Here is a 72089-nt window from a genome sequence, read left to right on the forward strand (position 1 = left end):
AAATCCATGTCAAAGCATATTTTCACATGTACATCTTGCAGTTATGTGCAAGAGGCAAATGAGGCACAGCAACTGCAATACTGTCAAAAGCTATCGACTCATTCATGTTTCATCACAATCAATAATTTACTAGTACGCGCTTAATGAAGATCACATTCCCCCATTTGTGTCAAAGTTGTAGAAGAACCACTGAAGAGAAGATAATAAATGACAAAAGTAGAGTGAGACCACTGTATCCTTTTACCATGTTGAAACTACTGTCAGACCATTAGTACTGCAGCAGTAATGTAAACCTGTTGCTGGTGAACCCTTTGTAACATGAGTTACTCAGTACTGTATTCTTTATAAGGAGTATAGTGTGTCTGTGAGTCACTTTAGAGAAGTAAGAGTATTTAAACACGATAATATAATGGTTTTTGATGTGCATTTGGTTGCATGTGCTATTGCCTGGAAACATGTAAATACAGTTTAACAATTTGGACACTAGGTGGTGCACATGCCTCAGTGGTGAAATAAGTTATTTCCATTCTCATTTAACCGCATGCAGTTTTTAAACAAAAGTACTCCACGTGACGCAACATACAAAGCAAACACAGTAATCTTCATAAGTCCAGAGTTCATTTTATTCGCCATGTTTACGCAGATTACAGCTAAAAGCTGTGCACAGGCACGGGAAGCTCAGTGTACAGTACCCTACAGTGTGCGTCAGCTCCCAGTCCCAGGGACTGGACCAGCGGAAGACATGACAGTCGACCTCATCAGTTGAACCATGACCACCGGAGCAGCCAATTACATCACCTTCTAACAGCCTGTCCACACTAATGTTATTTTATTGCAATTTAATTATGCTCAGGTTTCCTCTGGGGCCTGATCCTGTTGAATAATTTACACGCAGCCACAATGATTTGTCGCCACCAAAAGACAAAGTGCGCACTTCTCTGTGCTCTCATTTGTTTCAGTAGTTTTGTTTTTAATTCCTGCCATATCAATTAGTGAAGCAATAATCTTGTGTTGTACTTCCTGCTAAACATTTCCTAAAGTTAGAACCAATGAGGCCTTTCACTTTGACGGTGTAATTTATTAATTCTAAAAATACTTAAGGTTCAAACTTAATTTTGCATTAATAAAATGCTCAACAGTGAGCAATGTATTATAAGACTGACAGCAGGTACTACTCTAATAGAGTTTATTTGGACTTACATTTACACATGGTATGTGATTTTATATGACTTTCCTATGTAAAAAGGATGTGTTGAAGCTTACTGTCAAACATAGTACAAACAGACACATGGATTCTACATCAAAATTTTGGTCTATTTGAATCACAATCACTCATATACTTAACATTTTCTAAAGGTCTGACTTGAACTCAAAGCCTTTACATGACTAATCTAATTTATATGAGTGAGTTTGAATATACACAGTCTGCCACATGTAAAATGAGCGCCGGGATAACACCTGCCTTTGAGAAGGCTGCAGTGTTATCCACTTGCTCTGATTCACATTTAAAAGGCCTGGATGAAAAGGTTCCCTTCTCCTCTTAACCGCTTGATTTACAGGCTGTTTGTGGTTTAATGCCACGCGGGACAATTAATTTGCTCTTCCTCTCCTGAAAGAAATTGGAATTTAATTTAGAGAAGGCCTTGACCAGTTTTTTAAGACTTGGTGTCATTTGTTGGGCTTGTGTAAGAGCTGCATTAGAGATCACCCTTCTGGAAAAGCTTTTTAATCCTAGACAAGTGCAGCCATAGTAACGGTAGACGGGAGCCTCTTGGAGGGAGAAAGGTGAAGGGGGACTTTGACGAGATTTATTCTTCTTCCACTGAGACTGTTTCTTTCTTGAGGTCTCCCGCTCCACGTGGAGCATTTGAAAAAGAACTAAGAGGTGGGGGATAGGATAAAGGAGGTATATATTAAGCTTTTCTTTCCTCTCACCACTTAATTTCCTTGCAGGCGCGCCTTGCGCTGTTGTAATGAATGTAATTGCCGCCTTTGATGAGAATGCTATTATCTGGATCACACTTTACATGGGCAAACAAGACTGCCTCTCCCTCCACCTCCACCGCCCATTTAACTCAGCAGTGAGACCCCCCAATTATGCAGGGAACAAGTGGCTTTTCATAAAACCAGCGTGTCGCTCTTGATTGGTGAGGCTTGGAGCTAGCTACATGTGGACAAAGGATAGATTAGATTTGATATAGGCACACCAAAAACCCCATTTCCTTGATTAATTTCCTGCATGCCTCACAGAAAGGTCCCACTTTCTCCTCACTGAATTCTATCTCTCCTTTAAAGACAAACTTTCATCTTTTGATAGATGTGGCAACTCAATGGGCAGACAGACACTTTATTGACCCAAGTTTGACCATAGCTGCCTGGGCTGCAGGAGAGAATATGAACAAAAAGAGAAATGTTTCAGTTCAGTGGAGAGGATGGGCTTATTTTTCTTACAAAACCTCAAAAATCTTTGTGATCCTGCAGTATTTTCGCCTTGAGCTGGGATCAACTCACGTTTTGTGCCGATCCTTTTGTGTCTTAATGTCATCACCCACCGCTCGCGGACACAATTGAGGCCGTTCACTCATTCTGGTGTTCTCTCTTTCACACACCCACACACAGGCACACAAAAGCACACTAAACACCCATTTGATAATAGTGGCGAACAGATATGATGGGACTTTATGAGGCGATGCGTGATAAAGCCGCTCCCACCTTAGGAAGTCTAAGCGTGTTCTTCTGACTCCCTTATTACCGCATTAAAGCACCTCTCGACAAATTCACACACATCTTAGCCCGAATCTCACAAACTGGAGTGATTCTGTCCAATATTCCACCGAGCTGAAATATCCAGAACAATCAAATAGACTGTCACAAGTGACAGATTATACTATTACTCCTCAAAGATTGTCATCCTTGAAATGTATTCATAGCCATTTCTTCTTTATCGCTGAGTGATTATTCCTCTAAGCAAGCAATTCCCCCAATGATAAATTGGTAATCAATTCATTTGACTGTTGTGCTCAAAGAAAGGCTGCAAGGGACTGGCAGCATTGGTCAGTCTCATTCACTTGCATATGTATCCAGCACTAACTCATGGTGTTGCTGAGTATGATGGATGCCATCATACCCACCACCTCACTCTTAAAGGTTTATACCATCAGAAACAGGTTGTCATCCGGACCCAGTCACGAAAGAGAAAGAATTGGCCAATATTTTTGACTGAAGTGGCATTTTAGCAGTATTTATTTGATGGTCCCACTACCAAAACCGTGGACCACAAATAAAGAAGATGGTATAATAGCTTTTGACTGGCCAGCTAGCTCCCAACTTGAAATGAAGTGTCCAGTTGTGAGTTATCGTGGCCAAACGTCATTTGTACAGCCTGAAAAGTGGGGACATTTTTCTAACTTGTCACTCTCTTGCTATAGCTCATTGTCCTGAATGATGCCTCTGAACGCACAGTTGCCCTAATACGAGCGTTTCACTCTTGCTGCAAGAAGACTGATAATGGATTAGCCTGTCCATAGGAAGATAATATAGTGCATCCACTGGCACATCCTTAAATACCTATGGGTAACACAGAGCGTCAACTCTCAGCATGCGTGATACACTGCTTAAAAAGAGACTTCAGTTAACCTATGTCTTTAGCAATTAGTCTGCTAATTGTTTTCTAAAGTAATTAGGATATGAATTAATTTTGCTGTATTTAAAATTGAACATTAATGTTTCCTATAACTCATAGTAAAGTTTTCATATTGCTTGTTTGACCTGATTAGTCATCAAAGGCTCAACGACAGTTAGTGAACAAGTCACGCACCATATCCTGCATGTTCGCTCTAGAAACTACTTAAAAGATTATCTGATAAAAAAAGTAGTTTGATTATTCTTCTTTCAATTGGCAGTTACATGATTTCAGTTTGACTTTTAGTATTTATGTTCACTTTTGTTAGTTTTACCTCTCAATTTACAAATTGATGCTATTTTTTACATTTTCTTTGAAAATACTATATTCATGTCATTTACCCGTTTCATTTATCATGTCTTAATGCTATGAAACAACTTCTTACTAATTTATTATTGTAAGGTAGCACAGAATATGATTAAATTCTCCCTTCCATCTCTTTAAGTAGAACACAAAGTTTCAGTGTAATGAAAAATAAGACATAACAAGAAAAATTGTCCTCTTTTTAATTCTGAGTGTATAAATACATAAATCTAGGATAAATTTTTTTTCCACCCATTTCTGTTGTCCAAAAAACCAAAAACAAACCCAAAACTAAATAATGTTCTGTTATTTATCGATATCAAGTTGTTAACAAAGCAGGTCCCAGTATTCCTGGATCTGAGTGGCTATTGAGTTTGAGTAAAGAGTTGTCTGAATTGGACAGTTGTGCTAATGTGAAGGAAGTTTTAGATTAATGAGGCTTCTGCCCTTTGAGGATATTGATCAAATGCAATCTGGCCAGAAATGATTTCCCATGCTCCCCTGTAATATTAATAATGTATCAACGTCACGAACAAAACTGGCCACAGTATTCCTTCGGACACCTACAGGATAAAAATCCCAAAGATCCCAGAAAGGTGAGGGACACTTAAAATATCAACTGAGTTTTAATGTTGGTGTGACTGGCTTAGAGCTGCTTCCTTGTCTCTGCTGTGCTTTGAAATGGACATCTCTAATAGGAGCGGACATCCTAGATTATAAAATCGGCTTCAGCCGTTTGAAGGCAGATCTGTGATATGCTTTTATTTCTTAAATCTCACAAAGATACATAGTTGATACATACTTGAAAATAATTAGTGTACAAAACCTTTCTTCTTGAAGTTGTTCATTGGCTTGAAGGCAAAGAAAAAGGACTGAAGGAGTTGCACTCGTGTGTGTGTTATGTAACAACTGACATCCTATACAAAACCAAACAGATTAAACAGACAATATCAAAGTTCAACAGAACACTTTGAAATAAAGGAAATGTTATTTGTTTCAGAAACCAATCCAATTTGAGGGTAATTTTAATATATTTATAATTTAAAACTAGAAAAACAGTAAAGATGTCAAGATAAGAGGTAAGAGGTTCACTTAATTTTAATTTACAGCCGCTAGCTTTGACAATATTCATCATTGCAAAAAGTGTAACGTAATGAGCAGAGTCAATAGGCTTAAAATTATTGATTAAACCAGTCTGACCAGTTTCCCATGATCCCCTGCTGTTTACTTTGTTCTTTTTTGACATTAGCCAGAGGCCATCTGATGGGCTGATGGGACTGTCTTTTGCCCCACGGCGGTGGTACATATTCAGTGCTTCATGTGTGGTTTTTCAGCAAGATTACACAAAAACCACAAAGATAAATTTGGTGGCACAGTGAAGCATGGGAAAAGGAAAAACTCTCAAAATTCTTTAATAGTGGGGAACTCGAACATTCATCTAAAATAAAATAAAATGAAATAAAATAAAAAATATTAGTAAACTATTTTCCGAAAGACAAGGATCCCATGATTCAATAGATGCCAAACAGTATGGTCTTTTATTTTATTTTATTTTTACCAATATTGTAGTTTTTCTGTGTCAAGCACATAAAAAAAATCCCTCATATTTTCTCACATAACACATTTAACATAAAGGAAACTGCATTCACTACGCAAACATGATTATTCCTGCTACCAGAAAGAAGCATCCTGGACCGGTACTTCTTAGTAACATAACATGAAACTGGCCAAACATGGTGAAGTTTTTTAACAATGCTAACAAATCTCGTAGGCAGGAAGTTAAAACCAAACCATTCTCAGTTTGATGCTCCAAAAGCTGCTCTCTGCAGTGACTCCATCACTGGACCTCCTCCAGGCATCGTTAGCCAGATGATGATGGGAGCTACCTTGGCCATAATAGGAGGGTTGACTGACCCCTGACCCCGTATCGATCTGCTGGCTGTGTCCAGCTGGGCCTCCCCAAACGCAGTCAGCTGGAGAGGTGTTTAAAATCTAACACCCCAGCTCCTATCCAATCCACTACACCCTCATTAATTACATAATTTACCTGTGACAGTGACAAACCTGCTCAGCCACACCGCAGTTTATTAAGGTCGCTGTATAAAGCCCAGGCCAAGCCCAGATCAAAAGTGTGTGTGTGTGCGCGCGCCTGTGCTCAATGGGGAGTGAAAGACCCCATCTCATACAGTATGGGATTATGAGTATAGATGCATGCTCCTAAGGAGAGTGTGACTGCTTTGTCCTGCCCTGTCGAGCGCCTTAGTGGGGAAGTTTATTTTGATTCATTTGATATGTTGAAAAACAAAGATTACCAATTTTCTTGTATAGACAAGAATATGAGTACAGATTACAGAAACACGGGGGAGAAAAACACAAACAAAACGCCCCGGTAAAGTTTATCATTGTAGACCTTGTAAAACACTGTGCTTGGAATGGTATTTGACATGTTTTTGGATGAAGTATAAAAACCCAGAGATTTAAGACCACTTTCCTTTTATGTCTTTTCTGGTTTTACTTTCTTCAGTTTGCTGACTCAGTTCTTGTCCGGTCTTTGTTGTCTTTGCTGCTCCAGAGCAGAGCAGAGCAGAGCAGCTTGGTGTTTGTGTGGCATTCATTCCTCAGCTTTTGCCATTGCATTGCCTCTTATTTCTGCAGGTGTCTCCAATTCTATATCTGCCTAAACCCCCCCCCCCCCCCCCCCCCCCCCTGCTCTTACCCCTCTATCGTTTCACCTCCTTCAGTATCCCCCTTCCTTTTCTCTTTGCTATAGCCCCCTACACAATAAAAGACTATTGGTTTCCTCTTGCCATACCTTTCCCACTACACACTGGTATTTCAATCTCGACTCAATCGAGAAGGCTGACCTGCAGACATAAAGAATTGGCTTTAAGGCTTTCAAAATGGAACTAAATCTGCTGCAGGTCACACTGGGGGAAAATAAGCGGCAAATGTAAGTAAGCATGAAATAGTTTTTCATAAATAATCCAAATGACAGCAGGCTTTCTAATGGTGCCAGGGGGCTGTAAAAGAATATGTTGCCAATTTCTCCCCTATTAAAGTGAAATAGAAAGCCAAATACATAACGTGCTGACGGAAAAGTTGCATACTTGGGCCCATTGGATGGGAGATTGAGGACACAGTTGGGTATTAGAGGTGGTTGTAGTTGGAGGTAAGGTGGTGGAGTGATTGCTAGCCTTACAGTCAAGGTTTTTCCACTGTGGGGAAAAAGAATGCCCCTCCTTCACATCAAATCAATTGGTCAATAACTGCCCCCTTTTTCCAGCGTGTGCACAGGTAGGCAGTTCTCCCTATGCACTGTTGATTTGATTTGCACTTATGTTTTTACAAATAATCAATGTTCCATTTTGACTGATACAAGGCGTAATGACTGCATACACTGTCAAAGAGGGAAAAAGGAAAGAAGTAAGAAATATATATTTGTAACTGAAAAAAAGGATCAATGTGGGAGTGCTCAGCCAAGAGCCTGAAATAGCACAGATTCAACAAACAGGTTACGCAATTCCTTCAGGCCAACGAATGTTGATGCAAGCATTATCTTTTACTTATGTAAATACACAAATATTAAAATAAAAAACACAAAAAGAAAAATTTGCTTTCATTTATGTTATTTATGTGAATTTATGCAACAGTTATTAGCAAAATCTATTTAAACATCTGAAAAGTTCACATAATTCCCACTTTGTCTTTTAATATTTTATATTTCTGATGCATTCATTGATGACAAAAAATGCATGTAATAATACAAATAAAAATAAAACATTTATATGTATAATTGAAGTGTGATTTAAAAAGTATTTAAATAAATTTGTGCAGTTACATGAAAGTAAGCTTTGTATATCAACAGCTTTTTTTTTCTTGTTGTCAATTTGCTTTTATGCCTCCCAACCAAATAACAGAGTGCACAATATTTAGCAATACAGTGTGTATTATAAACATGTCTTGTGTTGTTGTGTGCGTAAATGGAGAAAAAAAAATGTGTTACATATGCTCTTCTATCTCAGTCATAAAACATTTGATTGAATTTTTTGGTGTTAAGCAGCTATGTGAGGCTACTCATTGTGTGTATGTGCCTAACAGAGAAAGTGATTTGAAGTCCCCTTGAGTCAGACTCTGTTATTTATTGCTATTAAATGGTTAATTTTCCTGGGTGCCCTGAGGACTTTGGCATGTGTTAAGATGTGAGGAAGATAGAGTTGTCAAGGCTTGGTCTGAATACTTGACATATGAAGAGAGCAATTTTGAGAGGCCCATTAACGATTGGTATAGGACGAATGCAAAATTCTATTATCTACATTATATGATGTATCTGTATATGTACTATATGTATATGTCTTTATTTGTATAGACAGTAAAGCCCTTACTTATCAGCCTTTTAAATAAAGCAAAAATATTTTATACCCACTTAAAACTCTTCTTATTCTTATTAAATTCTTCCTCAAAATGTATTTTATTTTGAAAATTAGCCCATACAACAACACATGAAAGTAAAACAAACCCTTTGAGACTCGAACTGAGTGCAGAAAACAAAAAAGTGTTATAATGAGTAACTAAGTTAACTTATATGTTATACTTTTTTTCAGCTTCAAATGTATTTATTTATGTATTTATGCATTTCTAATGTAAATCCAAACATTAAACGAGGTCCTTTTGTAGCAAAAGACAAGGGTGTCCACATAAATAGATTTTTATTTATTGACTAAATACAAAAACACCTATGTGAAGAATATATTGAAAGTACATAAACTTACTCTGCATATGTTCAAATTCATATATGTGTATGTGCAGGCCTCTCTTGTCTTTGTTGAAATTACCTGTCATTAGGCAGCTGCTGTAAGAGGCAGAGGAGACATACTAATCAGTTGACAGCAATAGCACTTGTTACCAAAACATGACAAGAGAGAAGGAGAAGAGAGAGCAAACAAACACCAATTACTGTCTGTTATGGGGAGGGGGAATTTGTATTTGAGCCCTGTTTGTGATCATATACTCCTTGCTATACTCACAAACCAACCAAGAGGGTCAGCAAAGCTGCGCCCACAGGGAAGATATGAGCATTAGTGTCTAGTAGAAAAACAAGTTTTTTTTGTTCTTTGACCTGGAAAAGTGAGATTTTCGTTGAGTTTAATAGTCTTGCTCCTGTTCTGTTTTTGTTATTTCCCCAGTTATCCTCTTCAGTTTTGGAGCATCCATCCCCCTATGTGTCAGAGAGCTGCAGGTTTTCCACTAGAGCTGATGGAAAAGCAGAGACAAAGAGGCAGTTAAACTGCTGTTAGTTTTGATTGGTTAGTAATGGGCTTTTATTCATTACCCAATTTATTGATCCATCAGTAATCAATTTTGGCTCATTCCCAACCCATGAGCTGAATCTCAATCCATTTTCTGAAGTGCCTCCTTAATTCTACGAAGAAGCTCTGGTGAGTCTTTAATGCGGCGGTCTCTCTCATTACACTGGAGCCCACACATCAGTTACATGTATTTCTTATGGGCCACTGGCTTCTGTGGCAGTCTGACTGAAGTCGTGGGGAGATAGTCAGCTATCTGTGGCCTGTGAGTGCACTCTGTCTGTGTTTCTGGGCTCACTTGAGGTGGTTCCGCTGCTCTGCTTGTCGAGGTCTAAGGTGACACTTTCTCATCCCTGTCAGGATCACATCCTTGATACCAACAACTCTTCAATTATACAGTGACACAGAGAGATCAGCTGTCTCTGTGGATGGGGACAAGATAATATGGTGACGCTGACAGTGCATTACACAAGTTCTCTGGGTATGTAGCCAAGCTCTTTAGAGGACAGTACAGCCAGTTAACCTTATCTGCATATGTCTCTGCTATCTGATGCTCATTGTAGAGGTAGGCTTTTTGAATTAAGCCACTGATTCAGACAGACTTCCAGAAAGCTACTCATTCAGTAAATGACAAGGATAACTCAGTACAATTGGTTCAGTTAAGATTTTGCAGTAAAGGTTTGCTCTAGTATCTGCTGAACTACTCACTTGGTCTACTAATACTACAAAGTTGCTGAACATATAGTCATCAGGCAGACTATGTGTACAAAATGCCCCATAACCTCCCAGTGCCTGTATAAATTGGAAACGTTTGGCATATCCTGCTCCAAATGTCTTTTTAATTTTTTTTTAGATTACATGTGAAGCTGGAGCAAGAAGCAAATCCTCCTTACATTCAAAGTCTTGAATAATCAGCCCCATCTTATCTTGACAAAAGAATAGTACTAGACGATCCCAAAAGGCAGCACGGTGGTTAGCACTGCTGCCGCACAGCAAGAAGGTCCTGAGTTCAATTCCACCATCAGGCCGGGGTCTTTCTGTGTGGAATGTTCTCCTCGTGTTTGTGTTCCCTCCTGATACTCCGGCTTCCTCCCACCGTCCAAAGACATGCAGTCAAGTTTGTGGGGATTGATTAATCCAAATTGCCCATAGGTGTGAATGTGAGCGCGAATGGTTGTCTGTCTGTGTTAGCCCTGTGACAGACTAGCGATCTGTCTAGGGTGCACCCCGCCTCTCGCCATATGACAGCTGGGATAGGCTCCAGCACTCCCCGCGACCCTGAAAAAGGATAAGCGAATGGATAGATGATCCCAACAGAGCACTCCCTGACTACTGGTTTACTTGTGGTTCCAACAGAGTATTTAAAAGTAGAATAGGAAGCAGAGTCTTCCCTCTGCTGTAGAACCAGCTCCCAGTTTGGGAGATGGACAGCCTCTCTACTTTCAAGATTAGGCTTAAAGCCTTCTTTTCTGATAAAGCTTGTAGTTAGGTCTGGATTAAGTAACAGTGAATCAGTCTTTAGTTAGTGTTTCTTTTTCCCTCACTATGTGTTTACACGCCTGTGCATTAAATGATTAGTTATTATTCATCTCTGGCTCTCCTCCAAAGTGTGTATCTTGACCCGTCTTCACCCCCATCACCCCCAACCGGTCGGCAGATGGCTACCCCTCCCTGAGCCTGGTTCTGTTGAATGTTTCTTCGTGTTAAAAGGGAGTTTTTTCTTCCCACTGTCGCCAAGTGGTTGCTCAAATGAGGTCAGTGTGACTGTTGGGGTTTTCTCTCTATTATAGTATTACAATATAAAACATCTTGAGGTGCATGAAATGACTGTTGTTGTGATTCGGTATGTAAATAAAATATAAAATGTAAATAAAAGTGAATTGAACTGAAGCTGCAGCTAATTAGTTGTACTGGAGATCAAACTATGTCTAGTCAGGAAATAGCAAATTACTGAAGCCTCATGCAGCAGTTAACAAATAACTTTTACTGAATTATACACACTCCCACAAATTTCAAAGTGTTGAGGATTTTCAATGTAATCTGTTTTACGAATTTTAGTGGGGGTTTTTAACCGTTGGAGAAAGCCAGCCTAGCTTTTTCTCTGTGTTCTCATACAGACACACAAGTGTTGTATAAATGCTTTTTTATTGAACTCTCAGCAAGAATGTAAAGAAGCAAATTTCACAAAATGTCTAACTAATCTTTTACCATATTTTGCAATCAATCAATTACGTGATTAATAAGATATGAGACAAACAAGTTCCTTTTTTAAAAAACTACATCCTTGGTTGAGTGGGTCGCCCGGGCCACATTTAGATATTGTTAAGTGGCTTTCAATAGCTCCCTTGATTTCACAGTTCCAAATGACCCGCGATAATCAGGTCATTAAAATGAGCCCATTCTCCACATCTGACACACTTCCACTCCTGCCTCATCTGAATAACAAATCAGCTCTGCTGTGCTTTCTCAAATAGAAAGGGGGAGAAGAAAGAGGGAAAACTAACTTTGTCTTAAATTCCAGGTTAACCTTATCTCTATACTCAGAAGTAAAGATTGTAAGTAAACTAGAGGGGTAAAAGGTTCTGTCAAAAGTGCCTGTGCCTGTGTGAAAGTACCCGGTTTTCTTAATTCATCCCTTAGGACTGGATAAGTCTATCAATCTGTTAAATTGGAAAGCCATTAGGTGCCCTGGTTTATGTGTTTCAAGCTGTTAACTATAGGCTGATTGATTGTTGTTCCTTTGATGGGATATGCTGATCTAATCTCACTGTGTGCACGTTTGCAATAAATTACACAATTCATTTCCCCCATTTAGGGAGGGGGCGGGTGGGGGGAATCACACCTCCAGGCATGCCTACGCTCTGCAGGCAAAAGAGCAGGGAACCTATTTTATGGTGCCATTTAGCCGGCAAGCTTTTAGCAATCCCAGCCTTCTTTCTAACCCCCTCTCTCACCCTCTACCCTTCCAAAAAATCGAAGCATAATCAAGGTGTATGTTTAGAAAATTTATTGTTATAATTTTCCCCCATAATCTCTTCCATTCTCCTGCCGCCGCACTGACATAGATCATCATCTAAAAAGAGAAAATGGATAGCAGTTTAAAATTTATCGGTCTTTGATTCTCAATTATACGTGTTTATGACTTCATCTGTCTTCAGTGACTTCAACCTTTTCCATTATGGTGGAATATTATTTGTACGGAATCCATTAAATTCACAAGGCAGGACTCTAATGGTGGGGCTGCAGCGATTTGCAGAGGGAAAAGTTTTGAAAGGTTGGCTTTAGGAAAAGCGTGGCTGTTATGACACAAGAAATTGCTTTATTGATGGTCTGCTCTGCTGCCTGTGCATTTGGCCATTTGTTACCCGGCCCATATCTATATCTCAGGCTGACACTGATGAGAACTTTTTTGCTACCCTCTCCAGATTACCGAGTTGTAATGACACATACAGGCTGCCTAGGTAAAAGCTTACAATCCAGGGCAGAGTTTCTGGAGGTACAGAGGATGGACATTGAGCCTGTGTGCCTGGAGGGCTCAGATGAAGCTGCTCATAATGGAGAAAAAGGACTACATCACTCCTATGACTGTTTCCATCCAAACCTTACAGAGGTCATCATCTCTGCTGAGGAACAATAAAGAAAGGGAAAGGGTGATAAAATGTAGATAAAATGATAGCAGCAAGGATAAAAAGGAGAATATATCTTCTGTATGCCCACATCTGTTCATAAGGTGCTAAGCAACATGCTTTTTGATTATTTCTAAAAGAGAGTCGACACACATATATCGAATATTATGGCCTCGTGTGACATAAAAACATTTGCCAAAAGAGCTGTCATCTTCATACGTGTTGTGTTCTGTTTACACGAGAAGCAACAAGATTCAACCAAGTGCCGGCTGAATGACATTGAGCTCCTTCAACTAGCTGGTGCAAGGAGCCAAGTAAAAGCTAATCAGGCTGTAATTCAAGATTCGCCTGGCCACTTGCAATCAATACCTGCACAATCCCAATTAAAGCTTGCCGGGTCAGTGGACGGCCACCAATTCCTTTACAAGTTAAATGCAATACTTAAATCTAAGCAATCTCAGTGTGGCCTTCATTGGTTTAATGGCTCGTTCCAAGTGGAGTGGACAGCTAAAAGTGCAAGAAGGACACAGGTTGGACGGGTTTCAGTGATCAATGGCGTCGTCTGTGTGGATGCAGTTTGACTCTAAGACCTCGTTGTCCTTCAGGGTTCTGTATAAACTCTGTTTCAGAGTGATGTTTCGTCAGCTGGCATCTGCATTTACCTAAGCAGGTCATTTGCACTGTTGGGCTTCAGTTACAGTCCAAAGTACAGTAAAATACTAATATATTATTTTAATATTAAATAAGGCTGTTATCGTTTTAATTGCACTGAGTCCTTAACGAGTACACAATCTCATAAGCTCAGAACCTGTAGTGGAAAGTAACAAGGCTCCTTTTTGGAGTACTTCTGAGGTACCTGTACATAGAGTCCATGTATAGTTTTCACAGGACTCTGCAGTCCTTTGAAAAACTGAAAACACTCCATGATTCGTCAGCTTGCAGAAGCCTCTTTAGCAACAATAACTTGAATTAAATTGAAATAACTGCTTTCTGTATGACTTTATCAGTCTCTTCCAAAGAAGGGTTGCAAAGGCATACTGACAATTTAAGTTTACTGTGGTGAACTTTAAGATTTAACATGCTGACTGAGGCCTGTAGCTTTTGGATTTTTTGTAATTTCTTTGAGCATTGCATGGTTTGATCTTGGGGTGAATTTGCTGAGACAGACTCCTGAGAAGAACGGCAACTGTTTTGAATGTTTTTCCAATTGTTAATACACTTTCCCACTGAAGAATGATGAACTTCACATTGTTTGGAAATACCGTGTTAACCCTTCCCAGACTGATGGGCAGCAGTGATTGCTTCTGAACACTCCAGACGAAAACACTGGGTTATTGAGGTGCCCACACTTGCTGATGATCAGTCAATCAAGTGTTTGATTAGCAATACCTGGCTGCTACTTATCCACTTAATTCTTATGAAAGCAGTAAAGGTGTACAATGTTTCACAAGACTGCATAAAAACCTGTTAAATCTTTCTTTTTTCACATGACTGTAAATTAAATGATTCTAGTCTGTATCTGGGGTGGCTGTAGCTCAGGGTCTAGAACAGGACAACGACAAACTGGAAGGTTAGTGGCTTAACCCTTGACTGTTCCAGTTTCCAGTTTGCCTGTATCTTGTCTAAAGTATTACTCCAAGATACCAAATCTAAACTAGCTCTTGGATGTGTAACCGGAAGGTTGCCGGTTCGATCCCCAGCTCTGTCTGTCCTGGTCGTTGTGTCCTTGGGCAAGACACTTCACCTACCGCCTACTGGTGTTGGCCAAAGGGGCCGATGGCGCGATATGGCAGCCTCACTTCTGTCAGTCTGCCCCAGGGCAGCTGTGGCTACAACTGTGGTTTGCCTCCACCAGTGAATGAATGTGAGAGTGAATAAATAGTGGAATTGTAAAGCGCTTTGATTGTCTAGAAAAGCGCTATATAAATGCAATCCATTATTGTTATTATTATTATTATTATTATTATTATTATTATTATTATTCATCAGAGTGTGAATGTTAAAACATACATGCTTGTATGAATGGGTGTAAATGGATAATTGAAGCATGATGTCTAAAGCGTTTCAAGTGCTCAAGTAGAGAAGAAAGAAACCATCACATTTTAGTTTTACTTTTTTCTACACTGCATTAACAAAGAATTTGGTTTTTAAATATAACCACCTTCAATGCTTTTTCATGCTTTAAGTACATTTTGCGATTATAACATATCATTTCTATGTTTACTTGTAATAGAGTAATTTTTAGAGTGATAATGGTATTTTTTTCAACTTGTATTCCTCTATCTCTGACCACATTAATCTTAAAGCTGTTTAGGCACTAGTTACTTTGAAGATCATGATTTTTACAAAAACAAGTGTACAGTTTAAAATGTAACAATGAAAGATGAAACAACAAAACAGTATAAATGTGCTAAATTAGCTTCACCGTAACAAATGACAATGGTAAAAATACTTGCTAGAAATTGGAACTGACAATAATAATAAAACACAGGAGCATTGTTTTACATTATGATTATACTTTTGATACTTTAGTAAAAGTAGAAAAACAGAAAATATACTTAAAGTGGCATTTGTAGTGTCGAGCTTTCACTGGTAAGAGGTTGTTTTTATATAGCAGCACTACTATTTTTACTCATTTAAAGGATCTGAAAACTTCCTCCACTGCTGCTCACATCTCCAAAAACCAAACCCACAATTCTACTGTCAAAATCTCGTACCCACCTATTTTCCCCCCCGTTCTCTTTCTAGTTTTCTTTCTCCGAGCTTTCGCCTTTGCAGCCATGTCTTTTATCACAGTTTTTACCCACAGAAAGGAATTCTCACAAGATATCAAAACAAAAATCTATATTTAATATGGGCGCAATTACAAAGCAAAGTTGGCTGCACAAGGCTGTTGTCACCAGAGCGCGTGTTTTTCATCAAATAGGTCATTAGATGATGATGGATGTAAACCTATAAAGTATCTAAACTGGACCTTTTAACAAACCACGAGCAACACTATCATTTCTCTAATAGAACCTGCTGACCGTGTCATTCCCTCCTGCCATTTGTCATTTTTCCTTGTGAAATAATCAATATCTGGGCGCTTTGAAATAAATAATATAAAAGTCATAGTAACCTACCCGAGGAGCAACAAAAATAGACTTATGGAGCATTCAGAAGGCCTATATGGCTTCTGGGCAATGTCTACTGCATGTTTCTAATCAATGCATAATATGAACTGTACTTTTAAAAAAAACAAAACAAAACAAAAACAGACTACGGGATCTGAATTTGTACAGTTTGTTTTCAATATAAGCATTAGTTGCATTCCTTCTTCTTCCCGCTTAAGCATGGTTGTGTTTATGGGGTAAATATTACTTGTCAGTCATTTCTGTTGAGGCACATCACAATAAATAGGTACAAGAGTCAGTGTTATGCAGGGGTTAGAATATTAATACAGACTGGTGTTGTGACTCCAGTCTGTATTAATGCATACAGAACAGTTTTCAAATTACACAGGTTATCACATAGATGGTTATTAGGAATTAGATACTTTTAAACCCTTCATTTGCTTGACTGTGCGTGTGAATGAGACTTGTAGTTAGAAAGTGCTTTGTGTGGTCAAATAGAGTAGAAAGGTGCTATATAAAGTACCGGTCCAGTTACAATTTCATAGGTACATTAAAGATGTTGTGTCAGTTAAGCAAAACCCTATCTTATACTAAGAGCTTGAAAAGAAGATGACTTTTTAAAATTTCTTAACTGTTTGATTTTTTTTTTCTTAATTCAACACTAAGCAATACGTATGAGAGTAAAGAGACTGGTAGAAAATAGGAGAAATAAATGTCAGTGAACTTGATATTTACTTAATGAAGAAAATACACCAAAATGTAACCATTTGTACAAAAATGCCTCGTTTTATAAGCTAGCCGTCATATAGTCCACAAATATGTGCGATGAACACTAATTACAGAGCTAAATTTGGCAATTCAATATTTATAGCTACACAAAGTAACCCCTTTGATGTGAACCAATTTAGACTTATTAAAAAGTAGTTCAGGATCTGAGGCCATTGTCATGAAATGCTTTTTAACATGGCCAACTTAGTGCTGGTTTACATCATCATTTGTAGTCTCTGTATTCAATAGTATTGTAAAGTGTTGCGTATAACACAAATCCTGCAAAAAAAAACAAACAAAAAACCAAACAACCTCCGCATCTTAGAGACAAACATAACTGGAACTTACTGATTTCAGTATTATTATTGTAGTAAATTGATTAAAAAAATTAAACTACTATAAGGGCTATATGAAAAAGTTCAAACAGGTGACATTTGGAAGATATATACAATTAGAATGATGGGGTTTTACAGTGGAAGTGTACACAATCTCCATCTCAGCCTTTGGAGTGTTAAACACATGCAATGCTGCCTATAAGGAAATGCTGTAATGACATCCCTCTTCCAGGATATCTCCACTTGCAGAGCTCACTAAATGAATTACACGTGGTAATTGCACAGACATGCCAGTGCATAGGAACTCTGATGCTGATGTAGAAAATGAACCATAATGCCGACTATAACCTTCATATCCCTCCTTATCTCTGCATATTATAGGGCTAATGAATGTCTTCAGGAAGCAGGTGATGATGATGAGAAGGATTGATAGCAAAAATGAGTGCATCAGTCAGGCCACACATGTAATGAAACTGTGTTATAGGGCGAATAATCCGTGTTTGTCCTGAATTCAAACATACTTTTTTGGTCTCTTTGGGAGAATTTTACCACAAGTAGTACAGAGCTGCGCATAAGCATAACTAAAATCCTCAATTATAGTTGTTCCCTTGTATACTGCAATATTTGTCTCCCAGTTTCCTTAATACCACATTATGCTAACACTGTTGCCACCTTACTGTGCTTAACTTAAACACACAAATATTTTCCAATATGCCACACACATGTAGTTTCTCCTTTTGGCCCACAGAGGACGCTGTCTCCTCGTTCTTCTTCTTCTACAGCAGCTTCCAACCAATGGACTTTTTTTTTCTTTTTTAAACAACTCAATTAATATCAATGAGTGAATATACATAGCACATTTACAAAGAGTGCAATCTGAGGGATGAATTAACCAAATCGATTAGGGAGGAAAAAAATGACCGTGCGACCCGCAGACATTGTGGAAGTGGCCCTCGCTGAAAATCAATGAATTAGAAATATGAATCTAATCGCCCATTGGTGACACGTTGAGCAGCTGCAGCCTGATCTCACGCCTTTTTCATATCGTGTCGCAGAGAGCCAAACAAAAAATTGAGGAACTAAAAACGTGCGCTATTTAGCAGTTGCAGTGCTGGCATGGAGGCCATAGCACCTTAGTGATAGGCAAATGTAAGTGCTTTTTGTCAAGTAAATATGGAAATGTTAAAGATTATACGGGCTGGAGATTTATAAACTGAAAAACGTCGCTGAGGTTTTGCATTATGTTTTGTTTTTATTAAGGTTATTTTACGAGTAGAAGTAGAAGGCCTTATATTATCTTGACCTGATACACTATCATGACTGGATTTTATTTATTTATTTATTTATTTATTATGCTCGTTTTACACTATTCGCTTCTCATTAACAGCGATCTGTTTAAACGGACTCCAAATAAAAACATCACATTTAGGCCTCACATATTTGACGATAAGTTTGGATGTGCTTTAGCCAGCAGGTCACCGAGTTATTCTTTAGAATAGGCCTCGACTTTTTTTTGATGATCATTTAAAAAGTCATATGTAAAACGGTGTTTCGTTGGGATATATTACTCAAACAATTTCCAAAAACATGCGGGACGTGATTTGAAATATATAATTAAAAAAAGACTGGATTCAGAATAACCTCGCGCAGTAAATCTGGGTCTCGTTGTAATGTCAGCTGTATGATGGGACGCTTGTTCTGACGGTCCAAACCTCCCTTTTTGGCGGTAACAGCCCCGAGTTCATTTGCTGCTAATTGGACTATATGAGACCAATAACAAGCGAGCGCACACAGCCTGCAGCTAGAGAGCACAGAGAGGGGAGGACTCTTCCCCCCCCCCCCCCCCCCCCCCCCCGCGCGCTCTCTCTCTCTCTAGTCACCGTCTCTCCCTTAATCCCATTTGCCATTGTACATGCCCAATCGCCTATACTTTCCGCATTTAACTTGGATGACATTTTTATTTCATCATTAGCATCAGACACCAGACTGACTGACACGGTGGACCCAGTTTTTGCGTTTTAACGGAAGAGCCCGGGATGAGGCATCTCCATGTTTGTAAGCGCGTGTGCTCTTTTTGCCTCTCGAACAGTTTATTTCATTATTTTCTAGCCTAGACGGACGCGTTTCTTTTTGGTGAGCTTTTCGGCTGTGAAATCAAGTTTCAGAGAATAAAACAGGAACTCCTCGTAGCCAGGATAACGACAGCCTGTAAGTCAACATTGCCTTCCCCCCCTTTAAAAAAAATCCTGCTTCCGTGGTCCCCTCGCGCTCAGACCACAACAACAGCGATGCCAGAGACAACGCAAGAGACGTGCGCTTCGGCCAAGGACTCTCCTTTCTTCATTAAGAACCTGCTGAACTGTGATAACAAACCGTCCAAGCCCAAGCCCGTACTGGCGGCCACCAAGGCAGCTTTAGAGGGAGGATTTTCCCTTTCCCAGGTTGGTGACTTCAACTTTCCACGCTTCGAACTGCCCGCACAGAGATTCAGTCTACCCGCTCACTACTTGGAGCGCACCTCAGCGTGGTGGTACCCTTACACCCTCAACTCAGCCGCCCACCTACACAGAACTGAAGGTAAGCAAACAACTGTTGCGCAATTATCCAACGAATCCACTGTTTTTGTATGAGCTCCTTCTAATGAGTAAGTAGAGTAAAGCAAATTTCTAAATTGAAAGGGAAGATTTGAGCGGTTTCCTGATAGGCATCATGCACACATAGCCTCACACCAGAGTGTATGATTTAACACCTTGTCCTCTGAAGGCCTATTTTGTTATGCCACGACGTGGGATAATAGATCAATAAAGAAACACACATAAAATGAAGTAGACATCATGAAATCATTGGAGGAGGGTGACGATGCGCAGCGTGCTTTTGATTTGTCTATTGGCGCACATCTTACCTCTGAGGCTTGGCTACTGGGAGCCTTTTATCTGCCTTTTTCTGTGATTTATTCACCTGGAATAAAAAAAATAGACTAATGTGGATGGCATTATGATATCCTAATACAAAGAAAGCGATATTATTTTATGCTTATTTAGTTATTTAGGCTGTAGTATAGGCTGATAAAAATAATGAATAAAATAGGTGTGCATAGTTTATATCTTAGGTCTATTCAAATTACTGTTTAGTGGGGTAAAAATTACATTTTCATCATTTTTGAAGATGGTGTTTACAGTTATGTCTACCTCTGAAATGGTTTATGTCATGACGCAACGTATTTTCTTCTGCCACTATTTATTAGCAACCATACGTTTCCCAAAACCCACTGACTGTCCAATATCAACAGGCTGTAATAAATGCCCGATAGACTCCAATATTTATGACTACGTCTCCCTGCATGTATCCCCATTTCAGTCACCGAGAAACCAGGAGCCAGAGACTCCTCTCCAACTTCGGGCACGGACAGAGACTCGCCGGACCTGGCGCTCAAATCCGAGCCAGACACCAAAGATGACGACGAGGACGACGAGCACAACAACAACAAAAGCAGTGACGAGATAATCCTGGAGGAAAGCGACACGGAAGAGGCCAAAAAAGATGAGCTGGAGGAGTGGAAGAAAAGGGACGATGACAAGAAGCCGTGCCGCAAGAAGAAGACGCGCACGGTGTTCTCACGGAGCCAGGTGTTTCAGCTGGAGTCCACCTTCGACATGAAGCGATACCTGAGCAGCTCGGAGCGGGCCAGCCTGGCCGCTTCCCTTCACCTGACAGAGACTCAAGTGAAGATCTGGTTTCAGAACAGGAGGAACAAGTGGAAAAGGCAGCTGGCCGCGGAGCTAGAGGCTGCCAACCTGAGCCACGCTGCGGCGCAGAGGATAGTCCGGGTGCCCATCCTCTACCACGAGAACTCGGCCTCGGAGAGCGGAGGGGCCACTGCCAACGTGCCCGTGAGCCAACCGCTCCTCACTTTCCCGCACCCCGGCGTCTACTACTCCCATCCCATCGTCACATCTGTGCCGCTGCTCAGACCAGTTTGAAAATAGTTGAGTTTTTAGGCACAACTTGGTGTGTTTCCTATATCAACTCATTAAAAAAGAAGAAGAAGAAAGAAATAAAAAAAAAGGACAAAATATTTTTATACAACCAGTGAATGAAAAAAGAAAAAGAAAAATGAGAGACTGTTACTGTCAGGCTTTCATGGACCTATTTTTGGCAAATAGATTGTTTCATTTTTCATAAAGATGCCGTTTACACGTGATCTGACAATTTGAATCCCATTATTACTATTATTATTATTGTTATTATTATTATTGTTATTATTATTACCTCAGGAGTCCACTTGCTTACACTGCCTGATGAGTGTCTCTATTATTCGTTTTCCTCCCAGACTGCGTTTGTATCTGGACACGTCAGCTGTGTGACTAAAAAAAATCACCATGTTTACAAAAAGTGTCGGCCTGAAGTCGACATCTGCTCATCATTTAGCATTTGATTTTATTCACATTTCAAGAATTGATATCACGATGTGCAATACACGGCATGCTGTGAATGAATGAAACAGGAAACATACGTTTTGTCATCTGCTCATGTTAAAATATTGACAAGGATTTGATGTAATTATCATTATTTTTATTATTATTATTATTATTGCTTTATAAAGCGTTTGTCGGGGGACAATCAAGACACTCTGAGCTGTAAAATACCCATGTAGCTTTATGTTTAGTTTTAGTAATTCTCACTCTAGCCCCCTCTTCATGGACACGTCTTTGAAGCACAAGTGTGAGGTCCAGCTTTGTGTTTTTTGAGCAGGAACGGCAAAAATATCGACTACCCTGGTGTACAAAATATGTAAATGTATATATTTAATGAGGCGCGGGGAAAGGCGATTCCTCATACGGCTTCTTCTTTGTACAGTTAAAACATCGTTTTGATATTGTATTGCTGAACCATGTTGTGAAATAAATGGAGAATATTCCGTACATTTTAACACATTTTTTGTCGTCTAAAAAAATAACAGGGTGTTAAATAGAGCTATGTTTAGCTTGTTTTCTATATTTTATGTAGAAAATTTAATTGTGATAAAACAAACCCCAACAACTCTACAATCGTGCACGCGTGCGCATGCGTGAATAAGCTCGCTAAGCTTGAGCAGGTGGGCTTCTGTAATCATCTTAGTGTTATGCACTTTGAAGCGTGATTTTACATAAAAAGTGGCTCGGTCAATTAGATGCGTAATTGCCACCATCTTGTCAAAATTATGGATAATGTATTCAGAAGTGGAAATTACTCCCTGTGCATGAGCTGCTGTCTTTTAACATTTTTCTCTCTCGTGACCGCGTGTTTTTTGTAGCTGTGTGTTGGGCTGTGTTAGCGTGCGTGTAAGGATGTCGGCATCTATGACAAGGATCCCCACCTGATGTTGCTAAACGCCGCGGCCTTAACCATTCCTTTTCATTATATATATATATATATATATATATATATATATATATATAAGGAAGAAGAAAAAACAATATAAACAATATAGAGGGAAATAAAAAGAAAGAGATCATATGTACAGATGTTTTTTTTTGTTTTTTACTTCCTCACAGCGTTTTCAGTTGAAACATATTACTCTGCAATGCTCCACATTGTGGGTACTTTCTAACGCATACAATCCTACAGGTGTCACTGGACATTGAAAAGCCACGCGTGGTTTCTGTATATACCTACATTTTTCAAGATTATATATATACACATATATATATAATAAATGTAGACAGTTCTTCCGGTTTATATAGCAAATAATCAGCCTGTAAGTTTTCTCGGAACAGGAACACAAATTCTGAGCAAAAGTGGAGATATTTAAACAGCCTTCTAATTTTATTGCGTCATTTCAGAGAGTCAGCGGAAATGTGGACACTGCTGGAGCTTTATAAAAGACAAACAGAATCACATTTTTCTATATTAATATTTTTTTTTGTTTCATCAGATTACACATTATATCAAGTCTAAATGAACCATGACTGATTTTTGAAAATCTAATTACATATGTTTGTTTTTCAAATGTACATTATTGTTATTATTATTATTATTATTATTATTATTATTATTATTAATAATAATAATAATAATAATAATAATAATAATAATAATAATAATAATAATAATAATAAATATGAACGTAACTATAAGAATTTATGCGAAAGCAACACCGACCTGGGGGAGGAGGCTATGAAAAGAGGGAGGCAACACTCGTCATCCTCTGTTTAGTTGAGCACCAGTCAGGCCGTAAATAGCAACGATAACTGATAATAATTTACTGCAAAAATAAATCCTGGTTTAGACAAGAAATAGGATACAATATTTTATGTCGACGTGATTCTATTCTCTTTCTAATGAATCTGAGCAGAATCCACCTCTAGACTGTGATTAGGGATCAGGTGGATCTGATGCAGGATCCAGAAACGACATACAGAAACTACGGCCTGCTTTTTCACAGTCCATTTAATTAAAACACGATCTCTCAGCAAGGCTTCATTCGCTGTGGTGTATTCATAGTGTCTGAGGCGCGGGAAGACAAATTGCTTCTAGCCTCACAGTTTGAAGACAGTTTTAGGAGCCTCTGCAGTTTTAGCCTGCAGTAGAGTGGCTGGCAAATCTAATAAAAGACTACTCTGTGGTGTATTTGCATTCCCCAAACACTGAAAACATTACCATAAAGAATATTTTTGAATTTCAAAATCCAGCTCAGAGAAGCGTTTTCCTACATCACAACAACCTTTTCATCAAAGGCCATTTTCCGCTTCCATTTGCAGGCTAACACAGTTATTGGAAATGAATCAGTCAGCTCTAAACTCTATATGATGACCTCATCGTGAGACAAAGGGTTCATTCAAATATCGTCAGATCATAGAAGTATTGACGTGCAACTACTGTGCACGCGCAACATGGCCCCATTACTGAAAATTAATAGATTGTTATGGGATTATTGTTCTGGCTCATATTGATCCGTAAACGTCTGCAGCATATTGCGTCAAGTAAGAGCAACGTTCACACGCCGCCTGGCTCGGCTTATGACCTTGATTTGCGCGCATAAATTGAAAAAATTACCACTCAATAATTTCCATTTGTGCGACATCTTTATGTAAAGGAGAAAGGGGAGCGAGCGGGGCCAAAATCAGATAAAGTAGCTGCATTTGCAGGAACTGGGACAAACGGACGTGACCGGGGACTGCGCTTAGTGTATTACATTAAAATGGAGCGCTGAATTGGTAATTTTGAGCCCTATCATAGGTTTTAGTGCCAGTTTGGAAACACACAAGTGGCCCGACCACCTTGCATAATGCTAGCCTCTTCTTTGCAGCCACTTGCATCCCCTCACATGTGTTACATATCATTATAGCTGGACTTAAAGGCTTGACATTAAAGCATTTATTTTGACAGCAATAAGCAGTGTTTTATTGTCTTAAAAAAAAAAAAAATAAATAAAAAAAATAAAATAAAATATATATATATATATATATATATATATATATATGTATGTGTGTGTGTGTGTGTGTGTGTGTGTGTGTGTGTGTATGTGTGACAAAAAAGAAAGATTAAATAAGGTCCCCGAGATCTTTGGGGAATCTGACGTTTTCATAACAAAACAAAAATCACAAGAGTCCCAGTCCGAATCCACGTTTGTCCTCAAACCCTGACCTCTAAAGTTTTCGATATCTTTGAAAAGTCGTATCCAACAACAAACATCATCTTTCCTGGCTTCTTCTGGCAAAATGGGCCAAATTGTTGTGATTGTGGGTACAGAAACGTTTAAGCAAACCTCCTTATAAAGGATCTTCGGCTCTTTACTGCTAAAAAAAAACTGCATATAGTCATATACAAATCGTATACCAGTGAATTCCCGTAATCTGCGTGCAGGTAAAAGCGACGTCGACACCTCAAGTTGCCAAAGTCATGCGTTTGAAGAACTCTTTTGACACTTCTCAAAGAGGAAATCTTGTTTTAAACCCATCCCATTTGCTTTCCTGATTGAATGCGAGCATCAGATTTTCATCAAAGTTCTATTAAGTGAAACATAGGTTGCGGGGCACCGTCTGATTGGAACAGTTTAAATTTTAATTGTGTTTTTAATTTGACATATAGTTGCTGTGAAGAATGACACTGAAACGCCGAGGGGCGGTCGATTTTCTTAATTTCTCCCCGAGGAATTGATGAGTCTATCAGGGCAGTAGATTGGAAAGCCATTAAAACTCAATGGTTAGGTTGTTAATTGGAACTTGATGGATAGGAGCCCTTGGATAGGCTGTACTGATCCAATCTTCCTGACTTTGTGTTTTCCAATAAATTACCCAGTTCATTTCCACACTCAGATTACATAAATTGTACACCTCCAGGGCTTGGGTGCTCTGCTTGCGTTTACAACTCTCTCTCTCTCTCTCTCTCTCTCTCTCAGGCGCGCACACCCTCATACACACAAAATGTGCGCGCACGGAGGCACCCAAACGCCTCCTGAAAAAAGAGCAGGCCCCGCTTTCTTGAATGAAAATCGAAACATAATCAACGTTTATACTTAGAAAATTTATTGATATCATTTTCTCTGGTAATTTCCTTATTCTAGACTTGGACACGCCATATATCATAATACACACGTGTAACGGGTCTTTGTTTAATATTTATCGAAGCTTGATTCCCAGATCAAAGCGCCTCATAACTTCATCTGTCTTTCTCAGACCGTTCTCTCTTGCTAAAGATCTTGTTCTGTTATTGCGGTAGGGCGGCCATACACCACCTATCATTGTGATAGAACGCGGACTTAGGCCCACTCCTTGCTGTTTGGGCTTCGCCGGGCCTTGAAACGTATGTAACATAGGTAAGGGATGAACATTTCAATTCCATTAGAAGGACCCATACTGCTCAGCCTGTACTGCTGGCCTATAAAACCACTTTGACATTAAATAAAAAAAAATAAAAACATGCTTAATTTATTCTCTGCAGCACAATGGCAGTCTGTTATGTCCACTATCTCCGTGATGAACCAATCTCACTTTCAGACGACGCAAAAGTCGTCTGAAAGTGATGAAGGCGCCTGCGCCGACAAAGGTCTTTGTTTGAAAGGAGCGGCATATAAAATAAACCCATTTAACTGTCATTGCAGATTTCACGCCTTATGTGTAACCACCATAAATTCAGCATCCACCCTGGCTGCCCTCATATATTTGCCCCCCTTCAGTAAAAGCCTCCCCTGCGTAAGCGTTTTAGTAAGATCATTTAGCAGCTGCTGGTCCCACTGCCAGTTGAGGATATTTACGCGTGGATCCGGATGCATCCATCTGACTGCCGTGATGCAGCTGCTGACAGAATCGGCCGTCAGCAGCAGCATCAGGAGCAGCATCACGTCCACAGCCACAGTCTTCTCCCTTTTCCAAGTTGTCTTAACACCGAACGCCGCTTGGGTTGCTACCAGGAAGGGCGCTGACATAATGATTAAAGCTGACTATTTGTAATGTGTCTGGGGCTTCATCACAAACCAGTAAAAGAGGGATAATGTGCCCGAACCTCAAGCTCAAGCCCCGCAGCTGTCCCGCATCCACACACAACCAGGGAGAGGCACGGAAAGAGCATGGGCGGTGAAGGTGGGAGATGGGCGGTGGTGGGAAGCAAATCCCCTCTTCACACACGCGCGCGCGCGCACTCAGCCCCCACCACCTTCAATCAATTAGTCAATCAATTAGCCGGCCTCCACTCCACGCGCGGTCATCACGAGGCAGATTAGCTCAGTAATGATCAAATTAATTCTTAATCGTAGATAATGGACGCGGAATGAGTTTATTATTTTCAGGAAAAATGAGTTAGGCCTTTGTCTTAGTTCCAAGACTGTGTGTGCGTTGCCGTCACGCCAGCCAGTTTTATCATAATCAGAAAAAGCCGACACGACAGTTCCTCTTTTCTTGGATGGGTATTATACATTTACATAACTAATAAACTGAGATATACTGTCTGAAATTATGGAAGGCAACGCAGTTTAGACGCACTTACACCAAGCTGTTGTAAGCGTTAAAGCGAAATACTTTAACACACTTGTAAGCAATAAAAATACAGGAAAAGAAGTCAAGTTTGGTGACTCTTCTGAGTCATACAGACCATAGTCTGCATATTAGGGCGCCTAGTCTGAGTGTTTTAAGTGAATGTAAAAACGAAGGCCAATACTCCTCTTCGGCTTTCTCCTTCTTCTCATCATATCTGAAAAAAAAAACCCGAAAAAAAACTAGACAGGAGTTTGAAATTTCCGGGCTCATGCTGGAGGCTGCCATTGGCTCACGAGGAGCTTACCTACATGCAAATGAAGCAACGCAGCCTTGCTGCCTCTGATCCAGAGCGTGAGGAGGAGGACCAGGAATACACTCATGTACCTCGAGCTCTAGAAAAAACACCTCCAACTCCTTCAATGTTGAAACTCCACAATTAAACCGGATTGTGTTGACAAAAGCCGACAAAAGGCGCTTTCGTAATTTTTTCGCGCACCAACCCCGTAGAAAGCAATAACGGAATACAAGGGGACAGACCGATTCAGTCAATACTTCAATACTGTTATGAAGCGAGAATGAGTAGCGCAGAAGACAGCGGGAGCAAGTGCTCGTCGGGCCCGATTTCCAGCTTTACTATCCAGTCTATTTTAGGCACGCCATCCGATGAGCCGCGCTCCGGGACCAAGGAGCTCTCCAAGGGGCCGCCGCCAGCGCCGCGGAGGCGCTCACTGTCGGTGTCGTCCGAGGAGGAGTGCAGCGGCGGGGAGGACTCAGCAGACTGCTTCTGCTCCGACACGGGTCACAGCGAGCCGTGCACCCAGCACCAACCCCATAACTTTTCCTGTTTAGGTAAGGATTATTATTATTATTAAAATTAAAAACCAAAGAAATATTAATACAATATTATCACCCACAGATACACTTTCAAACTTATTCAGCTGAGTTTCTTTTTTCACCGAAATAACAGGTTTAATGCTTTGTTTGCACTTTGATTCACTTTTCACTAGCTTGTGTTTGAGACTGTTACACTGACACGCAGACCATCCGCTGCCACTTGTACGTTCTGCGCAGACTATCGCATCAGCAGCGGAAGAGTGGAAGGTCGAATAATTAGCCCTCTGTCTTTCCTCTTGTTTCAAATTTAATTGAGCCTCCTAATTGACGAAACATGTTTCCAAAATGGCTGCACTACACGTCGTCAATTGAGCGTTAAATAGAGCTGGATTTAATTAATAGCTTACTGTACACCGTGCACACTCACGCTGAATTGTTTATTTAAAAAGTCACAGGCTTTCAGCAGTCGATTTAACAAGTCAGAGTTCACACTTGACGAACTCTCAAACTGAGTATGTCTAAAAAATGTAAAACATTTTTTTTTCAGTCGTTTAAAAAGCACGCTTAAATCATAGACCGCTGATAGCCTACTCATCACGTCCTTCTCCCCCTGCTGCGTTTAGGTCCCGCTAAAGGACTTCTGTCTGGAAATGACGGGCTCGCACGGCGGCCGCACCTGTCACAGCCTCTGCTGCAGGATTATAAGGAGGAGCAGGAGAGACCGTGCCATCAAATGTCACCTCTGTCGGAGGAGAGACAAACAGACGGTGCGGACAAGCAGGGCAGCTCGGCCAAAAAGAAAACGCGCACGGTTTTCTCCCGGAGTCAGGTGTACCAGCTGGAGTCCACCTTCGACATGAAGAGGTACCTGAGCAGCTCGGAGCGGGCCTGCTTAGCCTCCAGCTTACAGCTGACGGAGACTCAAGTCAAGACGTGGTTTCAGAACAGGAGGAACAAATGGAAACGACAGCTCTCTGCTGAACTGGAGGCGGCCAACATGGCCCACGCCTCCGCACAGACACTAGTGGGGATGCCGCTGGTTTTCAGAGATAACTCCTTACTGCGTGTTCCCGTCCCTAGGTCTATCGCCTTTCCGACGCCCCTGTACTACCCGGGAAGCAACCTGCCAGCGTTACCTTTATACAACTTGTATAACAAAATCGAGTACTGATTGACTCTGCTGTACGTTCACTGCAGTCCACGAAAAAAAAGCATTACAAAACAATACGACATTCTAGGTGTCTCATAAGCCTTGTATATCAATTGTATCACTTTTTTTGTTGAGAAAACTCTTATTATGCAGTTATTGTATGTCTCGAAAGAAAGCAATCAAGCTTCCCTATATGTATAAAATACACCATGTGTATAATTATTATAACGATTTTGTATTTTTATTTTAACTTGCTTCTTCTTTAAGTGATAAAATACTGGATTTAATCCTTCATATCACATTTGAAAAATACGTTAAAAAAGGCCGACTTTTACACTGTTTTTTATTCCGAATTGGTTTGTCAAAGATATTTTAAGTTTCACTCCACCTGACGCAAAACTGACAGGAAACACTCAATTCTTCCATTTAAGGAAAAATATCATTGTTTCTATTGTAATCTAGACCTTCAATAATAACCTTCTCATTCAATAAATTTTCTATTTCAGTGAAAAATTTGGTTTGCTTGGTTTTATTTGTAAACTTTGCCACTGGTACATCCCCCCAGCACACAGGGCTAAGAATTATTGTAAATAAGAAAGCAAGCAAAATTATTTTCAGCTGTTCTGAGATTCCTGAAGACCACAATAGGAACCATCCTTTTATGTTAATGGGTATTAATTTAATATATTTTTTTCTCATTGTATTCTTGAACTAACTGTTTCATTATATGTAAGATTTAACCACAACTAAAATGTGTGTAAGGGGAAAAAGGGGAAGACACTGATAGTAAATTCAGAAACACTAGACGACTATTGGCTCTCACATTACACTAAAAAATATTGGTTATTTTATAATACTAAAGGTTGTGGGATTCTTGTGATGTGCATTTTAATCTGACTACATTTTTAAGAAATACAAATGTACTTCGAGGGAATGCGGTGTGAAGTATTGATTGCTAAGTACACTAGCCTGGAAATACTCTAAAATACCAAAATCTGTCTAAATCTATTGAGTTCATCAGAGAGATACAGCTAAATCTGATTTGTTTGCCATTTTTAGTCATATTTTTGTATACGCTAGTGACCAGCGAACTCCTCTGTAAATTAAGAGATTGGTGACCAGGGCACACGGCTTTATAAGAAGTAGATAAAGCACATTTCAGGCTGGAAAAGAGTTGCTTACTATCACTGGCCAATCATGCCTCTGGGCGGGATCTTCTCTCATTTGAAGTCTGCCTTCTGCGGCTCCGAAGAATCAGGACTTGTAAGGGGAAACCTAAGAAGGAGGCGTTTTGTCAAACTTTAAGACTGGCTGTCATTAGACTGTGCTCTTTATCTGTCTGTGTAGTTAATTATTTTATCAGCTCCCTTTAGAATTCTGGACACCACATGTGGTGTGTCTGGTTAACACAGGAGCTTGTTTAGGTTTTCAAGAGGCCTGTTGCACTAAATCAGCTCACCCTGTCAGTGTTTACTATCTAATAACAATTCACTACATGTAAATATTAACCATAAACCTGACCATAATCTCACACACATACACACACTCACTCAGAAGCACATGCACGTGTCCTGTGGTTGATGGGGAGCGATAAAATTGTGTCATTTGCCAGCTTTTCTTGGGTGTCACATCATGTACAAGCCCCCCCCCCCCTCCCCCCCTCAACACACACACCCAACCAAGCCCTTCTACCCATCCCACCAATCTCTCACTGTGTGCTAATGGCTACATTACCTAGCAGAATCATGACTAGCCAGGCTCTGCTGCCCTGCAGATTATGCCTGACCCAATTTCTGGAACAGCCGCCCTGTGTTTCTGGGAAAATGGATAGCGTTAGACAACAGCAGTGATTTATGGGCAACTCCAGCAGCAGCGAAGAGGTGAGGTGCAGGAGGATGAATTTGTGACAGATAGGAGAGAGAGTGAAAAGAGAGATAGAGAGAGCGATGGGGGACAGTAACACTTATGAAAAGGAGCAATAGCTTTGGTTGAATGAAGCTGTTTATTAGTTTCCAAGTGGTCATTATGTCATCAGGCGTGACGGTAATATGCTGCTCTTTTGGATGGATGTTTGCACCCCACTGACTTCTGGGAAATCTGCATGACCTGTCACCTGAAGTTGTTTGATTTAGAAGACAAGGCGAGAGGGAGAGAGATGTGTGGAGAAAATAAGAGCCAAAGTGAAAGAGAGGAATAGGTGGGGTGGGGTGGGGGGGGTGTTCGATGTAACTATGTATCACTGCAATGGCAGGCGTGAATTACAAATTTTAATAGCAAGGCAATGAAAATGATTTGAAGTGGTTTAAACTGCGAAGAGACAGCGACTGGCATGGTGATGAAGATTTGTTGAGATGATATGTTGTGCCTTAGGATTCATCAAACCTGCCTGGTAAGGTGAAAAGCAAGTGTAATTCACTCTGTGGTATAATTTATGATGGGAGTAATGGAAACTGTGGGCTACACACAGTGTGGAGAGGGAGAAGCAAAGACAGCGTGCACCCGGCAAATTGATTCTCAGGATAGTTTTTATAGCATATTTACAGAATCGTAATGAATTAAAACCCCCAGATATCACCTCTTTTACATCTTGAGATAAAATGAAGATCAAAACTAAATTAATTGAGTCCACATTAAATTGATATAGGCTGCAAACACACCATCTAACACTTTACTTTTTCATTAATAATGTTCTCTTCTAACATCTGAAGATTTCTTCTTCTTCTTTTTTTTTTTTAAATATCCCTTCCTTTCATCATTTATTTGGATGAGGGCTTTTCAACTACCTCCCAACATATTTACAGCACCAATTTGATTTAAAGAGGGTATGTGTGGCTTCATATTAGAGTGGAAGGTTATGAAGTATAACACCACGAGCAGATGCAGAGCCCCGGGTCTGCCTCAAGACAAGAGTTTTAAAAGCGATCGCAATGCATTAAGCCAGACAACTCTCAAGACCTGTTTGCTCCCTAAATGAATTTGAGAGGAGCGTAACAAGATTTTTGAGGCAGGCCCTGTCATCCGCTGGCTTTAACCAGCTTCTGTATTTATGGGCTAATGGTTAAAAAGGAGAGCTTGGAGCAGAAGTGATTTTTCATGATTCTGTTTTATATCAACTGGAAATGAAGGAGCTGAAGGGAAATTGTGTTTGTCCCCCCTCCACAGCCTCTACCCCTTCGCCTTAACAGGGGAGGAATATGCTACCAGGCAAATGGCCGCAGTAAATGCAACATATGGACTAAGTTTATTAAATGAAATAAGGTAAAGTTACGGCTTTATAAATGACTTTAAACCAAAATCGTAATGAAAACCTTTAATAAGGGGCTATATCTTTTAAATAGATAAATACGCCTTTTAATAAAAGTTTAAGTCTGTTATTTGATTAAAAATAACAAAAAATAGTGTTCAGTCTCAAAATCAGTTTAGTTAAACTCGTGATATTGTGACTGTCTACATTAATGTACTGTATATTTTAAGCTGTTTAAAAACTAAAGGTCAAATAGAAAAATCTCTTTTATTTGAACCATAATGAAAACCTTTCCATGCCTAAGTCAAACTCAAAGAACAATATTTACCCAGTAATGTGGACTAGCGCTTTAATGGCAAAATGCACTGTGCGTAATTGTAAAATTACCGACCATTTCTTGAAACTCTGATTCTGAAGTGCCCTTCTCTGGTCAATATGCATCAAACTATTATAGACTACAGTATGTGCAGAGAATTCGGCTATTACTTTAGAGATAAGTCCATTAGCATTACCTTTGACACAATAATGGATGTGAGATATAATTTTGTGCACTCCATTTTGTATTTGTAAGGATAATAGGGGGATTATCTTGAAGGCCTTATGCTACACGCTCAAGCATGAGACCACAGAGACAGAGAGCTCTGCAACAGTTGTTTTCACATCCTCCCCTCTCTCCCTCGGCCCTCCCCTCTGCTCCAAGACCCTCTCGGAGAGAGGCAGGGAAGATAAAGCATGTCATTATTCTATTAAAGACCTACAATTTTTGTAATGGGACTTGCAGTGGTCGGCAGAAGTGCAGGCAGCTTCTTCAATATCCTGGACATTATTTGCTCGTTTAGTTAAATGATGTTTCTAATTCCCTCATAATTACTTGTAATGAGGCTGTCTCCCTCGTTTTGATGCGGCTACATCTTAATACAGCATGGCATTCTTTTTTAGGGATAATTATCTCTCATGAGGCTGTGGAGCAAGGCTGGGGTTTGTTGTGCGCTGCACACGTGGCAAATTGGCTTGTTTCCTGCCATCTTGTCTTCCTGCAAATTGGTAAATTAAGTTTCTCGGCTGGAGCATTAGAACTGTTAAGTTTGCTTTCTCGGCTCCTTCAAATGATTGGATTCACTGACAGAGAGATGGCCGCATATTCTCTGTTTTGTCTCATTAACTTTGTACGCTTTACAGAGCTGAATATTGGAGCATTAACAAAACTGTTACAAACACAGTTTTAAAATAATCTGGGCATCTAACCCAGATCACAGGGGAACACAAAGCATGCTAATTCCTTAAGGCTACATTTTACATTCATGCTTTACTATTAAGCCAGTGAGTCTAAACTTTAATCCAGTTTTACTGAGAGACAAATCTCAACACTGTTTTGGGGAAAAAAAGAAGCTGGAATCCAAATTAAGTCCATTTGTTATAGCGCTAAAAGACAACAGTGGTGCCATAAAATGTATCTGCACTGCCACTGTGTCAAAAAAAAAAGGTACTGAACCAGTTCTGTAATTTTCCTCTTCATAACATTATCAGGAGAGCTGCTCATTACCTTATATTGTGGGTAATAAATAACTATTTTATATTCAAGAGTTTAAACATGCTATAGATATGCAGAATTTCAGTTTACGATAGATTTTCCCTTCCTGTTCCCCATCAGTTAGTAGACCTGTCTGTGCTGTCCCTCTGAAATGATCCAGCTGCCGTACTCCAACCGCAGCCATTGCAGGGTTGGGTGAGGGGTTTTTATTTCTAAGTGCTGATGTGTCGCAGACAGTTTGGCTCTACAAGGGCCTGTTACACGCCGATTAAAGAGAGGGAAGGAGTGCTCCCGCAGGGCGGCCTTGTACATTTACCCTGACCACAAAAAGGTCTAACGTTTACGCCCTGGTGCTGACATGACCTTCAAACAAGGTCCCTCTGCTGCCTGGGTGGATACTGGAACTGTCTGGAGCCCTGCAGTGGACCTAACAGACAGACAGGAAGAAATCATATCTTTTATATCAGGAATGCCCTGTCATATCCTGGGAAGTGAGAAGATATGGCTTTTATTGGAAAATACAAGAAAGGATAGTTATTTTTTGCACTTTTATGGCAATATGTGATTGTGATTTTATAAAAGCCTTTGTCAGATTCACTGAATGTTGGAACATGATATGACAATATTCTCGCCATTAAAATCCCCTACACTGAACAAACTGACACACATAAAAGACACAAAATAATTCAGATCCAAATCCATTCCACAGTCATCTATTGGTGGATGATAAACACATCACTGCTTATTGTTTTTATTAGTGAGAGCACAGGCATATTCTCAAGTGATCTCTTTGTCTTTTCTGGGCCAGTGATCCATTTGTTATGAGATATGATATTGAGGTCTTCTTAACACGAGAGTTGCGATCTCTTTGTAAGGACCAAGTGGTCTCTTTCAGCTGCAGGGGTCTCACGTATTGAGAGATGATCTATCACTTCAGTCTGAGACTGACTGGTGATCACATAGCCTGCAGTGCAGCAGCAGGCAGTACAATGAAAGCAGCACACTATCACCTGACAGCTAATTAGGGATCACTCCCCTGGAAGGGAATACATTGTCTTTGAGGGAATGAGGGAAAGAAAGCAAGAGGTCACTGAAATCTGTGTGAAGTGTCAGTCAAAGCCACAAGACACCTGCAATTTCTAAAGGGAATTTATCAAAGAGCAGACTTCCTGATGTCTGGTTATCTTTGTTCTAAACAGTAAATAATATCTAAATTATAGGCCGTTTTAGTTTTTCTGTCCTGTTCCCCACACGCGTGAACTCAAGTAAGAACTTCATACTGTATCTAGACATTCATACAGTCCTTTTTAAATCTGAGAGTTCAGCAACAACAATTCTCCCCAATTTTGTCTGCTAGTACGGCCATATTCATGGCAGTGAGTGTGTGTGTGTCCATATGCACATCCAGGAGTGTCAGTCTATGGCTTGTATGAGAGACCTGGGATTTCTTTGAAAACACATTTGTAACCATTAGTTGAGTGTAAGGTTTCATGTGCAGAGTGCATCCTCTGGACTGGTGTCAGAGTTTCTGTGAGGCTCTGTGGCAGCCTCTCTTGGAGGGACTGCACTGAGAGAAGGAGGATGGAGGTGGTAGCTGGGGGGGTAGGGGGGGGGGGGGGGGGGGGGGAGATCACTGGAGCCTACGCGTCCCACCAACAATGCATCACGGCAGGCAGGGTGTAACCCGAGCCCCCCCTCTGGCCCTGGTGTGGCCTGCCACCGTGCACTCCCTTTCGGCCCCTTTTGCACCCCCAAGATGCTTTTAAAGAGATTTGGCCAGTGAGAGACTGGTTCTTCAAAAGAATCGTCATCACATTAGAAAGGAATTAGCCAGTCCTAAGGCCAAGGATTCCCTGACCTGACTAATTCTGCACCTCTAAGCAATCCGTCTCATGCCTAGGCGGCTGGCGAGGCACGTTCCTGGTGTACACAGGAGGAGGTGCTTTAGCAGGGGAGATTCCAGTCGTCCTGCAGGTGGGCAAACTTTGCATAGGTGCTCGGGAAAGGTTACTGGATAATCCATCAGAATAACATCTGCAGGTAGAATGTGAAAGTATAGCTATATGTAAAAAGGCATTCTAAGGATTTGCAATGAAACAAAGTCTTATTGCAGATTGAAGCACACAAACAGATTTATTAATTCAATGTATTTATTTACGAATTTCATTCAAAAAATATTTCTGAATCTGCTTTGAAATTAATGGATAGTACGATCTAATTTATTTGCTAAAATCTTTCTGAAATCTTGGATGCAGGCCTCCATTAACATAATTTCTTCAGTTCAGTCCAGAGAAACCATTTCAGCACTTGGCCACCTGTTCTTCTAAGCCTGAAGGGCTCACTGGCAACAACCTTCCCTCTCACTATTTAGACAAACTAATCTGATTGGGGAAAAGAAGGAGGTGGGGAGGGGCAGAAACTTACAAACCACATGCTGCAGGGTGGGACTCGACACCACCTCTTCTCCAGGGTCTCTGATCGTTAAGGAGCTACCATAGCCATCAGCATGATCAAGCTAACACACAGTAGGAGGAACAGTGAAACAGACAAAAGAGAGAAAACACGCAATACTCCCAGTGGCATACGCAAACTAATTTCAACACATTTTAAAAGCCTGATTGGGTTACAAATGTATAAACTTAATTATTATGTGGTTTCAAAGGCGCAAATGCAAACGAGCCCTTACGTTTTTTATTCTTACATCTCTTATAGTACTTCACTATTTGATCCTTTTCCCTACATCAAGCGTGTATGATTCTATTATGGTAGCTCAAAAGACACACTTTCTGGAAAGACACTGAAAGTGTGTGAAGTAAAACATACACTTGTTAAACCAGCATGACCCAAGCGACTTGCCAGTTAGGAAGTGGTCCATCATGTCAAACTCATTTGGAAAGAAAGGGATTAACCCTTAAGGTTCGAAGGTCGAGATCAAAAGGTGTCCCCCTTGGGACCGCACGGAGAGCCTTGGAAAAATGCAGATCCCAAGCTTTTGTAAAGGAATCTTCTAATTACAATAAATCTCCACTGCAAGGTAAAGACAGAAGTGCTTGGTACAGTGGCTATATGATATCTCTTTCCTGAGGGCCTGCAGGTAGTCTATAGATGTTTGGATAGAAGACTGATAGGAGAGAATGGTTGCCACCAGGGTAGTGGCCTCTCATTTGCCCAGGTCAGAACCTCAGTGAGTGATCACAGGTTTCACAGCTCAGGCTGACCAGCACCTCTGAACTTTTATAGCCTCTGGTGTGTAACTGGGTCTTTGACCTTGCCCACAGATTAGTATCAGTATCAGTCCTAGTACTGGATTTAACTCTTAGTTCTCCTTCTTTTATTGTTTTGTTTTCACATGAAGGCATGTCATGGTTGGGTTCCTTTCCATAAGAACACTCTTGAAGTTGGGACTTTAGGTCTCTATTGTGAGCTTTTGCAATTGGTTTCATGTTGTACTCTGATGTCTTCGGTCACGCAGTGTGATATGCCAGAAGACACAATTTTAAAATCGGTGCCTCATGACAACCCCATGTGCATATGTTTCGGCTTAAGAAATGTTTGATTTTTTATATCTAATTATAGCTAAAACAAAACAATATTTTGCACTATATGGCCTAAAAGGGGACCACACAGCATCCTACCTGGCAAGGTAAAGTTAAAGCTATGTCCTGAAGATTTATATTGATTTTTCTATGAGATGGCTGTGGGGAACTCAGTGGCTGTATGTTCGACTGTTTTCCCCTCTACATATTGAATATCGCTTGCAGAACAACCTTCTTTGTTCCCTCTTCATGTAAAGTTGTCTGACACTCTCTGTGCTTTCCAATGAGCGCTACTGTTGGCCAAATGGGTGGAGAGAGGAAAAGGAGGGGAGAATAGTAGTTTGTTCTTCCTGCAATTAGCATTCACGGTTAGCTAAGCAGAACTAATGCAGCGAATCTTTGAGTCTCACATTACCTGTCCTCCACTGCTGGAGTAACTGCAGGGCAGATTAAACTGTAGCAAGACGACAAACCCCCGTGTATCCATTACAAGTCTTTTATTATTAGCTGTGTTATTGGTAATTCCTTTTGAATTGCCACGACAAAAACTATGCGATGGCTAAGACGGGCTTCAAAAAATAGGATACTGCATGGGTGTGGATAACGTGCTAGTGATACTGTAATTTTGAAAACAAACTGAGAGTAAGAGTTACGCCTGCACTGCTGTGGTATTGTTTGGCAGTGCTGACGGAAGGTGTAACTCCCAGCGGCGCATTTTGATCTGGCCTGTTTTAAGTGATGGGCTTCCCATGACAACAGTTAGCCCTGTCACATGTCAGGACAAGAGGCATCTGCCCTCAAACGTCAACCCCTCCTCGACTTTCATTCATATTTTATGGCCCTGTCTTTCTCATCTATTTTTTTAATCTTCAACCCATCTCCATTCAGAGATCAGTTCGGTCAATTACCTTTTACTCATGAAAGGAGCAATTTGCATTTTCTCATGCAACATAAATATAAAAGTTAGTGAATTCAATCAGTTCAGTAAATATTATATTGCAGAAGAAAATGAGAAATTAAGACAATGGGCTTGTGCACAGTATGTTCTTTAACATCTGGGTCAAAACCGAATCTCATGACTCCCTTTTCATATGGGGGAGGATCAGGGTATGGGCTCTGCGTGTCAACATTATGGGATATGGATGAAACTGTGGTGATCTCATGAGTCTTCAGTGACAACAAAATACCCACTTACTACACCTTGTCACGCAAAAAAAATATCACAATGCAATTTTCAGCTTAAGGATTTGTGTTCTTGTTGGGCATTATAGTTAAAACACCCCTGTCTAATAAAATTAATAATTGTGTGTGTGCACGTGTGTGTGAAGCAAAATAGTGAGAAAACCAAAAAGAAGTACTACAGTTTAATTAGAGGAGAATCAATGTTGCTCTTCCATATTTTTCTTCATTTGCTCCTCCTGAGTATCTTGATTTGCTCTGTTTATCCTCAGCTAATCATTATCAGTTCTCTGAAGTGCTGTCTTATCAGTTACAAACAGGTACAAGCAGCACAAGTGCTCCCAATTGATTCACTAAAGGCCCCCAATGTGACGAGGCCACTGTCTAGTCACACGGAGCCCAAGAAGAGACACTGCTCAAAATCAATAATTCTTCTTGTGTCACTGGCTCTGCTAAAGTCCACACTTCTTGTAGCCCAGCATTGATGATATTAACTGCACAAGTTGTTTTATGCAATATGAAACCCAAGTGATGTAAATATAGTTTGAGTGCACTTTGAAAAACTGGTGTTATGCTGGGCTACTGGAATTGATCTGGATATATGTTTGATTTTATTTTCCACTTTTTTTTTTTTTGGTCAACACTTCTTCTACAAATGTCTCCTCTTTGGCTTTACCTGTGCTATACTGCAGTTCTCTCGTCTATTATTGTAAGGGACTAAAATATGCTTTTCAGTTTAAAAAAAAGGAAAGAAGTAATAGTTGTTGCAACAATCAATGGGCAGTAATTTCTGGAAAAGGTTATGGCACATTCTACCAAATGGTTAGAGGCAGTTTCATTTAATTAATAGTGTAGTCTGTGTTTGACGTACATGGTTTTAGCAGACAATTGATAATGCTGCTGGACAGCCAGGCTCAGAAACCTGATGCTATTTGCAGGGGCATTACAAGAGAATCTTGTTGCAGCATATGGATATAAAAAATAATAATCGCATTTCACTTTGATTGCCTGGTGGACACAGCTTATATTTGACTCAGTGATTTAGTTTTAACCAGAACCCGACCAAATTTGACTAAACACAGAGATCTGATGGGTTTTCCGAAATATTCCGCGAATATGTTTTGAAGATTGAGGTACAACTCCAAGTGCTTCTGTCTCTCACTTACATATTTCTGTTTGTATCACCATGTCTCCTTGTTGAACCACAGCTACTTCCCTCTACTTGATGTGCAATCTAAATAAAAAAGATTGTAATATAATAAAGGACCCATAGTCCCTACTTATACGGTGCTTATTGAGTGGAACATTGAGATTTATATAACTCCTCTCAATGAGAGAGAAAAGGAGAGAAAGAGGGAAAGAGTATTTCTCCATGATTGCGAAGGGGGTTTAAGGTTACCAACTAATTTCCCAGTCGTTACTGCCGACAGTGCCACATCCGGCTTCCTCAGTGTTTTTCAACGGGGAACAGTACAATCTGTTATACTGGAGGGATCATCAGCTCTTCCTCAACCAATGATTACAAGTAATTACCTGTTTTTCGCTCCCTCCATCCATCCCTCCTCCTCTATCTCTCTGTCTCTGTCTCTCTCTCTTCTCCTTTCTCCCTTGAGCTATTACCCTAACTGGCTGTTGTGGAGCAAAGAGGAGGTGTGTTGAGAACAAGGCAGGCTTTTATGGACTCCCCACCAGCGCCACTCCACACCGCTCCATTTTGAAATTATCGGGTCCCCTTGCTTTTGAAGTCTCTGTAAGCGCACCCTCCTATTTACGAGATGGCTGTGTACTTAAAGGTCACAGATTGATCAAGAGGTCCTAAAGATGGCCTTTTCACTGAAAGCACTGCAATACTGTGGCTTCCACGGGCCACATCTGTAGGGAAAAAAGGAAAATAAAATGTATCACTCCCCCAAAGTCAGGCATATTCAGACTTTAATGTACAATTCCATTTACCCTGGAAAATGCCACAATTGAGTATGGAATTCACAATGAGCACAGCAATTTATCAGTGCTTTTTTGTCCATTTCTGCTGGCTCGGGCTTAAGAATATTTTACTTACTGATTACCTGCAGGTCATTTTATAAATGTGTCAGACTCTAACTTTGTTTGAACAGGAGACCTTCACTCCATTGTTTTGTCCATTTTAAAAAATGCATTTGACACACTCACAGGAAACAGCAGCATCAATATATTTGACAGTGTCTATGCTAAAAAAACAACAATGATCCACCATCGGTATCCTGAATTTTAGAACCCAGTATGATTTTATTGTAAAATCCCCAGTTAGATAATTTTACACCTTCCGGGATATCTATACCTTTTTTTGTCTTCTTCTTATTTTTAAATTAATCAAGGATTATTTCAAATTCCTAAATCAATGACGAGTTTGTTTCAGTTGTCTTAAAGTATTTTATGCAATATGAACATGTTTTAAGTACAATGCATTAACAAAAAACAGGTGCAACATTTTGTATTCATTACAATATTTTTTTGTCATTAACCAAAGCATGTTGTAATTTCCACAACATAAATAAATATATGATTTCTAAGAATAATGACAAAGCCCTGTATGGAGACTGAAAAAAACTCCTACAGATCTGTGAATTTGTTTCCAATTTCCAATTTTTTTTGTTTTTTTCTATGCTGTCAGTTTATGTTTTTAAACTCAGGTCTGTGTTACAGATACAAAATAATGCTCAGTGCAGAAACGTCACTGACTTTAATTTATGAAGCTTTTTATTTTTCTGGTAAAAGCCCCCAAAAGATCAAGGTAAGGATTTTTTATTTTTTTTTGAAGACTTTTGTGTTACCTGACAAAAATGCTTGCTTTACTGCCTTTTGGATTACCACACAATACACGTTATGTTCCTTCTGATGCATAAAAAAACATTAATATGTTCATCCAGTCATTGTATCCTGCCAGTTGAGAGACCCCCCTCCCCCCGGAATAAATAGGGTAAAGGAAAGATGATGTGTCACTTTATGTGATGCATTTCGTACTCATTGCTCATTTTAAAAGGCTGAGAACAGCATCCAGCTCTTGGTTTTGATCACACTCTGGTTGTTCTGCCTGCCTGTGACAGGCAATATTAGTTGTGTCTCAATCTATGGTGTTATAATCTGAACCTGCGATAAGGCGCACCAGTTCAAGATTGAGGCAGCATCATATAGTCAGTATAAAACTTATTAAAACAACCCATTAACTTAACTCAGGTTTAACAGAAACTATCAAAGCCACAGGCTTTGATAGTTTCCCATCCTAAAAGTTGCATTCAAAATAGGTCCTACAGTGGGTCTTAATTTAGATTTGTGCACATTCAGCCACAGCTGAGGGTGTACGGATTTTCTCTGTATTCACAACCACTGGTGGTGTCTTTTGTCCCTTCTGCTTCCCCTCACCCCTAACCGGTCGCTGCAGATGGCTGCCCCCTCCCTGAGGCTAGTTCTGCTGGACGTTTGTTCCTGTTATAAGGGAGTTTTTCCTTCCTACTGTCACCAAGTGCATGCTGATAGGTTGTTGTTTCATTGTTGGGGTTTTCTCTGTATTACTGAACACAAATAAAATTTCAAGAAAAAAAATTCTTCCAAACTCCCGATGTGATTAGAGATAATGTCGCTATTAGCAGACCAATCAAAAAAAAAAAAAATCATCTATAGCGTTTCCTTTTAAATGTATTTATCTAGTAATAATATTTACCCACTCTCATCACAAGCAAGAAATAAACCAGTTCCAGGCTCCAACTATTTAAATCCCAATGGGATGTTGTTGTTTTTTTATTATACCAACAGTTATCGCCTCATATGAAAATTTCTTGCTATAAAAGAATCAACAACTGTGTTACCTCAGTGGGAAGATAGCATTTTAAGACAACAAAGTTAATTAACCAGTAATGTATATGAATATTATATTTCAGCAGAGTTTATCCAAACAGGATAGATGGACTGAGGCAGAGACCATGGCTGATCCCAGTTGTATTTTTGTTTTATTAATGTAATTAATCTGAGTGTTTGTCTGAGACTTACTCGCCCAGAACACCAACATGTCAGCACTAAAAACAAGAAACAAAAAGCTGTTCAAAGGCATGCAAGCTTTGTTCATCATAACAGCCTCAAACTTAACTCACTCTGTTATTATTATTGATAGTCAGTGCCTTCAGCGTGTCTTATTAGCCCACTGGGAATGAATGAGAAATAGCCAGGCAGCACCATGCCAATTTAACTCTGTTTTAAAATATGCACGCAGGATGGGTACCTTGGCAGTGGTGCTGACTCTGAAATGTTATTGATCGTATCACTCGTTGATAATATGACGCATGTCACATTCGACAACGATATAAGAAGAGGGGTCAGAGCTGTAGGACTAATGAAACTGTTTTGCGAGGGGAGAACGGAGAGATGGATGTTGTTTTCTACAACATTAACCTTGCAAATGGCTGCCAGAGAGCAGCTATGTCTCACGCCACACACGCGCGCACACTCACACTGTCAACTCTGGCAACTTCCTGATGGTTGACATTAACACCACGCCAAAAATCTCAAACCATTAAAAACACCTGTACTCATGCAGGGAGCTAAAATGAAGCCATACATTTCCAAATAAATGAAAATCTTATTAGCATCACAACAACGCTCGTGGCAAAATACTGGGTGATTTGAAAAGTGTCTCCTGCTGTCTGCTAGCGGGGATGACAGATGAGGTTAGGATGATGTAAAGGAATTGGTGTGGAGAAGGGTTGGGGTTGGGGTGTTTGGAGTGGCTGCAGAGAAACAGACCCTGAGTTAAACCCCTTCAAAATGAGTAATCTTACATAATAATATCCTCATGTGTCTTGATAAGAGCAAACCATGAACAAGCCGACAGCATCCATCAGCATATCTATGAAAACCCACTAACAATGTTATGGATCCTGAAGGCAGCTATATCCATGGCAAATATGCTCTGTGAACCTCTGATTTGGAAAGTATATCTTTAACGACACCATTACCAGTGGCTATCACGATTACTGCATCCACAGCAACAATCCTCGCAAAATCCATGATGTGAAACCACATTAACGCAGCTCCCATTGGCTCAGGATGTTGCTGTGCTGTGCTGTTACACAGATGTACAGGCTACAAAGTCAAACAACCAAAGGCATTAAATGGTCTCTACAGACTGCATGGGCTATCCACTATTGTTTTAACAGGGAGGTAATTAACTGACTTTGTCAATAGGTGGGATGGAGAGCCAGTCTGCAAGGTGTTTATAGGTCCCAAGAGTCATTTCTGGGGTGAGGGGGCAAAGCAGAGCTCATCTATCCAAACTCAATGACCTGACAGATCCTCAACTAAAGGCTCACACTCATATCAATTATTGATGAGATAAAAGAGACTTTATTTAGGGACAAAAACCCACCCAAAAAAACCACTGCTGTCACCACTGTGCAATTTGAACGATACAGATTTGTCTGTGTGCTTGACTGACTGTGCCCATGTACGATACATGTTTGTTGGAGGACGTGTTTGAATGTGCACAACTGTGTGGGTGTGTGTTAATCAGACATACTGAATGTGCACCCTTTTTATTTTCTAACACTCTGTATGGAAAGGTGCTGCGAATCAGTAAATGGCTCCCTTTGCTAATCATCTCTGCTGTAGCAAGGGAAAAAGGGAGAGATAAATGTTTGAGTGGAGAGGTTGAGGGCGTCTCTTTCAGACCTGCCCCTGCTGTCTGTGAATAAAAGCCTGAAAAGGAGCTACGACGACAGGCTAGAAGTGAGTCCAACTGGGCTTTGAAAATGCTGCCTCTTCTCCAGGCCTTGGTGCTAATGCATCTGACTCAAAGGCTGTAAGCCAGCGAGAGAGAGAAAGGCAGGAAGAAAGAAAAAGAGGAAGAAAGGGGTTGAGAGACAGGGAACTGGTGCTACAAAGGACAAAGAACTCCAAGGTGTGCACTCGGTATTCAGTAATTGGTAAAAGAAGCTTCATTTCTTACAGTGATTTCCTGTCTTTTTACCGTCTCTGACAACCGTGATGCTTTTAATAGGGGTATGAGTAGGGGCTATTCTGTGCGTCCACACCCCCCTCCCCTCGAGTCCCCTCGAACACCAACCTGTCTGGCTGCTCGGTGCTCAGCCTGACCACCCCTCCCGTCTCCTTCTCTCCTCACAAAATAGAAAAAGAAAAAAGCATTAACCATATTCTTTCTGTCATTCTCTCTTTTTGAATACCTCAAACCCCTTTAGCTTTAATCATTTCTGGATCAGGCTCAGTCCAAATAAGCCAAGCCATTTTCTGCACTCAATTACTCCCTTAACAGCATCAAAAAGAGAAAGGATTCAGGTATAGTGAGGAGAGAAAGAGGGTGAGAGGGAGAAAATTGTGAAGCATCTTCATCCGCCGAAATGCTTTGAATGCTTCGAAAGGCTTTCTTTTTTAATGAAAAACCAGTAATAAGAGATGGTTCTGACTATAACAAAATGTTTACTGTCTGTTCGCTAGCTGTGAGCTCTTCACTCTCCCCAGATAAATTGTTGAAGAGGGAGAGGGGGAATAAAGGCTTGAAGAAATGGGCCTCCAAATTACTACATTTCCACCGAATCCTACTTTCATTACCAAGGAAAATATATCAGAAGGTACTTCACTCCGAAAGGTATTTTAATAATACATTACTTTTCTCATAACTACTCTTAACCTTTAGATACAATGCATTTTGGATGAATGCATCTGTCACAGCTTGGTGTTCAGATAATGAGACATCCAAATCTTATTTACTGTTGTCTGCCTGAGCAAGATATTTCGCACATTGTACCGTGTGGCTGGCCCTTATCCAACCATATATGGCATATGTATATATATATATATATATATATATAACAACTCAGCCCAAAGTATAGGCCTGAATGAACTGAATAAAGGGGCAGTTCCATCCATTGCTTCGGGGTATTTCATGAAATGTATGCAGAAAGTGCATCTAAATAGGTTCCTCTTTTTCATGAAGTAGCACTCAATCTATAAGCATGGGCTCCGGGCTTGAAAATGCTGCCCTGTTTTTCCTCATTGCCCAAATTGCCCACATTGTTCTAAATGCCCGCCAGTAGATACAAATCAAGTATGAAATGTGTGAACACCAACAGAGGTCAATAAAGCATGTCCACAGTAATATAATGTGATTGATTTTTCTCTGAAGCTCTTTCTATACTGGATTCTGCAGTGTGCACATTGCCGATGATAACACAAAAACTGCTGATGGTTAATCATAATGGCTCAGGGTGAGCACTTTACTTTCATACTCCCTCCTTCTCATACCCCGCGCTCATTTCCCCTCTTAGCCAGCTGATGGCCAGTAAGGTCAACATGACATGCATGCATCCCAGAACGCCATCCATACAGGCAAGAGCGGAAGCTGCTGTTTGGGTGCCTCACAAAGAGCCTCTACTGCCAGTGGTAGTTTCTCTCTACAGTCTCTCATTATATCAGTAGTGATGCAATGGGGGCTGAGGTCGCACACTGAGCGCAGGGTGGCCGCTTTTCTAGGGTCCTCAACAGAAAAATAATATCTTTGCCTGCCAGAGGAATGCAAACAGTAAACAGAGAAAGTAAACAGTCAGATGTGAACCTCTTGTGCTGCAATCAATACCCCGCTCTGGACCACCAAAGGAACAATTCCATCAAGTGCTCACATGTTACTTTTTATGTTTTGTTATTCTTGACAAAATGTTACAGTGTCATCCTGTTTTATGCACTGTTTAATTAAATTGTTATCTTCAATTTGAGTCAGGAAGTTGTGTGTTTGCTGCTAGCAAACCTGAGGATTACACATATTCTTCCCCTAATTAAGGCAAATTACAAAAACACAGGGGATGAGTGCAAGGGTAGTATACTGCGTTGGAGTCTAATAGGTTACTTTGGTATTTTAAGCTGGCAAAGAGAAGTTATGCATTTGGGCTATGAAAAGAAGGCATCTGCAATGTCTCTCCAAAGCACCTTTTAAAAACATACTCAAAATTATAGCTCTCTTCTTTGCTAAGATGATCATTTACAGCACACGAACAAAGCTGCCAGCTATCTAGGGTGTTAATTAAATCTGGATGCCTTTTAATGCATTTAAACACCCACTTTATATTGTCCGCTCTTCATCTGTCCACAACGTATTTTACCATTCCCTTATTATGCTCTTTAAAGAAGAAAATCCGGGCCAAATGAATGTTCACAGAGAAGAACAGAAGCTTTGACTCTTAATGGGCATGTTAGCACGGCAAAGTCGCTAATGGACGATGCTAATTATCACAAGCTTGGAAGGTCTCACAAAGGGAGTGGATCAATATGTGATGCGCTTGTTCTACTCATTCATAGATGTTGGATGATGACATTCGCTCGCACTAGACAAGAGTGCATATGGCTGGGATGATGGCAATGACTGGGAGGGTGAGGACCAAGAGTGTTCTGCTCTTTCATTTCCAACGTGTGTTGGCTAATGCTTACATAAAGGCAGACAACGGGCGGGGGGAAGAGCAATGTGTGCTGGTGGATAAAGGGAAACGAGAGCCTCAGTCTTAATGAATGTGGTTGTAGAAAAGATGTAAACAGGTAGCGCCTAGAGAGAAAAGTGGTGCAGGAACTCTTGAAGATGTGTTAGTCATAATTTTTCACAAGCTACAGCATATGCCTAAATTTTTTTTTAAAAAGGCCAAATACCAGGATTTCCATGTTGATGCCACAAATCTATCTACTGTGAATGTATGCCTGCAAGAATTTGATTGGTTAAGACAGTGCGTTTACCCTATTTTGGCACTTGTTCATGCCATTTTCAAACCTAGTAGTTTTCCAGATTTATAGTGCATCTGCAGAATTGCAATCTGCCAAGTGATCATGTCTTAAAGAAAATGTTATCAGGTAGCAATTCCACCACCAAACTTGAACTACACTGAGTCCAGATAGACCTTTTTTGTTCTTTACATTGTCTTTCTAGACCTCAGCAGAATAAACCTTGTTGAACACTTCTGTTTTATTGTAATCTGTAATACTAGTCTCAAAGCCAGGTAGGTGTGGGGTGGGCATACAGCCAAAACAGACAAGTGAACATTCAAACTGAAACATCTGAACAGGTAACTGGATCCCACACAACTTTGGGGGTAATTTGGACATGGTGTGGCACACTTTCTTGGGGGCAATATCCTGCTCTGGACCCCTCCTCCTTCCTTCTCGGCCCAGAGAGACCCATTGATCCACTGTCTGGTGAGCCCTGTGTCTCCAGTATCAGGATAATTCCAGGTGGGATTGGTTTTCCCTTGTTACCTTGTAGTTGGGAGCCCTATTCCTGCCCCTTCCTAATTCTCTCCGCCTTAACGTCCCAATGGCAGTGGACACGGCTAGCAGACAAGAGTTTCTTTGTCCCTTGTTTGTGGCAGGAAGTAGAAGAAATTGAGTTGGGAATTGAAGAGAAGTAGCTGAAAGGTCTAAAGAGGCAGCTTTTTCTTTATCAACAACATGCAAAAGTACTAAAAAAAATTGTGAAGGCATGCCATTGTACTGTATGAAGTACCTGAAAATCCATGTGAAAAGTTCTCTCAGTTATCCAAAGTTATATTGCTGAGACTGATTTTTGTGTGACTGAAGTGCTATGCTTCCTGAGAATCACAGTAGCTAAAAAAAAGAAAAAACTTTTGTTGTTTGCTAGGATTTTTAAAATTTTAATTTAAAATTTAATTAAAAGAAGACCCAACGTTTTAGTATTTTGTAATACATCTTTGTATTCACAAGTTAGATCGCTATTTTACACAAAAGTAATTTGTTATACTACTTGTTAAATTACTTTTATGTTACTCTGTAACATTACCTGAAATGCATTGTCACATTTTCCAATTAACAATATACACCCACAGGCTCACACACTGACACAAATCTCTATCCTAATTAAGACACAGCAGACAAACTTTCTTTTAGTATTTCAGTGTAAAAACAAAGCAAAGTTGAAAAAAAAAGAGACTTTCGTGCAATTACCATCGATTCTACTGCAGAGACGGGTGCATGTAGAAATAGAGGCTACAAAGCTATGACCCTAACTGCTCGTCTTAGTTACTGAAGATCAGGATCTGGCTGCTTAGTTTGGTCAGCATATACTCAGGTTTAACATCACACTGGGTTCTTCACTACCTTTGTGTTAGTGTAGTACCTGTGCAGATGCTAACAAAGAGCTAATGTTATGTTACAACTACAATGCTGTTTTCTCTGACCTGGATGCAGTTTGCTCTTTTCCATCGCACACTTGTCCTTTCAATCGATTAAAAATAAAAGTTATGTCAATATCTCCATTTCCAAAACATCCCCTCATCAAAAGATGAAGACCACACCACCATTTTCCTGGAAAAAAACCCCTTTTTTTGTTATTATCTTTTTTGTCAGTCCATCCTGCAGATGACTGAAAAACCTTTGCAAGAAAAATAACAATATACATGTAACTCTAACATAATTAATGAATTAAGTACAGGATTGTGTTATATTAGTGTGTTACTAAAAAAAATGTAATGTGATTGCAGTAGAACAAGTGATAAAAAAGTTCAAGTTTGGTTAAGACATATCTTTAGGTAAGGTAAGGAAAGGTATCTTTGGATTGCTTGGATTAAGTTGGGTTGAAAACATATTATGACCAAAGTCTTCCTATAAGTCAGTTTCACCCCTTGAACACGTGCTTAGTTTTGAGGCATTATCTAAATTATTTTAATTTCAGTTTTCACAATGACAAAAAAGGGCATGTGTGGAATCACCAAAGACATGTAGAAGCTATACTACCATCATCTTTGCTTTCCTCAAATTCTCAAATTACCTGGCATCTGCCAGATAGATAAATAAATAAAATCTAAATAGTTTTCAACAGTTCCTACAAGTCACAAGTCACACGGCAAGTCACATGGAATAGGAATATTCCATGTGACTTGCCATGAGGAAATTTAATAGAAACAAAATCAAAAAGAGCAAGGGTTATATGGCCTAAATATTATTTCATCTTTAGAGGTAGAACGTATAGATGAGTGCTAACAGTACAATGACTCTCTTAAAAATATAGTTATTTTCCAAAATAAGAATTTGGGCTGCCTGTGACACTAGACATCTCTTTTATCCTGCTCTTCTTTCCTCTTGCCCCCAAATAATGCCACGAGAGCTTTCTCTACAAAAGTTCCCAGCACACAGGCAATTCTTATTTTCCTTTCATTGTCCCTGCTGGACAACACAAACAAGCAAACAAGCTTGAAACCGCATCATTTCCATATAGATGAAATGTGTGCAATGAAATAAGCAAGTGTCCATTTGTACACAAGGCACAATGGTTTTCATCTTGATGCTTCAGTATTGTTCAAAGTGCTCCATGAATTACCTGAACAAAACACTAGATAGGATACTATTCACTGCATTGAAATTCTCAAAGGGTACTAATAGATTTTGCCAGTGTCCGAGCACTTGAGACATGAAAGAGGTTAAAGCAACACTGGAACTGAGATGATAGTACCCCTCTTCATTCATTCCTATTTACACCAGATGTCATTATACTCACTTATCCACACTTGTGAGTGTATCCAGTTCCTTTTGGGTCTTTTACTATTTAGTGTATGTGCAGTCTAGGAAAGATTCTGTATGGATCAAATTGTAAAGCTACGTGAACTCTTTATCCCCACTGGGCAAACAAATATCTTTAAGACTGAAGGTAACATTCCAGCCTAGCAACTAATATTTATCAAGTTTTATCAAAACAGGAAACATCAAGTTGTTGTGGCAAATGGTCCAAAATAACATCTGCTTATGCGGAACAGTTAAAGCTCTGAAATGATTCCATTGAAGAAGGAAACAGTGCGAATTTGATTATGCTGGCATAGCCAAAACATCCAAGAAATTCCAGTATTTACAATGCAAAGCGAGCGGGCGCATCATGCCACAACACATTTTAGGTAATTTGCACTGAATATTCCCACTTCGATGCCTTAGTCGACAATATAATTCACTGTTGACTATCTGAACTTGGGCAAATTAACCACTAATAACTTCAAATAAAAAGCATGCACACTTCTGGTGATCCTGAGCTAATGCACCTTCTTTGGGCTTGAATACTGTGAGCTCCTACACTGAAAACTGACACTTTTTTCTAGGTTAGAGACGGAGAACCACCTCTCGTCCGTGTAATGGCCCTCAATATAAGAACTGGGTTTGACACAGAAGCTGCTGCTTGCTCTCTGTACAAGTTTGAGGTGTATGGACAAGCAGACAAAAAGGATTTCAGGGTAGAATTAGACTGCTTCTGAATCATTTTCTCACAGACTGGCTAAGAGCCTCAAAAACAAAACGTTGCTACATTCAACGGGCGTCTATGCCCGTTGAATGTAGCAAGCACCGTGGAGCAATGGTTAGAACTGCCGCCTCGCTGAACCTTGCATGTGGTCACTGTCCCTGCAGCGATTTGGCTTGAATCACTGAAAAGCACAACTTCTGTTGGAGCTATTTACACTGTGAGTTCCCCTTTTTATATGTATTACTCATAATACATTTTTGTTCTTTGACTAAAGGTATGATTCTCATTGCAACACGGCATACGGTGTGGCGATTACAACTCCAGTAGACTTACTTTATAATTTAAAAAAAAAAAGCCTATAGTGCACATTTTACAGGAAAATATTAAAGTCTTTACTTTATTACAGTTACCTGACAGCTTTGGTGAGTAATTATGTTGCAGTGGAAGAGGCTGAGTAGGTTATACTCTAATCAGAGAGTTGGTGGTTCAATCTCTGGCTCCTCCAGTCTGTATACCAAATATCCTTGGGCAAGATACTAACTTCAAGCTGCTCTCTGATGACTCCATCAGAGAGCGAATGTTTGACAGAAAGCACTTAAGCATGTTATAGCGCTTTGAGTGCTGAGGTAGAATGGAAGAGCGCCATATAAAACTAGTCCATTTACCATATTTTGACATGTAAAATATACCTGTGACGTGTAAATATAACCGTATACAGGTGCGGTGTTGAGCAGATATGCTGGTAAAGAACACAAAATATTCATGACACCTGCTTTTTACATGTGCCAATTTGTTAGTTTCCCCCTTGAAAAGCAAGCAAAGTCACTTTGAGTGCTGAAAGTTTTTCTTTAAAATTCAAAGGTTTCTGACAGTTACTAAGGCTGCAGCAAAGCAGTTTGAAAAACATTAAACAGGCAGCCTTTTCAAATACATAGAGTGTCACTGGGCACCTGACAACTGAACAGAGCATCCCTCTGGTTGAACCACCAACTATCACATGACAGTCTGAACACTGTCACATGGCAAGTAACACAGGTCAAGTTTTTGTTGTTGTTATTATGGTTTTCCTTTATTTTTTTTAACCTCTGGGCCTCCTCATCCCTGAGTCCCACAAAAGATATACATATCAAAAACTAAAATGTCTGAGAGCTATAGGGTTATTTTGTTTATCTTTAACAAATAGCCTTTGCTCTGCCGTTTGTATGTCCTGGGTGTGAGTGAGAGATAAGGAAATCTGGGAAAAAGTAAATAAAAAAACAGGTAAGCACTTAACTAAAAGCCCTGTTCTAAATTTTGATGATATTATTCAATCTGAACAAAATGACAGACTGAAATATTGGTGAATTTTTTTTAAAAAAGTTCAGACTTCAGAAACCTACACACAGCTCTGATAGATGAATGATCAAGGTTTATATTCCTTTGATCTGCACAACCCCAGTTCTTTACCAAACCTCTCAAGACCGGTTTCTGGGCTTACACACACCAGTATCTCTCATCTTATGATGAAAAAGCTTGTGCGGTACACACAGCTAAACAATATTTCACTCCCAGGTTCCAGGTCCCATTTGAAGAGATCACATCGGGACATGAAAGCATTCTTTTTTCCTTATATCCAACCCCATTCATGCTTGCCTGAAGCGCCGATCCTCTGATGGTGGTAAATGAGTTAGAGACAATCCAAGTCTTGGGTAAATGGAGTAGTGAGCTGTTAATGCTGCTCGAGTGGTTGTAACAAAGCACTGAAGAGACATAAAATGCAGAAATCGAAAAAAACACCGTACTGTCTTAGACATGTCGGATGATTGGAGATAAGCACAGACAACACATTAGTGAGACACTCAGATCTGAAGAAAGCCAGCATGTGCATTAAACTGGACCCTAAACTTACTACAGTTTTAGTATCCAACTGCTGACAACAGTTGTTAGTCAGTTTTCATGATTATTGTGGCAATGTCTAATTAAGCATCCTGGGATAAATTATGCTAATGTAACCGTTGAATAACTTTTCTCCTCTCATAAGAGGTTAGTTGTTTTTAATCTCGCCCAATTAGCACATTAAACACAAAGCGCTACAGAACCGAGCAGCACTGGAGCAAATGAGCCCACCAATCTAATTGGGAATTAATGAATGCTTTAAAGTGCTAGAAGCCGGTGCAATTGTAATTCAAAACAAGACAAAATTAATCACAATAATTTCTGGGAAAGAAAGTTAGCATTAACATAATTGAAGCAGAGAGGATAAAAAGGCCACGGCAGCGTAGGGGAGTGTGACGAATCAGTAATCCTCTATGGAGGAAATTGTTTGTTATTCCAATTAATTATCCACCGTACTTAATCACCTAAATTGCAACTGAAATCAATTTTTTTTGGCCTTTTTCGCTAGCTTTCATATCACAGAAGATGAACTGTCCAAGAGTGTTTGCTGGTGGGTGGGAGAGAGGTCACTAAATTGGCTGCAATGGGAGCAAAAGAAGCTGAGTGTGCTGTGACAAAACACTTCATGTACACGGTTTAATCTAATAACTAGCAAGTTTTAAATATGTATGCATTCCCTTTTCTCATTCTTTTCCCCTTACTTCTAAAGGCATCATTGCCTTTCAGCTTCCTATGGGATAAGATCACACCCAATGCTTATGAATCATCAGCTTGAAAAATTGGAATTCACTGGCAGCGTTACAGCCTTCTGTATATCCTTTGTTTTTTACAGTCCCATTGCAGGTATGATAGTCCTAAACAAGCAGCAACATTTATCCTGGACATGGGCATGATTGTAATGATGTTGTGAGAGAATGTATCTGTTGCTTTCAGAGCATCTGTTGCCAATGCAGGCGCAATGGCATTAGCAGCAAAAAGCCATGGAACATTAACCGCTCCCAACAGAACTTCCAGATGGATTTTGTTCTAATGGCATCATTATACGCTAAATTAAAAGGCGGGTAAATGGAAGTGTAAAAATTTAAATGACTGAGGAAAAAAAAAATCTCTCAAGCTTGAGCTGTCTTTAGTGGAGGCCTCCGACAGAGAGATTGGGAGCTGAGCCATGCAATGAGTGTTAATCATACGCATATATAAAATAGTAATGAAGAAATGAATAGTACAGTAGGGTTGCAGTACACATTACACTCTGTTATGTTTAACGCACCAGCTGAGGCTGAAGCGTTGGCTTTGCAGACGATGCGTAAAGCTTACATTTCACTTGTTAACCTGTTAGAGCTTTATCAAGATAATGTGATGTCTCTATTAAATCTTGAGTTGTATGTTTGTTGTCACCGATTTCCTGTTTGTTTTCTTTATTTGCAAAATCATTTATTATATCTGTGAATATGGTTTTTGGTGGTTTTTACTGTAACCATGTTCATTAAAAATAATAATAATGAAGAAACCTTACATCCATCTGTGAATTTTCTTTCACGTATCTGATTGAAGTTGGCGTGGGGTAATGGAGCCTAGGGGACACCCTGGAGAGGTTGCAGGGCTAAAAGAGAGAGAATTCAGACAATACAGACAAATATCAAAATAAAGAATCTGGGCATAATTTGGAGCTGTAAGAGTTATTGTCACCCTCAATTCTAATATTACTATTATTAAAGTCCACTGTATTACATTATGCTACACGGATACCCGAAACATGCCATCAAAAATCATATTTGCAACCACAAATTGAGTCAAAATCACAATATTTGAGTTTTAAATGCCTAATTTTCTCCTGGTGCAACAAAGAAGTGAAGCCACAGTGAAAACAGTAACTAATGCACAGACATGAATGCAACAAGCAACTGTGAGTGCAGACCTGGGGTCATTTGGGGTCTTGACCCTGACTGAGACCTTACGACCTCTGTCTGTGCTCCAGCAGACACTCGTGGCCTTAACCTTTACCCTTTGACAAGCTGTTATGTCCAAAATCATCTACAAGATCCATGTCTAAGGTCTGGTTCCTTCCTGGATCGATCAAGCTCAAGGAAGGGAGGTTTCCGAGTAAGGATCAAGGCCTTCTGCATATAGAGGTCATCACACGATACCACAAATCTTATCTCCTGATTAGAAGCTTTCGACCACCCTTTAGAAAATACTTGTTTCTCTAAATTATAAAAAGCAGAGCTATTTGAACCATACAATCATAACTAGTAATGCCTGATTTATATACTTTTCATGCAATTGCTGATTTTCTTTGTTCAATCCACTCTCGGGAAAGAGCTCCAACGAAAAGTAATTGAGGCAATGTTTTACACCAGCAGCACAGAGCGTTCTGTATTGCTGTGGGAAGGGTCGGCAGCACTCACTGTTGTGAAGAGGGATGAAAAAGAGGGAGTTTGAGCTGCTACCCTCTGACCTGATAATTAAAAAGGAGAGATTCAACAAAACGCCATTATCAAAACAACTCTCCTAAACCCATTTAACACGACTTACTTCCCGAACACATAACAGCTAATGTAACTGAGCAACCCTCTTGGTAATGATTGTGACTAATGTTCATATTGTCTACATTTAGCATATTTTTTTTAATTGTGTGAATTTTTTTTTTTTTTTTACTCACTGCTCTCATGTGGTTATGACTGCTATCATTCACTCTTTATCTCGTCAAATAGGGAAATTTCAGTCATGTTTTCTCTGGACCCTGCATCACAACTATGCTGCCATTAACATTTATGTGAATTTAACTTTCATGTGAAAGATCAGTTTTGAATGATTTCGCCCATTTCTACCTCCTGCTCCTCACCCAGTTTTGAGTGTCCCTGCACCATGTTTGTCTGCCTTGACAAAAGCTTCATTAGAGAGCCCCAGCCATCTCAGTAATTGGGCCCATTTATTTCAAAGGTACATTTAATGGTGTCTCTTATTTTTCAGCAGCGTGTTGAGGATTAAAGTACAGTAGATCACAATGCCCTTTTTCTCGTGGTTCTATTTTCTTCATTTTAGAGGTGGTCAATTATTAAATTATTTTCACTTTTTCTTTCATCTCCAACATACAATAAATTGTACAAAGCTCTTTGGTTAATGGCACTGGCAGTGGGTGTCTGTGTGTGTTCACACCTGTGTGCACTGCATGTATGTGAGAATGCATACTGTGTCTGTATTTGTACATGTGCTTTTTCCCCCCTTTTGGTTATCTAGTTTATTGTATGTACTATAAATGTGTGTTTTTTCTCTCATGTGAGACTGTATTTTTGTGTGCACCATGCATACTCTGTATCTTCTACATTTACTTGTCTCTGTGTGTGTCAGTGTGTGTGTGTGTGTGTGTGTGTTTAAAGGGCATTTCAATATCTACTCCAAAGGCGAGTCGTGCCAGACACCCCTCAATCCTTTTATTATACACCCCGAAACATCAAAAGCCACGTAAGCAACCAAGGTGGAGAGAAATTACTTTGTGTGTGATTTCTCTGCCTCTGACTCTCCTGTCAGCTCTCCCCTTTATGTCAGTAATTGTGGGTGATTATTTTAACTGTGAAAAGGGTAGCAGGTAATAGAGGCTGATTAAATCCAATGGACAGCAGCCCAGACAACCCTTAAGACACAGCCGTGTAATAATAGTGAGAGCCGGCATCACCTACACAGCCCGTCCACTCACCTTATTTTCAGTGACATGAGGCCACATGCAATTTAATGCATTTATTGTGCTGTTGGTCCATATATTGACAGCTGTAAACAGTTGTGGTTAAACTGAATCTTACAGTTCTGCCATAGTTCTATGTATGATAGTGACACAATGTGCTGGTATATTTCAAAGTGAAAAGAATACACACACACACACACACACACACACACACATATAAAGGAGATGATATAGTAACATTTGGCAACCACAGACTGACACAACAGGGATTAGTGTCAGTGCCGAGATCTTTTTTTGAAAAAAACTAATATGAAAACTATTATTGCCAAGAAGCTCCTCATTTTTCATTCCCAAACAAGACACCTTGTAATCTCAACTCCACATATCCAGTTAAAAGGCCTGTTGGAACAAGTGGAGTACAGCCATAATAGATAAGCAAATGACTCCTTTATGTAAGGAGATTATGCTATGCCAGTTTATGTATCTTATTCAAGGGTAGCGCTTACGTGACTGAAGACACAATGAAAAACGTGTAACTGATCAGAGGCTACATACTTAAAATTACACACATTCAATGTGCAACAGAAGGGCAGAAAACGGTACCTTTACACTGCAGATTATGCCATTTCTTTAGCTACAACACATGCTTCAGAACTGCTGAGAGTTTAAATTTCTTAGACCAAAACAGAGATTTTTTTTTTTTTCAAAAGCATTCTGTATGGAACCGAAAGGGTTAAAAAAACACTCCACAAAGCTTTGAATTAGTGGCTTTCTAAAGGTGAAACAGGCAGGCAATAGTTTAGCTGAGCGTCAGTATGTGAAAGTCCTCATGAAAATGACCTTTCATGTTAATGGGCAGTTGAAATGGCTCACTGTATTGTTGGTCACAGGGCTTCAAAACAAATGGAAACTTCCTGTAAAAAATATGCAACATATAAGCCTCTATTTTTTCCACGCAGGAATTTCCAAACTCTAAAGCCAAAGAGACACAAGTGAGTTGTATGTTTGTGCTAGCATACTGATATCTCAGAGCTCCTTCTTGCATCCTATCTCAAAAAGTTTTACACCAGGAAGAATAAAAATTCAGTCCTATTGCCTCAAGCCACTTCCAAAACGTGGGTGACTATTTATTTAGAAAAACTCTGCAGAAATTAAATCACCATCTACTGAGTTTGGAGTGAATTCTAAATGCGATCTTTATTGATGAACAGAGCTGGTTGAACAGGCCACGAGCACAAAGAAGTCAGTCTGTTGGTGGTGGTTCCAAAGCTGATATAAATCACGTCTCCTCCATGCTATTAACTTTTGGAGCTATAGGGAGGTTAGGAGTGAGGCTGAGACATCCCCTACAGAGACCCTTGGTGGATGGGGGACTTTACACCCAAGTAAACAACTCACCCTGCCCAGAGGGCAGCACCACCAATATCCCATCCATTACAAAGAGTAGAGAAAGAAAAAGGGTGGGAAACAAGGAAGGGAAAGAAACAACAAACATTTATTTACTGTCACTGTCGTCATTTTTGCAGCCATTTTTTTCATGATTTACGACTGACTCAGAGAAAGGCTTGAGGTGAATTGATTGGGTCAGGTGAATTGGTTAAGGTATGGAAGCTGCTCAGAAGTTGCTTTTGGAAATAACTAGAATATAGGAGGGAATAAGAGAGAGAGGGGCAACTTTCATCATAATGACAAAAACGTGAAAACTCACTTTGTCAAAAGCTTGTAGCGCTGAGATACAATAAACAAAAGTAGGGGAAAAAAATGCACGTTATTATGTCAGGTATTACCTTGAAAGTAAATACTGCATCACAAAGTTCTAAATTAACATGAATATATCTAACCACAACTATATCATTACAGAAATAAACGTCTTGTTGTTCAGAAAACAAAGCCAAAAAGAATCCCTAAATCAAACACAATTCTTCCCATTGATGAATGAGACCCACCTGTCATCTTCACGGCTCTTGCGGGTTATGAATTATGCCTCTTGTCTCCTGTGGTTTGTGCGATAATGACAGTCTGATTACTTTAACTACTGCTGGCCACCAAGCGCCTCAAATGAGGAGGATAAACTCACATTCCAGAAATGTCTTCAGATGTACTATAACTTCTTAGGATAGCTTAGAAACCGCTACGGCGTTACATGACATCCAATCGGCCTGAAATTGTGTTAGCTGAACACACACATACATTCATAATGTGTGTGTTCAAAGCACTTTGATCTCTTGGTCGTATCTTTGCAACATGCACGTGTGAATCAACAGTAACAGATCATGTATAATACAGTATAACCCTGTCCTCTACATATGAAGTTACCTGGATTATGTGACCTGACATAGGATGTAATGTGTCTGCCATCAAAACAAATTTTTGGGACTTGGACTTTAATGGCAGAATAATATGGTGAAACTCCGATTAGTTTATATATTTTCAGTAAAGTCCCATGCTGGAGCTTTTAAATGACAGAAAGAATGAAAGAATGTAAATACAGGAGAAAGTTACTTGAATTTTTGTTTTTGAATCTGGGAATCTGAAAAGTTTATATGGATTTTCCCACCATTTTTCTCTGTATATGTTTCGTTTTCTAATGTCTCTACCTTAAATGTGACACCGTTCACTTCAGACTTGAAGTGCAACATACTTAGATATAAGACCAGCATGTTTTTGTTTTGTTTTTTACTTTCAGACTAATACAAATGGTACATACCTCAAAGGAGCTTTTTTTTCCACATCTGAAAAAAATTGGATAAAGGATTGAGATCAATTTTAGGCTTTACTTTTAATTCTTTCTCACTATTTTTGACAGACGGTTGACCTATAAGCCAAAAGTTGCGATGAGAAATAGAAAAACAAAGGTAAAATGGCAGTGTGGAGAAAAGGAATGGAAAGAAGAGGTACCGCGAGTGATTATTGAGAAGACAAAGACCCCGCTGTCCTGGGCCTGACAGCACCCTCTACATCAGGTGCCCCCCATCCCTCCCTCCATCCATCCGCAAGCTCACCATCCAATTCCATCAAGACAAGGGAATTTCCTCCTCCCCACCGCACACCCATCATCCATTTATTCCTCCATTCATCTCTCTGTTCCCCAACAAATGGAAATAATAACACACAACAACACAACAACCAACAGTTCGCTATCCCTCCTTTCTCCAGCCTCACATCCAAATCTCAGCTCCTCAGGATGATGGCTCTTTTGATCAGAGCTCTCAGCTCAGTCCCAGTGGGGGAAATGGATACATCTGAATCATGCAAAGAATGTAACTGGCAGGTTTTGGTGTGGTCTAGTCATCCTGTCTACCTGTGAATTCCATACAGTGCAGGCCAACCGTCGAGACGCCTGTGCTAAAGCAAGTATTTGGTGTCGCAGACAAAGCTGGTTTTACATTACATTAGATTATTCAGACACTTTGAGACAACCGGCCAACTCACAATAGAATTACAGATGAAGCGCTTGCTTATAGAGGTTTACATTCTTAAGATAAGCAAGGACAAGAGTTGTTGACTGTGTGCCTAAACACTGTCTGGGTTGGTTTCAAGCGAAGTAAACTGACTACTCTTACCTGTGGATTTCCCCATGCCTTCAATCACAGCTCAGGCTGCTGTTACTGAATAAGGTGTTTGTGAAGCATGAGCCACCTGAGAGCGATTTTTGACTCACAAACACCAATTGTAGCTTTGTGTGAAAGGTCAAAGAGTGCAAGAAGCTTGGTTGACTAATGGTACAGATGATTATTTAACAAGCAACGTATGCAGAGATATATATGAATATTGTGCAGCAAGTCTTTTCTGTTTTCCCCAAATCAAGACACTTTTTGCTGGCATCGTGAAGGTTTTCTGGCTTTTTGTGTTGTTTCATTCTACTTGTGAAAACTTGTCATTGTAATTTTAAAACCACACACATGCACACACCACACATTTCACATGCTATGTGTGTTTCAGACACATATTGTTTCATTTTGAGCAACAGGCAGAACAAAACTAATATACAGTTTTTGTAATGATGATATTGACCAACTAGTGTATCAGTCAGGTTCTAATGGCTTACAGTAGAGTAAAGATAGGACGGCAACCACCTTGTGACTGGTGGTGGAAGGAGACAAAATTCAGCAGTGACCAACTGTTGACATGGCAAAGGCTGCCTGATGGGAAGCAAACTGTCTCCAAACCATCATAGACCAATTTGGACGGACTGTAATCGCTCTCAGACAGACTGGCAATGGTTTGTAAACAGTGTTGGTCAAGTTACTTGAAAAAAGTAATCAGTAATTAATTACTGATTACTTCCCCAAAAAAGTAATCCCGTTACTTTACTGATTACTTATTTTCAAAAGTAATTAATTACTTAGTTACTTAGTTACTTAGTTACTTTTTTAAAACATGATTTACAACCTGAATAGGTGATAAAGTGATAGATCTTTCAGCCCAATTCTACTTTTTCTACATAATCCATCATACAAAATCTAATCAAATGGAAAAGTCTCTTTTTAAAACTTGTTTTGTTAGTTTTAATCTTTTAACTTTATGCATGAAGCAAAATTTTAATTATATGCACCATTCTCTGACCGGAAGAAATTAGTTTAACATTTAAACCTATTTTCTGCACATTCCAGCACATACATACATACATATATATATATATATATATATATATATATACATATACATATATATATATATATATATATATATATATATATATATATATATATATATATATATATATATATATAGTGTTTACACTCACTCTTTCAGATGCAAGTAAAACACAGCAGAAAATAAATAAAGTCAAAGACTAGCGGTCCTGTTGCTCTATTTTCACCTGTAAAGCAGGAGTGGGGTAGGCGGAGGGTTACCCTGGTGCAGGTTTGCCGCGGTCAGTGGAAGAATCCGCGAGTTTCTCTGTGAGTTTCCCATTACGTCGTAGCTACTCGGTGCTTGCTTGGACGTTTAGGGGTTTTTTTCGCTGTAAAAAGAAGTTTTCTTCCCACGCACAACGGACACTAATGTTTTTGTCACTTTTTATGGAATCAAACTCAAAGTAAGGTCAGTACTTCCACGCTTTAAACGCTGCACGCTCATACTCTCTCTGCACTCGATATATGATCCATTGTTGATCTGCACACAGCTGTTGTCACACACGTCGCACTCGCTTACGTCACTGTCATGAGACATTCTCGCAAAAAATCACGGTTTTAGTAACGCAGTAACGCAGCGTTCCTACGGGAAAGTAACGGTAATCTAATTACCGTTTTTGCAATAGTAATCCCTTACTTTACTCGTTACTTGAAAAAAGTAATCGGATTACAGTAACGCGTTACAAGTAACGCGTTACTGCCCATCTCTGTTTGTAAATAATCTGTTGTCCAATTAAAGCAGAGAGATTATTAACATGTTGCAATCAATCGCAGTCTGTGCTGATGAGTGCAACCTACCTGCAACACATTTCTTTGTAATAGGGGACTCGACTTAACCGATCGACCATAGATTGTATTCTGGTTATGTTTCAAAATTAAAGCTTAAAGTTGCCAACTGCCTATGTTATTTTGCAGTTAAATCATCATCCTGCATCAACTACTTGCTAAGATTTTTCTTAATTTCTACTTCAAATCAATACGTTTCTGTCTGGATTCTGAATGTACGTAGTTAATGTGAAATGATGTGTATGCAGACAGCAACAGGTTTATGATTTTCAACCATTTATCACAAGTAATCGCCATATTAACCCAAACAGATTGCATTCACCTGCAAGTTGATATCAGACTAAGAGCAGAACAAGACTGCAAGGTCACTGCATGCAATCATGATAACTTTGGCTATGTCATGATCTCCAGCATTAACAAATACCATTAAGAGATATAAATAAGAAGTCCAATTTGTATAGCTTTCTTTTAAAAGCTTGTGTCCATTAAACAAGAATCGAGATGTTTAGCACAGAAAAATAGTCTTTATTAAATTTTGGCTATGCTTTGGTATTATTTGTACATAGAACAAATAACACTGTACTATTACAGTATTACTAATACTGTGAATAATACAATTCACTGTTAAAAACTTTCAGCGCACTAGTATGCTGCAGCCAGTGCATTTAGAAAAGGGTGCATTCCAATATCTTTCCCAGCTAGGAGATTTAAACCCTAGGGGCGCAGACGCTGGACAAAAGAGTTTTAGCTCACACTTGTGACCCAGTGAGCTATGTGCCCTACAGCGTGAAACACAAAGGGAACAACACAGGTGATTCTACACATGCTCCTGTCCTGCCTTTTCAACACTTGTACTCTGTGTCTCTGTCACCCTGTGCTACTCAGTGACATCAACCTTTGGCACACTGACAGCCTAGTCCAGGTTTCAATTTACAGAGCAACAGTAAGCATACACATATCCAACGACCTTTTTAAAGTAATTCTTTCACAAATTTCGATTCATTTATTTACAATTTGTATTAACTCTGTGACACCCACAAGTATCATAGCGTGTCACTACATAGATGACACACATCGATAAAGTCTTTGATGGAAAAGATGACTTTTCCTCATTTCATTTGGATGATGGTGTCATTTTCTTTTTCTCTAAATTTAGTTTCAATTGTACCAACGGACAATACAGTGGTCTCTGGAGATATGTCAATAAGAGGTCGGGACATGAAACTAAACCCATGTCCATAGTGTTTCAGGCGTGGCCAACGTTTCAAATTATTTTCATCCTCCACACCAAAACAAATACTACGCTGGATTAATGTCTTAAATGCTTCTTAACGTCTCTCTTCCTAATTTGACTATTTATAAAAAGCTAAAGCATCACAAAAAGCCCCTTTCAGTCATGCAGTCATTTCCATCCATCTGACGGAAATGTTGCTAGCCAGATTTACATATCGCATCAACAAAGCACAGGACTAAAATTCATGCTGTCAATTTAGTAGACAGGCATTTGGTTTATTGGTAGGCTATATACTTTTAAAACTTATTTTTACATAAAGGGTTTATTCTGATAAAACTGTTGTTCTTCTTATTCTCATCATATTTCTTTATTGACTTATTTATTTCTATTGTATTTAGTTTTTTTACCTGCTATATTATCACATTTTTTGTTCAGGACTTATGCCATGTTTTTATTTTTATAAGCCTTTTTACTCTTTTTGTTTTAGCTTTTTTTTCTCGTTCTGTATGGCACACTGAAAACTGTTGGACAAAAGTTTCATAATTATTATTACTGCTACGGCCTAAGATTATCATTGCACGTCTCTCATGGCAAGTACTTGGCTCACTTCAAAACCTCATTGTTTTCCAGGAGGTCCTGCAATAACAAACCCATAACACCTTGTCTAACCATCTCCGTTTCTCATCTACGATGTGCTCTCTCTCCAGTCCAGAAAAAAGATCTCACCGTCTGAGTTCGTGTGCAGGCTGGGGGCAGCTATAAGTTGCTGCTGCAGCAGAAGCGCACATAAAAACATAAACAGACTGAATCCCTGTGAAAATCGCACGGCGAATTAAACATTCAAAAATGTGATTGCATTTGAGTCGATGCAACAGATATTTTGCATGTACTGCGTGTAACCAGTGGCTTCCTCGGTCACCAGCATAGGTGTGTCTGACTTAAACTCTGAGGAACATTTATGTGAAAGTGACTGAATATTCATGAATGACAAAATGCCACCACTTTAACAGATGAAGAATAAAAGAAAGATAAGCAGACAAAGAGAAACTATAGGATTTTATCATAGACAGTTTGACTATTTAACTGGCATTGAGCAATGACACATACTTTGTGTGCGCCTGGGATGTGTCATCACTGGCATGTTTGCCATTCAATCCGCACAGGCTTTTCCTTGTTAATTTACACAATAGCTGAACATGAGCATGCATGGGGCCACAGTTTTACCTGGAGCCAACAGTGTTGAGTTACAAGTGAACCCAACTTAGAAAGGTAAAGCTAAACCTGCAAAGTCTGAGAACTACAGTGTTCAAGGAATGAAATATGTTGTGTCTGCACGAACTGTGCTTCAAACTACCTAAGGTATGTGGTGTGACCCTGAAGAGTGAGTGAGTGCAAATTAAGAGAAAAGGAAGACATGTCAGAGAGCAGTGACCAGAAATGTGAATCCTTTATCCATAGTGCCTTATTACTATAATACTATGTCTGATGGGTAACTATATTATTCCCCCTGATATAGACACTGCTTTTTTGCCTTTTGTCAGATTTTGGGAAAGACACTGTCTTAATTTAATCCACGTTTGGGAATTCCCAGAGTATTTATGGCTATCATTACCGTCTGGGCTGCATTGTGTGATGAGCTACCTGATGCAACCAGACAAACAGTATGCCTGCACTGACAGCATTAAGGGAAATGGATGAGGCACACACATGGGTGGGCTTTATGTGCATTCACATACAAGTACTCACACACACAGATTTCCCCATTCTGGCAGGCTATATTGCTCACAGTCCACATTCTACTGGATTGTTTGGTCAAAAGCCATCCACTCCAACCCACACCTGCTCTGCAACACGACTTAGCATGTAGAGCACTGAAAACCCTCTACAAACATCTGTTTTCAGCGAAAGCCCCATTAGATGTCTAACGTGCTGTTTGGTGACATGCACCCTTTGCCTTAATCACCAGATTTGCAAAGTTACGACCTCAATCACCATTTCCAACTTTAAAATAGCTCTGCCTTCAGCCTGACTTGGCTAACAGGAAACCATTAAAGCACCAGCAATTACCATTCCCATCCATCCACACGGTCCCTATTTTATTTTAATCTGTTTAAGTGCATTTTCTACGCAAGGTTAAAATATGAATCCCCGCCGCCCCCTCCTCTCCTCAACGAGGCAGGGTTTTTCTGGCTTACTTGAGAGCACAATTTACGACTGATTTAATTTAGCCTCCGCAAACATTTCTAATGACATTAGGCCCGGTACATATACTGACTGCCTCTCCCTCTTATTCCATTAACTCCTAAATCAGGTTTAAAGACCATACTGATGCTGGATGCTATTATGGGTGATTATCAAAACAACAGACAATGGGGCAAAGTGTTTACTAACTGGTTTAGCCATAATTTTGCGTAACCAGGACAGATGGGAACACTACAAATTACAGATCAATCTTTTTAATAATGAAGGACCTTCCAGTGCGCTCACTCGGTCACGTCTATTGTTCCATGAAGCAACACATCATGTACAGTTTTTAACTAAAACATTTTTAAACTAAAATTGTCCTCATGAATAAAACACGTCATAACAACAGATGCCGGTTTGACTTTGTATGGACAGGAACAAAAATACACTCTCGTATGATCAAGAAAGCAAGCTAAATGCTGGACCTTTCTAAACTGCTATCCATTCATGGCTAAAATTTGAAGTGCTCTCTTAGATCACGCTTATTCAGCTTGTTTGACAAGGACTAATGATGGCCGTCCATCTGCATACATGCTTACAGCTGTCTCCCGTCCTCATCCAGGTAATGATTGTGTTATTAACCCCGAACCCCTTTTCAAATTGTTATTAACTGCTGGGGGAGAGAATGAGACTCAAACTGTCTCCGCTCACCTGTCACCAAAGCACTGCTGAGGATGGTTTGATCCCGACTGGCAATCTGTCATTGTCAGAGATAGACTCAGGAAGAGGGGATAGATAGACAGATAGACTCACATCCTCACTTAGATGAGATTTTGAATTTTTTTTTTTAGTTTTCTGAAATTGTGTTTAAAGTGTCTAAATTAGGGCTGTGCCATATCACATCATTCGCGATAATAACGAAATTAAATTTTATGTGACATCAGTATAACATCACGGAAGAGCTGGAGCCTATCCCCGCGTCTGAATTGGATAAGCAGAAGAGGATGAATGGATTAAGTATAATATCATAAATTATTAATACCGTGACAACATCTATTTATTTCCTTAGCACATATAACAATAAAACAAACCCAGACATGTCTAACAGCGAGAGCCACGAGTCCGCCTCCAGTGACGATTTAGTAAAAAGGAAGCCACATCAACAACTTCCAACAAAGCACAGTACTTTGCAAAATAAGGAAGAAAACCATTCCTTTGAAAGGTGGGAACAACAAACTTGTTTCACCACTTTAGTACAACCAGGCTATGAAAGCGTGCAAGGAGCAGATAATAGAACTGGTGATGTGCAACTTAAAAGTAGACAAATAAACAAGTGACTCAGTGTCTGAACACTTAGTAGTTAAACTCGTTATAACAGGGGTAGAAAAACAGTGGATGGAAATTACAGATGCAGTAAAGCAGGGCTTTAAGCAGCTGGTTAAAAAGCTCAACCCAAGATACAATAGCTCAGATAGAAATGTTTTTCAACGTCAATTTTATTTTGTGACAATATTCCTTAGGTGCCTGAAGAACTACAAGGTTAAGTTCCTGTAGTTATTATTAGTGTTAAACTACCCTAAACACACTATAGCACTATAATAATACTGCTACTGGCACCTTCTGGCAATAGATTTACACTTTGAATTAGGTAGTCAGTCAATGACAGTTAGTTCAGTGGACAATGGCATAAAATCCCCTTCCTTTACTTTACAGCAATGTACCAGTGCTTGCAAGCTGCAATCACATTAAAAACATTGTTCAGCACTTCGATTTCACCAGAAATATCATTATTGTATCATTATTTGTGCAAATTTCCTCGTGGTATAATTTTGAGGCAATACTGCCTACCCATAGTCTACATATAAGAGGTTGGTTTAGCAGCAAATAATTCACAACTATTAAGTATATATTTATATATTTTCTTTTGTATGTACCTGTGAGAGCCAAAAGGCTCACTTCAAATTGTTTGCCACTCCAGTTTAACTGCAAAACAGAAGAAACTCTTTTAAGAGTGAATGCAGAGTACACAGTAAATCCCCTTTGAAAAATATAAAGTGAATCTTAATTGGAAGGGCGCTGACTTTAAAAAATATATTTAACTTATAGAAAAAATATAAAAAATAAAATATAGTTTGAAGTAAACAAAGAGTTGTAATATTCATATCTATTACCTACTGAATGCCTGAAAACAATCTTTAAAATTATTTTTACATTATTATCACTTTTGCTGGAACAATGTGTTATAAAAGTGTCAAAGCAACCTTCCAGTCCCTCAGCTTTAATATGCAAATAAAATATACATGTTTTTTTTCCTATCAGTGTGGCAGAAATTACTGCATCACGAGGCATGCAGTGAATGTTAAAACAAAAACATAAGGCTATTGCACCCGTATTTGTGAAGTTTACAGAACATGTAAAATTATTTCATCACTACTTTATGCAAATGCTCCTCTCCTATAAAAATGCTATAAAAATGAAAGTTTTCCTTTGCATTTGCTACTCGTCCAAACGCAACCACAACTTGAACGGTGGGTTATGTGCTTTACGTATACATTTGGACTTGTATTGTCAATTCCAGTTTGATATGGGATGAAATTTGAGGACTGAAATTTTTGTCAAACTTGATTTCACTCATTCATTCTAAAATGTTAGGGAACAAAGAAACTACATGACTTTACATCATTATTGAAGTACACTTTTTAAACCCCTACAATCACAAATCACTAAGCTGTATGTGCTGTGGTTGTATCTCAAGTTGATATACAGGAATACAAAAAATCTACACCCAAGATATCTCTTGTGCTGCTACCATTAAATATCTACTTACTATCCATTTTGTCATTTGTCAAGCTAAATATACCACTGTACAGATCAAGGCTGTATCAGAAAAGCATGATGGTGCTCGTTGCCTGTAAATACTTTCAAATTTTTCTGACTCGGTTTCCAGAAATACTACCCGATTCCAATAGGTCTTTGTGCCAAAAACCAGTAAAATCAAATACACGTGCACATTTCTGTGTGTTTACTGTAAGTTATCCGAGACACGTGAATAAGCTGGAAAAAATGTGTGGTTCTGTGCGTGTAGATCTGAAGAGCAAAAGGTGAGGTTTACAGCCGCAGGTTGGACAGGCCCTTGTGGCCTTTCCCGGTGATAGATATGCTAATGTCCTCCATTCATTCTACTTCACTCCTTTTATTTTCCTCAATTAAAGCAAACGTCAGTGAAACTGTAATTAAGCTGTGTCCAGGCAAAAGACTGCCTGCTGCTTTTAATGAAGCCCCATTGATTCTCTCTTTATTTGCTATTGGTCTCCCTATAACATCCACAGGCCCGAAATAAATGGAAGTTAAAAGTGCAGCTCTTTTCGCCCTAGTTGTACATTGTACTGGACTGTTTAATTAAAAAAAAAAAAAACAGAGACGATCGCTCTAAGCACATACAGGGATAGCACCATGTGTACTAGAGGTTTGTTCCTCTGTGTACGTGCGCATATATTACTGTGTATCTGAGCAGCTGCATTCATGATCCAGCCAGTCTGTGAGCTAATGAGCAGAACTACGGTTCCCTCTCAATAAGCCTGAAAGGATGAGAGCTTTACAAGTTTCCAAACAAAAGCGAAGCAAACTCTCTTATTTGTGAAACAGAGATGACCTTGTGTAATCAATAGCTTACAATTTAAAAAAATGCTGAAACCAATTAGCCAGATTGAGCTGTTGCTAAAGGCAAAATTGGTCTGATTGGAAGTCCAATGTGAGCACAATTAAAGATAAAAGGTTTGGTCAGGCAGGAGGGCAGAGTCAAACTGTCAATTGACTAGAATCACAGCTGGAGATACACTGCAGTCATTGAACATTAACCATAATATACATTTCAGTTACAGAACTTCAGTCTTAATCAAGCTCAGGATATGCGAGCACTGCCAACATATTAAAAAAGTTCAAATAAAAGTGCATGTAGAGCAGCATTACAACACAAGCTGAACCCTGGAAGTTATAAATGCTACATCATTCCTGTAATCTGTATGTGTGTAATCTTTGCATTATTCTAATTGAGGTCACATGATGCATTTTAGCTATACTTTCACAGTATTTAATTTGAATATGCCCGCATTTGGCAGGTGCTGAACCGGTAATATATTTTTACATTACATAACAGGAAGTGTTGAGAAGGTTTTTGCTAGTGTTAAATTTGCATACAGTTAGGGTCACAGCTACCATGTCAACATTTTAATTTTCATGTCTTCGATGTCAAAATGTACACTTTCTTCACAACATCATGCCTGTATGACAATGGTAGATTTTTTTTAAGTTCAAACATTTAATATGTTTTCTGATTAAAATGTGAGTTTATGAATTTATTTTTTTTAACACCTTCTGCTTGCTTTCAGATGACCGCCTTTCAGACAGCAGCAGGTAGGTACTTGTGTCAACTTGACTTGAAGTAACAGTAAGACAGGTGTCACAGTGAACTTTGGGCTAAATTTTATTTTTGTCAAATTTAAATAAGATTCTCTTTGTAGTACACCTGAATGTGATGATTGATTTCAGGAACTTGCTAACGCTCAAAGACTTGGACAACATCCAAGAACGTACAACTTTTCTTGGAAAAAATGGAATAAGTACATTAAACAAAAGCCAATTTAACAGAAACCACCGAATTCAGATAAAATGAAAGTTGGCTCATTTTGTATCACTTTTCAGGAAAGACTAATGTAATCAAAAACTGATACAAGTGAAGACTTGTGAAGCACTCAACCAGTTGTTAAACATCTTTTTACTTGAAGTTGAAAAACATAACTCTAAATCTTTTCAAAATCTCTTTAGGAAGTTTGGTCATATGTTCCCTTAGATTCATCCATTCATTTGCTTCATTTTGTCCAATATTAATAATAATAATGGATTGCATTTATATAGCGCTCTTCGGGGCCTTCAAAGCGCTGTACAATTCCACTATTCATTCACTCTCACATTCATACACTGGTGGAGGCAGCTACAGTTGTAGCCACAGCTGCCCTGGGGCAGACTGACAGAAGCGAGGCTGCCATATCGCGCCATCGGCCCCTCTGGCCATCACCAGTAGGCGGTAGGTGAAGTGTCTTGCCCAAGGACACAACGACCGAGACTGTCCGAGACGGGGCTTGACCCGGCAACCTTCCGGTTACAAGACAAACTGCCAACTCTTTGAGCCACGATCGCCCCATGATGGCGCTCGAGCCTGTCCCAGCTGTCATGGAGCGAGAGGCGGGGTGCACCCTGAACAGGTCACCAGTCTATTGCAGTGCAAACCCACGGCTTACATTTAGAATCCCCAATTAACCAAACATTAATGTTTTTGGACTGTGGGAGGAATCTTGAGTACCCAGAGAGAGCACACAGAAGGTCCCCAGCTGGCCGGTGGATCCAAAACCAGGACGCTTATGCGATGAGGCTCCGGTGTTAACTACCCCACCCCCTATTCAATTAGATTTGGGTAAATAGAGGTCAAGGTCATCTAAAGCTGGGCACACACTGCACAATTTTTGGCCCATTTTGAGCCGAGTTTTAAGTTGTGCGACCGTTTTGGGGATCGGCCCGAGTTTCGCCTTAATCGTGTGCATCGTGTAGTATACATGGGGCACCGAGAAGCGATTAACACCTCACGACCAGCTCCCAATCAGCAGTCGTATGGTCGCAAGAAAATCAAACCTGTTTGAAATCCTGTCGAATGTGGTGAGGGTATCAACGCAGCCTCTCACACTGCGCACGCAAAGTTGATGGTGGTGGTGTGTGTGTCTGTGTGAGTGAAAGACAGAGAGGGAGAGTGAGCGACAAATTTTGTGCTATAAGCTTCATGTTATGGACGCACAGTATGAGCACTCAGGTCGCACCAGAGCATCGGGCCGTATAGTGTAAGACCCTGCATCTTGACCTTCGAACTTCTAATCCCTGAGATTCAATCGTACAGTTTGAGCAGGAGCTGAATAACGCGACTGAAAAAAACCTCACAGTGTATGTCCAGCTTTAATGTAACTACGCATGTTTTGAGCCACAACTCAAGATATCATCATATGTTATAAAACATTAGCAGTTATGATATGTAATATCAAAAGGTCAAAAGGCAGCATCACTGAGGCATCACAACATTCTGGAAAAAACTAAATAAACCAAAACAGTTTTCAACACCGTAACTTTATTGCATGAGAAGAGGCCATGCCTATGTTTAAGTCCAAGAGTTCAATGCATATAATTTGAATTTGAACAGGCATTCATGTAAACTGCAAAGCAATCACTCTGAATTTGGGTCATTTAAATCCACTTATTTCATATTTCACTTCCTACACAACAGATAGTCAGCTGTATTAATACAGGTGCAAACTGTTTTCACTTCATTTAAAGATCCGACATATTTGTTTAATTTGGAATTATGCAAACACAGGAGTTTGGCTCCACGCCTTTCACCACGTGCACATTTCATTTTCATACTGACTGAAATAAAGATGTGCTTACAGCTTCAAAGCAGCAAATTTGTTAAAAAAATACATTTAAAAAAATCATATCAGTGTTCTCACTGTGCACATGCTTTGACTGTATTTATTTATACCTTGCAATACTCTCATTGACATCAAAAATTCTTCCTGCAGCACACATTTGGATATGCAAATCACTCCTGCATTCAGTTTCTGCAAATCAACACCACTACCAGTCAAATTTTCTGTTTACTGGCAGGTTTCTGTCGCAGCCAGCGTATATGTTTTTGTGTGTACACCTATGCAGACCTTTGCAACATAAGAAGCTCACTTATAGGAAATAAACATAATAGAAAATAATGTCAACGGCTTTTGAAGGCAGTTACAATCTATTGTTGAAAAGACCAAAATAAGTGAACATAAAGACTGCTT

General features: G+C 39.6%; 2 protein-coding genes across 2 annotated transcripts; both read left to right on the forward strand.

Annotated features, from left to right (window-relative positions):
* Nucleotides 1-19050: 19050 nt before the first annotated feature.
* On the forward strand, nucleotides 19051-22052 carry hmx3a (H6 family homeobox 3a). The gene is made up of 2 exons (XM_006783705.2): nucleotides 19051-19707; nucleotides 20488-22052. Exons 1-2 carry the CDS (start codon nucleotides 19419-19421, stop codon nucleotides 21108-21110), a joined length of 912 nt encoding a protein of 303 aa, XP_006783768.1. The 5' UTR covers nucleotides 19051-19418; the 3' UTR covers nucleotides 21111-22052.
* Nucleotides 22053-27437: 5385 nt separating this feature from the next.
* hmx2 (H6 family homeobox 2) lies at nucleotides 27438-29548 on the forward strand. Its single transcript, XM_006783706.2, has 2 exons — nucleotides 27438-27932; nucleotides 28541-29548. The coding sequence occupies exons 1-2, from the start codon at nucleotides 27659-27661 to the stop codon at nucleotides 29086-29088; spliced, it is 822 nt and encodes a 273-aa protein (XP_006783769.1). The 5' UTR covers nucleotides 27438-27658; the 3' UTR covers nucleotides 29089-29548.
* Nucleotides 29549-72089: the final 42541 nt, after the last annotated feature.

The sequence above is a fragment of the Neolamprologus brichardi genome, chromosome 13 (assembly GCF_056152115.1).
Source record: "Neolamprologus brichardi isolate AB-2024 chromosome 13, ASM5615211v1, whole genome shotgun sequence".
Classification (NCBI taxonomy): domain Eukaryota; kingdom Metazoa; phylum Chordata; class Actinopteri; order Cichliformes; family Cichlidae; genus Neolamprologus; species Neolamprologus brichardi.

What these genes read in the sequence shown, in the direction of transcription:
- hmx3a (XM_006783705.2), top strand. Translation starts at nt 19,419, where the DNA reads ATGCCAGAGACAACGCAAGAGACGTGCGCTTCGGCCAAGGACTCTCCT. An exon ending in CCACCTACACAGAACTGAAG is followed by an intron (nt 19,708 to 20,487) that starts GTAAGCAAACAA and finishes TCCCCATTTCAG; the next exon opens with TCACCGAGAAACCAGGAGCC.
- hmx2 (XM_006783706.2), top strand. Translation starts at nt 27,659, where the DNA reads ATGAGTAGCGCAGAAGACAGCGGGAGCAAGTGCTCGTCGGGCCCGATT. An exon ending in CCATAACTTTTCCTGTTTAG is followed by an intron (nt 27,933 to 28,540) that starts GTAAGGATTATT and finishes TGCTGCGTTTAG; the next exon opens with GTCCCGCTAAAGGACTTCTG.